Below are 72,089 nucleotides of genomic sequence, written 5' to 3'. Positions count from 1 at the left end.
GTGAAAAGACCAAAATTCAAGATCTGAAGTACGGTTTCTACTAAATTCTTATGGCGTTAGTACCATCATGAAGTCAAACCATAAGTTGAGGACTGCCTGTATACACTGGGTAGTAGGTAGCCATGAGCTGCCATGTGTGGCTATTGACCCCTTCAAATATCCCCAGTAACCCTGGGGACTTAATTTAATTAGATTTAAATGGTCACAGGTGGCTGCTAATGAACAGCACAGCTCGAGAGAAAAGAAACAGAGGTCAAGCCTGATCTTTTCCATGAATTGGAAAAGCAGTAATTGCATCTGCATCATTTTAAAATATGCATCTATTGTTAGGTGAATAAACAATGGTATTACCTTGTCTGTATAATCTTTTTAGGAGCAGATTGAGGTCCCTGTCCAACTTCAGTTTCCAATAGTTCTACTAATTATTAAAAGCTGTGAGCAAGAGCTCATGCCAGATGAGAAGACAGAACACACATCTGTGGGATGTAACATTGTGATCAAGAAAAACTTAGGATAAAACTAATCTGACACCTATTAATGATGTGCATAATAGCTATGGTGCATACAGTAATTAAGTATAAAGGGTAAGTCGTTCTCATAAATTACTAAAATTAACATAACTTTTACACTGTTTGTTCTCCGGTATTAACAAATTACACTAATATTCCCAGCTTCCCTGAATTTTTCATCACTGTTCACACAATGCTCATCTCCAGCATCATTAACAGGTTAGATTCCTGGCTTCAAAGCTGTTGTGGCATGTGGTTCCATCTCCACAATCCTTCCCCAACTACTGTAACCCAAGATTGAGGTGTTTGATGTTCCTGGTCATTCTGCTAAGTACTGTCACCTTCTGTCCCATCTTTGAACTCATGCTGTACAGGGCAATAATCACTGCTCCTCTTAGAAGCATTGGGGATGGACAGCCTATCAGATCACCAGACATCCAGCAGAGGGGTGGGGAGAAGAGAAAGCAGGAAGGTTGGGGAGAAAATTGTATGCAAGGGCAACTTGCTATCTGGAGTAGCCAGATGATGTGTGGAAGATGGATTCAGTAATGGACAGACAGCAACTTAGGGAAAGGGGAACTGAATGACATTAAAGAAGAGAGTGTCGCAGGGGATGAGAGACCTGCAACCCTGCAGAACGGGGTCTGGTCCTGATGGCACGCCTGACTGAAGCAGTCACGTGTGCTATGCTGAGCAGTCCTTGGTAATGTGCTTCTAGTGTCTCTAGCTCTGAGACAGCTTTCACACTAAAGAACAAAAATAACTAACATCACTGCAGTGTTTGATCTATTGGAAGACTAGAGGAAGAGCACAGGCATAGGTACCTGAAAATAGATGGAGAGGATGGGGTGAGGGAGAAGGCTGGAAACCCCAGGGGAAAGAAATCTCATGGTTCCTGTTGGCTGGGGAAACTGCAGAAATCCTACCACATTTGCAGGAAATAGTCATTTCCATGGCATATGTTGTGCTGTGTATGCCTCAAGTCCAATCTGGGCTGGTCCTATAGGCATATTGATATGTTTTCCAGGTAAGAAGGCCAGGATTTGGAGAGTAACTAAATGGTGCAGCATCCTCACCAAATTTTCTATACAAGGGATCTAGACACTATTCGGCTCAAGCTATGCATTTTTCTAAGGCAGAAGCTGTCAAGTTCCGATTTATTTTTCTAAGGCCTAAAAAAAAAAAAAAAAGGAGGGGGTATTTGGGGAGGAGTTTGGAAGTTCTTGTACTAAACTACAGTCCTCTTCTCTGCAAGGAACCTCTCTATATTCACAGCTTGCAGTGTGACTCTGAAGTGAAATTCAGTAAGTACAACAACAAACCACATTTACTGAGGAATTTGTATAAGCTGCCCTAAATGTCTCCCCCTCTGTGTGTCTTACACACACACACACATTACAGCAGTCCCCATGCTGCTTCTCTGAATCCCAGATTGATGATCACATCATCCTTTGCTGGAACTCTCCTCAGTTGCCTTCCTTATCTCAATGTCTTGATGCAGAAGACCAGTTACTAAATGCTTCATTGTTTCCTTTCCTTTGTGCATGACTTCCTCAGACTTATTTTGATTATAAATGCCAAATGGAACCACAACCTGATTTAAGATAAAAACTCATGCAACTCAGCTCTTCTGAGGGGGGCACTGGAACCACTAGAGTCCAGGAACCCAGCTGGGCACGGTGCTCCCTCAGCATCTCAGCCCTGAATCTCTCTGCACTTCTGCTTTGTCTCTGTCTCTCTCTATCTCTTGTTTTCTCTCTTGCTATCTCCCCCTCCCCAACCCACTGCATGGCTACTGCACATCTCTTGACATCTTTTGCACTCACAGCTTAGATAGAAGCTAGCATTTCTTGGCCTCAATTTAACTCAGAGGGAGAATTGCCCAGCCCCACTTGAGTTGGATCAAGCCTTGGATAAATCTCAGGTACTCAAAGAACAAATATGAACAATTCAGGGAAGGGCACCGAGGAGGGCAACAAGGGTGACAGTTCTCAGGGTTAGAGATATGAGTTGAAAATACACTCAGAATCGTGTTAACTGCCGTGAAATATTTCAGTGCTGTCCATGTAGAATTTGACTTTAGAGAAGCATGATTGTCACTAGAGGTGAGGAAAATGCTGAACTAGGGGCTGGGGTCACCTCTAACTTCTGGGCGGTTTTACCTAAGACTGTCTCAATCACCTCCAGAGGACCAAGACGAATAAAAGCTGTGTGCAAAGGAATCTGACTCTGTCAGACCAGGTGCATGCAGGAGACAGTGACAATTTCTTTTTAATAAGGTGCTATTTTTCATTCCTTTGAAGCCAAGAGGTCCCTTGGAAGGGACCTACTACTGAGAGACTATTGAGTGTTCTTTTCCTTTCAGGGAATCTGAGAAAATCTGGTAGGAGGAAGTGGCTCAGAAGGCAGCAGAGGGTTGGGGGTAGGCTGTTTTAGAGACTATATGAAGGAGAGATGAGCTTACGATCCACCAGTAAATCAAATGTTAAAGGCTCCTTTCCTGGTGCTTGGGAGAACAAATAACTAAAATTTCTATTGCAATTAGCATTACAGTTACTTTTATTGGCTTATAGCAGAGAAAGTGAGGACCAAACACTGGCCAGTTAGGCTCACTTGTGATCGATGCTGCAGAAAACAATTCTGAGCTGCATCTACTATGGTGAACTCCTTATGACTAAGAAGAAGACACCAGTGCAGAGCCTTTCTGTGGGAAAATCTTACATAAAGAAGAGCCTCATCTCCTAGGAAACCAATTCACTCCTCCTCATTCTCTGTTCAAAAAGATGGCCAGTTTTCCCTTTTCCCATTCCAAGCCCATTACTACTTCCTTCTTCAAAAATCTCACAGTCCCTCGGAGGAAGCGGGCATTCTATGGGTCTGTATATTTTTTTAAAAGCCAAATAGTATCCATCCACAGTCCAACCCTACTTCAAAATTCATAATCCATTTGAAAATATATTTGGGATATACAAATACATGCAGCTGCTAAATAATCATTTAGATATTACAAAGAACACGGGCTGTGTGGGGGAAGGGAGCTGGCACCTACCTAAACTGTTTTTCAGGAGGCAGGATTTAGAAAATGTGTCTATTGCAAGGGATCTGGTTTCTTACGTCTCTTGAAAGGAATTTCCCCGATGCTCTGTCCTTGAGGCTGTGCTAGTCAGCTCTCTGTCATGACACAATACCTTAGAGAACCAACTTAGAGGAAGTAAGGTTTATTTTGGCACATGGTTTCAGTCCATGGTCAGCTGGCTCCATGGCTATGGGCCTGTGTGAAGCAGAGCATCATGACAGAGACTACAGAGCAGAACAGAGGCACTCGTCTCGTGCAGGGAAGCAAAGAAAGAGAGAAGGAGAAAGAGTCTACCGATGGGTTGATCCATTGATGACGTGAGAGCTCCTATGATTGAGTCACCCTCAAAAGCCCCACTCTGAACACTGCTATATTAAGGACCAAGCCTTCAACACATGAGCCTTTGGGGGATATTTCAGATCAAAACTATAAGAGGAAGAGTGCCTTATGGAATCTTTCACCTACTCATTTGTGAATTGAATGCCCATTATAAGCCAAACACCAGGCAGGGTGCTGTGGGGAATGGGTAGAGGTAAAGAAGAAATGAGGAGGTATCATGGAAGAAGCAGGTGCATAAATAAAAAGGAGAGTGTAAGGTATAATGATGGGACAAGGCAGGGTCAATGCTACTGGAGATAATCAAGGAAACTTCATAGAAGAGGGAATATTTGCATCGGGATCTTCAGAATAGATGAAAGTCTTCAAGAAGGCCTCTGCTGGAGTGGGGAGAAGACTCTCACAACCTGGGAAACAGCATATACAATAGCATAGAGGCATGAAATCATAATGTGCAGCCATGTCACTGCAAGACAGTCCTTCAATAATGTCAGCACTAAAGAGATTGGCTTATAAAGGATATGACTTGTCTTTGTTGAACCGTTTTGATCTTATTTTATAAGTGTGCCAGATTATCTGTAGTCCCAGAGCCATTCCAAATCTTCCATGCTCTCTCCTGTACTGCATGTGTTGGAAATCTGAGAACATATTTCCCAGACCCTTTGTTAGTTATGTTCCAGATTAAAGTCCACCAATTTGGAATCCTGCAAAATTCAGAAAGTAAAAAGAAATCAGAAGCCATGATTATTCCTCCAATGGTGGCAGATAGGTATGTGAACTTCAGGAGATATTAGGTTTTTCTCGTTCTGCTGTGTGTGAAGCACCCACATTGGTACTCCAGTCAAACATGAACTTAACTTCAGTAATGGTTTTCTGTGTCCTTAGCCTGGGCTACAGCAGCTACTTCATTTTTTGCCATAAAGTTATTTTCACATTGTAGAGCAACTGGCAAACTTCAGAGCCCCTGGAAGCCTTTTCTGACATAGAGTCTTAGAGCCTTTCCAATGTTTCATAAGTACAGTTAGCTGTACCAAATTCATCCCTGGTTAACCCAAATTCATCCCTGTCTTCATGTGGTTTCTGTTTCACTGATCCAGACCCTGCCTGGGCAGTTTAGAAGATAACCACCATGGCTTTGTGAAAAAATAACTGAATGGGGAGAGAACAGGGAGATCAGGAGAATTATTTCAATTATTTCAAAATATAATGAGGAGCTGATAAAGCTCAAAATTAGGATAAAAGCAATAGAAATTTAAAAAAAGACAATGCAGCCAAAAAGACCATGAAGGAGAAATCACAGTGGTAGAAGAATTCAAATAGAGTCAGATTAAGCAGGAGGAAATCATGATAAAGAGATAACAATGGCCTAAGTTAAAATTGATGGAAGACAATCAATTTTAAAATATAGAGAGGACTCCAACTGCCTGCTTATATTCATTAAATTGTTATTTGTTGCTTTTGCACACGGGTGCCTACTCTATGCAATAAGGAACCGAGATGTACTGTATAGTTCTTGTCAGCTTTACCTTTTCACAGGTTTTTGTCCTCTCTCTTCCTCTTTCATCCTAACTCCAGGTTTCTGATTCCTCATTGGTTAGCCTCCCCCCCCCCCATTTCATTCTCTGTGTTCTTCCTAGGGTACCTTCAATGCATTTCTGTCTTTATAAACTAGTGCTCCTACTCACAACTTCCAGTTACATAGTCTGCATCTCGTTAGCCTGACCATTTGATCAAGATCTCGTGGATGCCAAGATGTACAATTTTTGCTTACAGCCACTCACATCTTTAGATTAAAAAACTGGTAAATAGTCCTCTAAGACTAGGTTAAATCAGTTTAATTTGTCATGACCAGACTATTTTTTTTTAACATGAAATGTAAGAGAGTAAAACAAAATGAGAAAAAGTAAGTAAGGCATAAGGAAAGGTAAACATCATTTCATAAAACATTTGTTCAGTGATAGGTCATGTGTATGTGCTTCAGTTTTAGGCATGGTATGTGTGATGAATCACAAAGTAAATAATAAAGCAAGATCTCGTAAGTACACTATGAAAAAAAAAAAAAAACTACCAAGAAGGATGGAGTTCCAGCTGAGTTTTATTTCCCCCAAAGTAATGTCTCGGTTACAGGGAGTTTATCTGGAAAGAGATCCTAAGAAACAGAGGTGAGGGAGCAAGGAAAAGAGAAATAAGGAAAAGTCAAAAGCCAATAATATGTGCATTAAAGTTCTGTTTATTTCTATGCACATCTGGGTCTCAGTCTTGCTGGGAACCCTCTGAGGAATCCTACAGAATGCTCAGAATCCCCACTTGAGCGGAGATTGGCAATCATTTTCCATGGCAAGTCATGTACTTAAATATTTTCCACTTTGCAGGCCACACAGTCTTTGTTGTAACTATGCAATTCTGCCTTTGTAACATAAAAGTAAGTATAGACAATATGTAAATAAATAGGCAAAACCAAGTTCCAATAAAACTTTAGTTATAAGAACAGGTAGATTTGGCCCTCAGGTCCAAGTTTGCCAACCCTACACTGGAGCACGGGAAGCTGAAGCACTGATCCTGTGTCCATTACCTGAGTATTGTCCTAGGGGGCAATATCTTCCCTTCACTTCCAGATATTCAAGACACTGGGAAAATACAAATGGATACTCAGTGGGTACTTACCAGTAGGACCGTGGCTGGCAAAGATACTGCAAGGTGAGCTGCCGTCAATGGAGCAAGGAGATGTAGTGAAAGGTGTCACCCATATCTGCTGCAAGGGATAGATGCAGGTTAGGAAATTCTGGGGGATATATTCATATTCTCATTTATTTACTGAAATGACTGCACAAGGCTGTCCTAAGTCCTCGCACTTTCTGCCAGTTTCACCTTTTCTCTGAAAATACCAACATCTGGTTATTTTATATTTGTCAATACGCATTTCCTAATGAAATTAGTTGTTTCATTTTAAAGAGTCTTTTTCATTTCTTCAAAGTTAGCTGTGTATTCAGTTCTCATACCTGGCTTGGCATATGCTCTACCATTTCAAATCATTTCCTCTTAAAACTATCTACACAGAGGAATCTTGCCTAATTATTCTTACACAGTCTAAACGACACGGTCTCTGTTATGCTTTTAAGCTCGTTTTCTTTGCCACACACTTTCCTTTTTTCTCCAAATGGATACATCCAATTACTCTCCTCTTGGGTATTTTAATTTCACACATTTTTTTGTACACTTAGAAAAACCATAGATTGCACTACATTCACAGGCAAATCATCAAAAAGCATTCAGATGAAAGAAAAACTTTGTAAAAACATATTTTTTGTAGCTACATAGGCCTGAGATTATTCCTTGTTTTATAACATGTTAACTAGAGGAGAAGAGGAAAGCAAGGTTTTATGATTTGAGCTGTTGTCAGTGACTTTGATTTGTATATCATTTTTATAATTCACAGAGCTCTGTCTCTGATAGTCATGTGATTTGTACATTTCCTTATATGACTCACAAGGAACATAAGGCTTAGAGGTTATTACTTTGTAAAATTTATGGAGAAAATTGATAATAAGACTGAGTCTATAATCTAATCCCCCTGAATTTCAGTCCAGCATGTTTTCTGTGCCTTATTCACAACTGTCCTGTGAATTATAGATTTTTTTAAGGGTCATGTTTAGCTACTAATTTGTTACACCTTGGCATACAACTTTAGCTAAGGTTGGATGTGGGCTTTAAATGCTTGACTATTTTTTAATGTTTTTTAATACAGGTCAGAACCAGGCATGATAGATTATTTGCAAATACAGATATAATAATCCCTCTCATCCCTGTATTATTGTGACTTTGGCATTCCGAGAGAGAGAGAGAGAGAGAGAGAGAGAGAGAGAGAGAGCGAGCCGATTTCCTCTGCCCTTGAGTCTGGGCTAGCCTTGTGACTTGCTTTGAACAGTAAAATGAAGTAAATATGAAAATGGAACTTCCAAGATGAGGCCTCAAGATGCCTTTTGGAACACACTGATGCCATGTGAGGAAGCCTGGCTCTCCTGATTGAGGAGAGAAGACCTATGAAAAGGAACCTGCTAATAACCAACACTAAATACCAGGTGAGTGGAGGCACCTTGAACTATTCAGCTTCAATGAAGCCACTCGATGTCTGAGCCACATGAGTGACTCTAGATGACATCAGTAGAAGTGCCGACTAAGCTCATCCTACTGCTGACCCACAGCAAGGTGATAAGGTAACAACAATTGTCTTAAGCCACTCAGTCTGGGGGTCATTTGTTATGCAACTATATACTAGTAATGGAATTTAACGGTCCATCATTTCATGGAAGTAGTAGAGATTTTTCAAAGATCTGAAGCAATTTTTAATGCCTTAAAGGACAATGAGTTTTCCTCCCCTTTTGAGAAATTTTTATCAGTTCCCCAAGCTCATTGCAAAACAATAAGGAGCCAGTGGTATGAACTTATTCTGTCAACTTCTTACAGAACTGTTCCAGCTCTCCATAGTGAGGATTTCTGGTAACCATCTATCTGTTACTTACTTGACTCTGTCCTAGTGGCCTCCGTTAATCAGCCCAAGGATAGACACACCTACTATTAGTTGGACAATTAATGTCTCTCTGCAGTGAATATGAAATATTGAATGGAGATCCGAAATCTTCAAGAACTCACTGTGTTCAATAGCAGTGTTCTGGAAGAAAAGTTATCACTACCCTGATGTGCTCAGAGCTGCACCAGTCCCTAAGGTTTCAACTTTTCATTAGGCTGGGTGGCATGCTCTAATACTGTCCTAATAAATTCTCTTTCCCACTTAAGTTACCTTGAGTTGGTTTTGTTCTTGGCTGTTTAAAGCAAATCTAAATTCATGCTGACTCTATTCCCTCCTTTGGTGGGATAGGGGTCTAAGGCTGCCCCTTAAAGATTCCTCAAGAGACAGTATGGCCTCTGCTCTTCTGCTGCACAGAGATCAGAAGGAAGTAGCTATCCAGGAAGATAATCTCATTTTACATTGAGATCAGAAAAGCTGATGTCTCAAGTTTTTTTTTTTTTATTGTTTCATCTACTGCCCAGATCAATTGTTTCATCTACTGCCCGCATCAGATATAAGTAAGTCTCTATCAATAATGAATTAATTGATGAAAGCTTTTCCTAGCCCTGTCACTCCTTGCTTATCATATGGACATTAACCCTTCCCTGTCAGGATCAATTTTGTTGTGGTGGCAGGAGGAAGAGGAAGTATAGATGATAATTCCTGTAACAGATTTCTCAGGAAAATGTACTTGGTCTGTGGCACTGTGTAGAAGGTCTTGTGCCCACTACCTACCAAGGGCAGGTACAGCCATTATATAACCTGGTCTCCTATGACATTAAACAAAAAAAAAATCTATACTCCTCTACAAATGACTACAATATCCTAATTTTATATAAGAGTCAAAAGAGATAGAATCTTACATAATTATCACAATTTGGGTCCCATAAAAAAAAAAAGACTGAGCTAACAAAGTCATTTTCTATTATATTTTTCATGGAAAGGTGAATGCTACAGAAACAGCTCCTGAGGGCATCTTGTTTTTGGTAAGAGCTCACGCAGTCACATGGCTAAATTCTACCTATTTCATTTAGGAGAAGTCTAGGAATTGATTTGTTTTTGTAGCTGAAAAAGGAAAATTATTTTAGTAAATGTCCAGCAAATAAGAGTTATAGAACTTCACAATGTCATGGTAATCTTTGCAAAGGATGAATCAAGGATAAAATTAAGTGTCCCAATGGCAGGTGTTGTCGTGTCTGGTCTCTTTGGCTCTTTAAAGTATGAACAAGCTGGAGATGGTGGTATACTCCTGTAATCCCAGCTACTAAGGAGGTTGAAGCAGGAGGATTACAAGTTCAAGACCAGCCTATTAATTTAGAGAGATCCTGTCTCAAAATTAAAAAATAAAAATAAAAAGGGTTAGGATGTGGCTCAGTGGTAGAGTGCTTGCTGAGTATACTTGAGACCCTAGACTCAATCCCCAGCACTGGGGGAAAAAAAAAAAGGTTCACAAGGGCCTTAAAGTCTATTTAAATCTTAAGGAATTTGGAGTATTTTAATGAATGGCATCAGGCTGTGACCTACAGGTTGATAGCAAATATTACCTTTGGAGAAGAACAAAATTCTGGTTCTGATCATAGTAGAACTTTTTCTTCCATTTTCAGAAACCAAAAAGTTGAGTTTTTCAAGTTATTGACCTAAAGAAAAAAAAATCAATTTACTCTAATTCCTTATGAAATGGAAAAAGGGAGAAGATGGGCAAAATACAAATGTAAAAGTAAAAAAGATATCTCTTTAAATCACTTTACAAATCTTGGGAGTTTAAAAAAAAATTCTTGAAATTGAATAAAAACATTCAATTTTTAGTTTTAGTAATCCTAAAAAGAACACATTTTATATATAGCCTCACTACATGTAAAATTTTTTAAGGTATAAAAATGATAGGATGAAAATCCCTAGACTAATACTATCCCTAGACACATAATTAAAGTTAGAACCATTTCCTTACAAAGGAGTCCACACTCCGATCTTTGAAACTTTCCACTCTTTTATCTCCTAAAAGCAATCATGAAAATTGCTGCAGTTGCTTTTCTTTCCATCCCTTCCTTACCTCCACCATGATCAAGGTCATTACTATACAGCTAAATGTCTTAAGTTGTTTTCTAATTGGAATTGCTACATCTAGCCTCGTCTCTCTACATATTCTTCATACCACTTCCTCATTCATCTTTCAAAAAGACCATTTTGATCTTGTCACACCTCTGCAGAAAAATCTTCAATAGCTTCCCATTTTCTCCAGGAAAAAAAAAAAGATAAATTCCACAATCAACTAACATTATTAGAATTACTAATAATTGCTACCATTTATTGATAGTTTACTATGTGGCAGGCACTGCACTAAGCACATTAATGTATGATATCCCATTTACTCCTCATGACACTCCTTCAAGCCAAAAAGCATTATCTTCACTTTATAAGTGAGAAAAATAAATCTGAAATGATTAATAACTTTCCCAAAGTCACAAGAGTAGGTAGCCAGCTAACCTCAAAGCCGGGGGGTCTCAGGCACTTACACTGAAGCGCCCCTCTGCTCTTGAGTCAGTCTCTGCCCTGTGCAAACCTGCCTCTGCACAGCCTTCGCTTCTACTGGGTGCCCACGCACTTGTCTTTCACTTTCTCAGGGCTTCCAAATCTTGCTCAAACTCACACAAGGCCCAACTGACATCCTCTCTCCTCTGTGGACTCTTCCTAGAACACTTTAGTGTGTGGGGTCTCTCCTCTGCAGCACTTCTGCAGCACTTATTTTCTTTTACTTTTTCTTTTTTAATTTAGAGAGAGAAAAAAAAATTTTTAAGATTTATTTTTTAGTTTTCGGTGGACACAACATCTTTATTTTATTTTTATGTGATGCTGAGGATCCAACCCAGTGCCCGGCACATGCCAGGAGGGCGCGCTACTGCTTGAGCCACATCCCCAGCCCTAGCACTTATTTTCTCTACCACTCATTTGACACTGAGAAATGTTCTGTACCATATTTTTTAATGGAAATATCTCAGATGTATCAAGATGAACAATAAAAATCCCTTGAGGGTATCCCTTTCATAGTCCTCACAGACACTTTATAAATATTTGTTGGCTTTTTGATAGTATGGAGGTACTCAAATAATTAATGTGATGTGAATGAATGAAGTGCTTAAACATGAAAACAATGAGGGAAGTTTAACAGTAAACCAATATGATTATGATGCATATAACATCCTCTTGCCATGATTGGTTAAAAAAAGATTGATGTCTGAGGGGCTATGTATCTTACCCAACACGCCACAGAGAATAGAAACTCCAGGGAGTTACAGGGGCTCTCCAAATCTTCTCAAGTATTCAGACCAAGAAAAATTATGGAAATCCCTGCTTTGATCATCAATCTGAATAAGATCAATGTGTTACTTTAGCCCCAGCATCTTAATAAGCTCTGGGATACAAATGATAGACTTCACAAACATTTGGCATCAGCACCATCTGGTTATGACTAGGTGGTTATGTATGCTGAGGACTCCCACTCAATCAAACCCAAGAAATGGTTTTAATTAGAGCTCCAATCTAAGCCACTTGGATTCCTCCAAGGACCACAGAGCTCTGCTGCATGCTATCCATGTCCCTCCATATTGACACCATGACGATGCTTGGCAGAAAAGGATGACAACCCTGCATGTCAGACGAGGAGGTTAGCCAGAGAATGATGGCCAACTGGATGGTGAGCTCCAGTCATCTGTCTCGTCAGTGGGAAAGCCTGACTGGAGACATTATCACACCAAATGTCTGCTGCTATTTCTACCTTTGGGAATTAATGACAGAGAAAGGTCCATACCTTCACTTTTTGCTAAGAATAAAATGGCATATGACTTGATGATGGAAGATTCTGGAAAGAGCCAAAGATGGCTTATAATAAGCACTGTATTTTCTGAGGGAAGGAAGACCCAGAAAAGGTTGAAGATGCTGAATACACATTCTCTGAGGAGAAAAAAAAAACAACAACAACTGATAATATAGTATACTCTATATGAGCCTTTTCAGTTGTTCATAAGTTTTCATATTACTTCAGCCTCTTTCATTCAACCCAAGGAGATGGCTTGGGCCACTCTAAGTATGTGGCACAAGCAGCCCCAAGCCTTGCTGGCGATCTCAGAGCTAGTGGCTCTTGGAACCAGGACTAAAACCTCCCCACTCTCTCACATTTCCTCTAGCTTCAGGCCCAGTCACGATGCACTGTCCTTCCCCAAGACTAAAGGAGCAATATGAAAAAAATGGTTGGTTTGGTTGGGTTGGATTTCCATTTTTTTGTTTTGTTTTAATTTTTCTTTTCCATTCCTGTTTCAATTTGCTTACTTTCTTTCCCTTCCTTCCTACCTTCACATGCTCCCCCTTTCCTCCCCACACACCATTTTCCAGCTTGTTTCTGGTGCTACTTCATTGACAGCTTTGGCTGCCAATCTCCCAGCTCCACAGTGAACACTTGGGGCCCACAGATCACAGAGCTATGTCCTCAGAGGGCCTACTGCTTTTTCTCAGGGTTGAGTGGATATATTGCTTTCCTTCCTTTTATTTATTTATACTTCTTTTTTTTTAATGGAAGAAATACATTAGATGTTAGAGAGGAAGAAGGAGAGGAGTGAATAATTCCCCAACCAACAGCCAGTGGTTCTCATCTAATAACCCCACGGGGACTACAAATTGTTTAATCTTTAATTTATGAGAGACACGTTAAGAGGAAATGCCCCAGGGTGAAATGTTTCCATTATTATGGTATCTTGGTCTACCTTACTGGTTGGCATCTTGCTCTCAAGTTACCCCCAGAGTTCACTGCCAAACTGTGAGTGAGAGACATGGAGAGAAAGCAAGACATACAGTCAATCCAGTCTCTCTGCCTAGCACTAAAGTCACTCACATACAGAGCACATATGAGCAGTGATAATGGAATTGGGGGAATTCTGAAGGCTGAATTGTCATCCTCCTCAGAGACAAAAATGTCCTGGAATTGCCAAAATGAAGATTCTACTTTGGCCCTCTGATTTTTTTTCACTTCAAAATTGTTCACACAACTCTCGTGTGAACCTAGAGTTCCATTGAGATTTTCAGGGGAAAAACAGCCACTTCACCAGTAATAAAGATTTTACCTGAACTGAGCATTGCTGTGGAATTCAACTTATTGTTGTCAGGCTATTAAGAGAAAAGATTTGCTGGTATGAATCAAGTAAATAAACATGCCTGGGAAACACTGTGGCAGCAGATAACTCTGAGAGAAAAATGAGAATCAGTACTATTTTTAGTGCTAGCTTTCTGATTATAATTGTGCTTGAAGAGCAACTAGCCTGAACAATATAAATGCAAAGTTAATTTCAGACCCTAAGCTTGCTGCACAGTTCTTGGATTATTTGAAATGCAATGTGAGCCACAGTCATTTTTCAACTGTGTGACAAGGAATAGCTGTTGGAAGGCTCGTGTGTAAAGGGAAATGGAGGCGAGCCGATCATAGAATGATATTTTGCTTTCAAGAAATATTCTATTGTGTGCTCCATTCTCCTTTACAAGTTAACATTGACTGGAGACTGTAACTGCTCTAGTGAAAGTTGTCTCATTTAATTATCACAACCTGATGAAGGAGGTACTATTATTGTTTCCATCTTATAGAAGCCAGGCAGTTATAAAGATGGTGATAGAACTTGAACCCAATCTCTCTGAATCTATAGCCAAATCACTGTGCTATTCCCGATGAGGAAAGAAGATAACTCACCCTTCCACTTTTTGTCATTTGCTTGAGGAAAAGAATCATGCCCTATCCTTCACTGGCCGAAACATCCATCACAGAGGGCAGGGCCCAGTCTGCCGATGAGAGCGGAGCTATTCTATAGTGAGCCAGAAAGAGCAGTGGCTGTGGCCTTTCTAACCCACCTAGAGCCTCCCCGTGGGGGCCCTCTCCTGCTGAGTTCAGGCCCCAGCTGCACAGCACAGCTACTCTCATCCCTGTGCAATCAGAATACAGAGAAGCTGGCACTCAGGTCCAACTCTGACCATCACTTCCACCATCACCCAAGTGTTACAGGGTCAGGGCGTCCTGGGAAAGTAAGGCAGAGCAAAAGTCCCCCTTCAAGTCCCAATTCTTATAATAAAGCCAGAAAGATTTCAGATATGTCACTCAGAGTAACAGGGATAAGAAAGAGAAAAATGGATATTCTTCAGGGAGAGAGTGGGTCCTCTCAGAGAGAAAAGGGACTGTCTTATTGGGATCCCAGGGAACTTTTCAGAGAGTCCCACTCAGGTCCACCTCTTGACTTCTGACTGATAGCAAGACAACAGCAAACTTTTTGAATCCCTATCATCATGACATTTCTAGGTCACTTTGGCCCATGGTGACCAGTTTTAATTGGAACCTATTCTTATAGATTCCATGGTTAGAGGGCATTATCCTTAACTCTCTGAGTCCTAGGATATGGTCTGTGAAAGGATCACAAAAGTTCCGCCCCCGACACACACCCCGTTGCAGGGTAACGTGTGTGTATTCTTCTTTTTCCCCACAGACAGCAGGCATTTTGCTAAGGAATGTAACAAATCCTGTGAACTTAAACCAGGAAGGGCTGAAGTAAAATTGCTTTTAAAAAAAGAAAACGTGGGGGTCAGCACACTAGACCCATTTTATAGAACTATTTATTCTCTTAACTTCATATTCCCACCACTTATGCCTGAGGAGCAGAATGGCTATGAGGGTCATTTCCGTGTATCTGCCCTGAAGCCACAAAGTGGCCAGGTTCATGTTCACTTATTATGTGTATGAACACAACTTCCATTCAGATAAACTATTGAGCCTGCAGGATCAGTAAAGTGGGGAACAAATTCGCTCCACATTCTGTGATTCTCTGAGTATTAATGTTCCAGTTGTACCTCTACATGGCCGTATCTAGGGGTGGATCCCCACTGTTAATCATTGTAAAAATTAAGAATAAAGCAAGATGAGAGCCAAACCACACAAGCCTAGGACTAAAGGGAGAAATCCCCACTGTGAAGGAAGGGATGCCAAAGAACCTGTGTAAGATATGGCCTGTTTGCCAGACTAATGGGTGCTGGGGAGTGGGGTGTGCAGTGACTATTGGAGATACTCTTTTTGAGAAGGAAAACTATTCTCCATAATGCAAGTTAACGGGACAATGGTTTTGCCTTTAAGGAAAAGTCTTATACAGATTACTTGGCTAGAATATTTTGTATGAATTTAAGAAACTTTCTGTTCCAAGTGACAGAAAATCGAATTCAAACTAGTTTGAGTGAAAAGGGAACTTGTAAGTTTAGGCAGCAGGCCTAGAACTGGCTCCTGGCGCAGACTAACTTGAAGACTCAGTCATTGTCACCACAGTCTGTTCTGGCTCCTTACCTGAGTTCTGTTCTCCCTCACGTTGCCTTATGGCCAATGTCCACTTAGTAGCAGAAATGTCTGTCAGCAGCTCCTGTTCTAACACACTCCAAGGTTCCGGGGGACAAGAATCAACGTTCCAGGTGCCACTTTGGCCCAACTTGTTTCAGGTGCTCATCTTTGATCACAACCCTGTGGCCACGGGGACTTTTTACAGGGGACAAGAAGAGCCGCAAAGTTGAGGCAGCCACAGAGACCCCGTCTTCACGCCGATTCTTGTGAATAGGCCCAGAAGATTCCAGACATTTCACTTGAAGTCCTAGGCATGAGTTTATTAGAAGGAATAGGGAAAAGGGAAAAGAAGCACTCACAAGGGACAGAGTGGGTCCTCTCAGAGAAAAGGACGGCACACCCCTCCTGTCCTTTAGTCTTATTGGGGTCCCAGTTTTCAGGGTCCTTCCCAGGTCCACGTTTTGACTTCTGACTGACAGCGTGAAATCTGCGTGGACAGCCTGGAAGAGAGGATGATACAGTATTTACAGAGTTGGAGTTTTTAAGGAAATTGCCCTAATTATCAGCTTTTGCCCTAATTATCTGCCCCCTTAATCAGTTTATTACCTTCAAAAGGCTACCTTAACAAGCTTTCTAGGTGAGGGTCTTGATGTTTGGGTTGTCCAGGTGATTGGGGACTGTGATAGGGTTAGTGATAAGGGAGGGTCCAGGCATCTGGTGGGATATGATCTGACCCTGAAACAATAGCTTTTCTTCAGGGAATGCAATTAGGGCTGGGGGAGGTCTTCACATTCCAGGTCCCCATCTTCCAGGAGCTTGCCTCTCAAGGTACATTAACTTTTTTGGGTGGAGCTGGAAATGAAACCCATGAGTTAATCCAGAGGATATGACTGGGCTGATACACCACTGTAATCACATGAACTTAGAAGGCTGAGGTGGGAGGATCCCAAGTTTAAGGGCAGTCTCAGAAACTTAGTGAGACCCTATCCCAAAATAAAAAGGACTGGGGATGTGGGTCTGTGGTAAAGTACTCCTGGATTCAATCCCTCCCCAATTAAAAAAAAAAAGTAGATTGCATGGACTGGGGAGTGGCTCAGGGGCAGATCTCTGGCATAATAGCACTCAAGGTCCTAGTTTCAATTTCAAGAGGATAAAAAAACTTAACTGCTGCTAGAGGGAGGTGAAATTGACTTGTATGTTTTTGCCAATACCCTGACCCCTGGCAGCTGTACCACCTGATTGAGTTAACAGTGTTCTTCCTCTGCAGATGCCCACCCCACTCCTTAAGCACTGAGCCATTTTCAGATGCAGATCTCAGGATCCCAGCAGTGGCTAAGCCTCCTGCAGGTCCTCAAATTCCCAGTCCCCTTTTAGGGGTCCACATTAACAGGGATTAAAGACACATGGGAACCCAGAGAATATCTAAAGTTCATTTTTAAAAAACCTGAAATTCCCTTTGTAGCTGCAGGGCTAGTTTGGAAATTTCCCTAATTGTAACTCTGAGGTCAAAAACACTGGCCATTAGAAATTAGGAATATGACCAGGCACAGTGGCGCACACCTGTAAACCCAGTGATTTGGAAGGCTGAGACGGAAGAATTACAAATTCAAAGCCAGCAGCAGAAATTTAGTAAGGCCCTTAGCAAGTAGTGAGACCCTGTCTCAAAATTTTAAAAAATTTAAAATTTTTAGAAGGGGCTGGGGTTGTAGCTCAGTGGTAAAGCTCTCCAGTACCAAAAAAAAAAAAAAATATGGAGAGAATAGGATAAAGAGGTAAGAAGGAGTTAAATGTTGTAGCAGGGTACCCAGTAATAATGCCTTCTAGAGAAAAACCAGATTCCCTTTCTACCTACCCCACCCAGGCTCTGTTCTGTTTAGGGTTGGGCAGTAGAGTAGGGTCCATGAGAACAAGATTTGCTCTACCTCCACCCCTGTTCTTTCTCATTCAACATATGCTGATTTTATTTTGAATTTAAGAATTAGTTTATGCTGGGCTGGGAGTGGTGGCACACACCTGTAATCCCACAACTCAGGAGGCTGAGACAGGAGAATCACAAGTTCAATGCCAGCTTGGACAACTTAGTGAGGCCCTGTCTCAAAATTAAAAAAATTAAAGTACTGGGGATATATCTCAGTGGTAGAGCACCCCTGGGTTCAATCTCCAGTACCAAAAAAAAAAAATTAGCTTACCATGGGGACATGAACCCTGAAAATTTTTGTAGGACTGGACAGCAGGTTAGAAAGGGAGGAAATACAGAAGGGATATTGCAGACAGAAAGCAGACAGCCTCCCAGGACACCTCCTTCAAAGGGTGTGTACTATTCTTCATATTTTGAGTCTGAGTTCCTCTCATGAAGGGTGTGTGGCCATGCCATATCTCTTCTATCCATCCCTCCAGATCTGCTCTCCTCGCTTCTCCAGCAAACCTCTAACCTGGTGACTGACTTGGACAAACTTCATCAGTGGGCTCCCTTGACCTCTAGCTTTGTGTTGGGCTCAGCCAGTGGAAGACCCAGTGGGGAGATCAATGGAAGACCACAATGCCTACCAAGGGCATCCTTTCTCCATGACCGTCTCCTTGGAAATTCAGTAAGTCCTTCCTCCTCTTGCCTCCTTAGGTCTGGGGCTGGCGAGGGAGGCCTTGGCTCCTGTTGCCGTCCATTATGGTCCCCTACACCTTTCTGTACCTTTGTAAATAGTCCCTTTATTAAACTCTTCCAATTTTCCTAATCTAAGGGTGTCATCTCTTTCCTATTGGGGCCTTGATTAACACAATCTGCAAATTTTTGAAAAAGAACAAAAAGTAATACAAAGGGTGACCAGGAACCTCATGATTAATCATCTGATCAAGAACAAAATGTTATGAATGGTTCCAACAAATTTGATGTTTGGATTAATTTCTAATTTTCATTTTTATAACCTCCTCAAAATCCCCTCATTTGAGGTAAAATCCAAGACTGTGTTAGTCAGCTTTCTATCACTGTGACAAAATATCTGGGGAAAAAAAAAAAAAAAACGAAGTTGATTTGAGTAAATTTAAGGAGGAAAGGTTTATTTTGGCTCATGACTTCAGAGGTTTTGGTCCATGGTTGACTGACTCCATGTCAACTTCAGACTATGGGCCTGAAGTGAGGTAGAACGTCATGGTGGAAGGGCACAGCAGAACAAAGCTGCTCACTTCATGGCTGCTGGGAAAGAGAGAGAGAGAGAGAGAGAGAGAGAGAGAGAGAGAGAGAGAGAGAGAGCACCAAGGACATTACAGGACTTTCACAGACACATCATTAATGACCTTCAAATAGGCCTCACCTCCAAAAGTTCTACCACCTCCCTATAGCTCCACCAGGTGTGGAACAAGTCTTCAACACATGTGCCTTTGTGGGACATTCCAAATCCAAACCATAACAAAGACTAATAACAACACATTGAAAAGTTCCACTTCAGAGGCAGTTTTGGCACATACCCATTCATAAATCTCTTAGCTACATTTTTGGTAAACAAGAGAGATCAAAGAAATGATGTAGTAATTCAGAAAGATGCCAAGGAAGGTAAAGATTTTCTATTTGAACTCTTCCTTTCTACTTGTTCCTTTCACAAGTATCATTCACCTCCCTCATATTCATTCCCAACTCAGAGGAACCAGCTGTTTCCATCAGAATCATTCACGTCTTTCAGAGTATGTGTTCCCTTTGCCAAGGTTCAGACACAACGATGATTGCAAGAAAAGGGGCAATCAGAGAAAGAGAAAGCTGTAGAGGGATAGAAGCAGTGAGATGAGGAAGTGGGAGAATGGGAAGATGGGGGAGGAGACCAGGCATGAAAGGTGGGCAGTGGGATTCCCTGATGGCAGATGAGAATAAGGGCCTCAGAAAATGGGATAGACAAGACAGGAGCAAAGGGACCAGATGGTTGGATCACTGGATATTATGCAAGGAGATTAATAGAGTGGCAGGGAAGAACTGGCAAAACTTCATGGTTGCTCAGTAACCAGAGAACAATAACCTGGAAGCTATTTAGCCTGCATTCCATGGGCAACGAGGGCTACTATCCATTATGGGTCAGCGGGCACACTCTAAGGAAGGTGGACTTACCCATATTTGCCTGCTCTTTGTCAGATTCAATGACATTTTCTGTTTATAAACAGAGGGAGTAGGGCTGTCGCCTAAGGAGATGGAATGGATCTGAGAAAAGACAAAAATGGGATGAAAGGGGAAACAGAAGTTAGCCTTGAAACTCCCATGCTTTTAATTTGCATCAATTTTCCTATTAGTGGCTCGCTCTCCCTTGGCTTGAGCCAGAGGGGAAACTGCTTAGGTAGTAGAATAGGTTACCCTCTCCCTGACCTCTAAGTCTGAGCTGCTGCTGCTGCTTATTGGTTGATTAGTTTGTTTTTAAATATATTTAAAGACATTGGTAAAAAAAAAAAAAAAATCCACAGAGTGAGAGCACATATTTGCTTCATCTTCTTAGCTGTTGGCCATTTCTTAAATCTAAGATAATTTTGTCTGTCCCAGTCCAAGGCTGCTTTCAGTTGCCCAATTGATTCTGCATTTTAATGAAAACTGTTATCCTCTTCCCATTCAGTTGGGATAATTGTTGCCCAGGCAAATCATTATAATTAAATTCAATTAAACGTGAGAACCAACCTGCAACCATATGTTAAACCTTCCTTTGGATGAGGAAGTTGGTGTTTTCACTTTGAATTAAATGCAAAGGTGCATGATGATACAAGATTTTCAGTGGAGATAAAGAGACTCACCTCTTTAAAAAACGATTAATTACAATTCACATTTATCTGTAAGGAAATTACATGACCCTTAGAAAAAAAACATTTTCGTTAAATAGAATCTACTATTAAGCAGGCTTCTGGAAAGTAGATTTGGTATCAACAAGAAGAAGTAAAGTAATAGAGTTGAAGGGGAAATAAGGTATTTCTGGTGGATGTCTGAAATGAGACTGAAACACAGAAGTTTCCCGTGGAGCACTTGTGGCACTGACTCCAGTACCATTTCTGCACCCTTTCTCCATACCAGAGGGTGGTCTTTAAGATAAACCAATCAGCACTTTCCACTTCCTGGCCACAGTGATTTGATTGGGAACTAGAGTTAATGAGAGTATTGCTGGAACTTCTGGGAAGAAATTTCCTTTCTTCTTCAGGAGTTAGTTAAAAAGATTCCACCACCACCAGAAAGTGTGGTTTGAAAATGGAAGCTCTAGAAGTGCCTCCACCATTTTTGCAAACAGGAAGGGAGATCTAGAATGTCCATGATCATGATGGTGACATGATTTGAGCTGTTAGGGCAAGCTAAGGCCACCTCTGGATTTTTCAGCCATGTGCACCCACGTTTATGGCTTAAGATAATTTAAGTTGTGTTTCCTGTCACTTGCAACCACTAGAATCTTGGCTGTATTGAGGCAAGATCAAATGACTCACAATCTATGATTCAGTACAAAAGATGTTAATGTCTGCATTATTGGGACAGTATTTTGGATCAGGGGTTCCCAGGCCTGGTTGAATCATCTGGAAACTTGGTAAAATTATTATAAAACTTGAATAAAAATGACTTTATGAATTCACTTTAACAGAAAGTAGTTTGAGAAAGGAATCTGAGACAAATATAATTAATGAGCTATATCTAAGAGAGAAGGAAGTATTAGAAGATGAAGGCAAATGAAGGCAATTTAATTGTCTTATTCAACTATTATTTATTTAGAATCATCTAAAAACAAAGTACTGTGATAGAAGTTAATAGAACTGATTATGAAGCTGCATAGTACAAAATCTATACAGCTACTACCCAGATGCTTTGTGGCTTTGTTACTGTGGCTTCTCTTTTAATCTGATAGGAAAGCTAAATATGTAGGCTTATAAGTCTATTGCAACTAAAAGGCAAGTGCTGAGAAATACTTTCTATAGTCTTTAACAGCTTACTAAGCATATTCACACACATCATATCATTTGATTCTCACAACAACCTTTTGAGATAGGCAGTTGCACTTCCCTATTTGCATAAAGAAACTGAGACTGAAAGTGTGCAAAGAGAAATATAAATGAATGTCACTGTGGCATTATTTAAAAGAGGAGAAAACTGAAAAATGCTTACATATCTATCAATACTGAAGTGGCTAAATACATTCTGTTCCTCCATAAAAGGAAATTGTAGGCAGCTGTTTAAATAATGGGGTAAAGTATCTGTTCAGGGTAAGATGGAATAAATACGTTCCACTCTGCTTCCCACTGAATTAGGATTGCTAGATTTATTCAACAAAAATACAAATTCCCAATTAAATTTTATTTTCAGGTAAATAGTCAATATTTGGGGAGAATTATGGCCTGTGCAATATTTAAGATAAAGCTATATTAAAATTGTACACTGTATCTTGCTTTTTCTGATAATCCTATACTAAATACAACTAAAATCATAAACAAAAATGCATAGAAAAGTTATCCGAAGATTGAAAAAAAAAAAAACCCCACAGACTGAGAAAGGAGAACTAGAATTATGGGCAATCTGATAAATTTCTTGGCTTTTTAAAAAAATTTCCTGATCTCCAACACTGGATTAAAATCAACCCAAATACTAGAGCTATAGATTCAGCACAGAAAGCAAGAGCATTGAGAAGACCTCCCCTCACCTTTCTGGTCTAAAAAGTGAGAAATGGGATCTTGTGTAAGACAGAGAGAACAGAAGAGACACGCTGATTCCTCCCTCTTTCTTTCTTCCTTTCCTTTTCTTTCCTTCTTCCTTTCTTCCTTATTTACTTCTTTTTCTTTTTCTCTTTCCTAACCAAGACCCAGAGAAGCTGCAGTACCAAAGCCACAGAGCATCTGGGTAATAGCGGAATTAATTTATAGCTCTGCTAACAGCAGTACTGACCAGACAAACACACCAAATTTAAGGAGAACTACTTCTCTCTGACAAGAGTAACTGTGATCTGAAGAGTGTTGGCGGGGGGGCGGCGGGGGGGGGGTTAGATAGATAGATGAATAGATGGATAGATAGATAGGATGGGATAGGGATATTTATGCCCATTTCTATTTCTATAGGCTGGTCTGCCTTCATTAAGTGATATCACTTAGATGTGAAGGTAGACCAGCTGCTGAAAGTGTGTGGTCAAGTGAGGAGACCAGATCCCTAAATTCCAGTCAAAGGATAAGACACAGGCACTTCTGGATGTCAAAGGGTATGGGAGATTGGGGAGAAGAAAGAGCTAAAAAAATGTATCTCATTACATGTATCTGTAATGGAATCCTGGGCTCACTATTGATGTGCACATGCATGTAAAGGACCCTAAACAATATTCTAAAGCTTAAGAACTACACTACGGTATAGATTAGGTTCCAGATTACTCACTGGGTGGTGGGCATTTAGATTCAACTAGCACCCCCGAAGGCTTAGAAAATTGAGCTGAATTGTAGGCACAGTTTTTAGATAGCAGAAGGAACTTGTAGCCTAAACAAAACTGAATTGAAGCCTAAGGTGGAAGCCAGACTCCAAGATGGCCCTAATTACCCAGCCTCTTGGTAATTCCCCTTCCTCTTGCACCATACCAAATTTGGTCTGCATGACCAATAGGACACAATAGAAGTGATCAGCTCTTAAGGTTATAACGATTGTGACGTCAGTCTTGGGTTTACTGTCTTAATCACTCTATCCAGGGGAAACCATGTCATAAGCAGCCATATAAAGAGGCTATATGGCAAAGAAAAGTAATATTCTGTCAACATTCATGTGAGTAAACTTATAAGTGGAGCCTCAGGACCCAGTCAAAGCTTAGGTAATAGCAGTCCACCCCACACCCCCACCCGGCCCCACCATAGTACTGGAGATTGAACCCAGGGGTGCTCTACCACTGAGCAACATTTCCATTTTGAGACAGGGTCTCACTAAGTTAATGAGGCTGGCCTTGAACTTGAGATACTCCTAACACAGTCTCCTGAGCTGCTGAGATTACAAAGCCACTGTGCATGACTTCTAGCTGTTATGATTTGGATATAAGGTGTCTAAGCTTATGTGTGAGATAATGTTCAGAGGTGAAATGATTAGATTCTGAGAGCTGTTAATCAATGGGGGGCAGGGAATCCATTTGATGAATTAATAATTTGAAAGGACTACTGTACTGGGTGGTAACTATAGGCAAGTAAGGAGAAAGTAGATCACAGGGTGCATGCCTGTAGGATTTATGTTTATATTTTGTCCCTGGAGAACAAAGCTCTCTACTTCCTGACTGCAATGTTCTGAACTGCTTTCCTCTGCCACACCTTTATGCCATGATGTTCTGCATCACCTTAGCCCCAGAACTATGAAGTCAGCTGACCATGTACTGAACTCCTGAAACCATGATCCAAAATACACTTCTCCTCCTCTAAGTTACCTTTGTGGGGTCTTTTTATCACAGCAACAAAAAGCTGACTGACACACATGCTAACACTGTACCATCATGGAAGATCCTAAGCCAGAACCATTTGGTTAAGTCACTCTTTGATTTCCACATATCAAAATCGTGGGATCATGTTTGCTGTGTTAAGTTACTAGGTTTGACATATCTCTTATGAAGCAGCAGATAACTCATATGCCTACTAAAACATGCAAGCAAAAAGCAACACTCACCACAGGATTCAAACAAAACACAGAGCCTTATTACAATCAAAATGTCAATGATGCAGAACTGGATGTGGTGGCACCCCTGAATCACAGCAGTTTGGAAGGCCAAAGCAGGAAAATCGTAAGTTCAAGGCCAGCCTTAGAAACTTAGTAATACCCTTTGCACAATAAAATAAAAAGGATGTGGCTTAGTGGTAGAGCACTTGCTTAGCAATAACAAGGCCCTGGGTTCCAACCCTAGAACTGCAAATATAAATGAATAAATAAATAAATTGATGATGCAATCCAAACTACTTAGCAAAAAAATTGAGAAAAAATCTCAACAGTTTTCAAGGGATCTATCATATGATCATATATACCTACTGGGTATATATATCCAAAGGAAATGAAATCTGCACTCCTATGTTTATTACAGCATTATTCACAATTGCCATGATATGGAATCAACCTAAGTGTTCATCAGCTGACAAATGGATAAGGAAAATGTGGTACATATGCACAACAGAATACAATTCAGTCATGAAAAATGTATGAAATCCTGTAATTTGTGCAACATTGCTCAAACTGGGAATCATTATGTTAAGTGAAATAAGTCAGGCCCAGAAAAGTAAGAACTGAATGATCTCCATTCATATGCAAAGTGTAAAAAAGTTGATTTCTGAGAAGTTGAGAGTGGAATAGTGGTTACTGGAGACTAGGGAGAAAAAAGGGAGGGAGAAGAGGGAAAATGTTGATCAATGAGTTCTAAGTTACAGTTAGGATAAGAAGCTCTGGTATGGCATTACATAGTAGGGTGACTGTGTACTGCACATCTCTCAAAAAGCTAGAAGAAAATGTTTTGAAGTTTTCATCATAAAAAGACAGACACATATTTGAAGAGATAGATATGTTTAGCTTGATTTAAGCATTATAAAATATATTCATATATCAAAATATCACATGGTACCCCACTAATATGTATATGTTTATGTGTCAGTTTAAAAATATTGTGTAAAGGGTGAGTCAATCAACAATAAAAAACAACTCATTTTTAAAGAGTTGGCAAAGATGCTAGGTTTATACCTAAGTGTTTCATTGTTAATATAACTATTGAATATTATCTTTTTTATTTCATTTTCAAAATGCTCAATGCTAGTATAATAAAGTTTGTTTGTTTTTTATTGTTGTTGTTGAACAAATATCCTGTGATCTTGTTAAATTCATATATTAGTTCTAGGGGCTTTTTTTGGAGACCTTAAAATTTTCTATGTAGACACAATCATATTGAATAGAAGAATCTATCCTCAAATAATATATATATATCATATGATTCATTTTGTGATATATACTGATAAGGGCCAGAAGTTAGGGACAGGGAGCTTTTATTCTAAGGGCATAGCATAAAGGAATGTTTTGAGTCCAATATATGTTTCCTATTTTGAATAAATGTTGGTTCATATATACAATATTTGTGAATATAATTGTACATATGCACATATATGTGTGTTTAAAATTAGAATTATATGTCAGAAATTTCAATGTGTATAATTCTTTTTTAAAAAAATTTAGTTATAAACTATAAAAATGAGGGAAGATGTTAGTAATATGCATTGCCTAGTACTAAAAAGTTATAAAAACTGTTGCATAGCATGAATTCATTGTCGTAAAGAAATGTTGTATGAATGTATATATGTATGTGTGTCTATGTACTTATAGACATGCATTATTTGAACATAGAAGTATCTTTGAGAATCCAAATAAAATTCTTAACAGAAGTGAAACTGGGAAAGAGTGAAAAAGTTTACTTATATGAATTCTTAAATTTTATTTGTTAAAACAAATTCATATAAGCTTGTTACATCATTTTAATTAAGATTTGTATTATAGGGGTTGAGGTTGTAGCTCAGTGGTAGAATGCTTGCCTTGCTCCTGTGAAGCACTGAGTTCAATGCTCAGCAACACATAAAAATAAATAAATAAATAAATAAAGGTATTGTGTCCATCTACAACTAAAAATATTTTAAAAAAAAAGATTTGAATGATAAGTGAACTGACACCTAGATACATTGCCTTGTCCAAGATCACAGAGCAACACTGGATACAGAATCAAAAGGATACTAATATATGCCTAATGTTTTCATGGCAATGAACTCTAAAGCAAGTCAGACAAGGGAGGCTGGGTGGTTGGGAAAGTTTTTATGGAGTCAGATCCTAAAGGTCAGGAAAATGTCAAAGGTAGACATGACAGGAGAGGATTTTTGGTGAAGAGAACATCTTAATTATCAAAGTAGAGGCAAGGGGAAAATGAAGCTTGTTCAGAAGAGTCCAGACCATTTAGATCACTAGTATACAATGCCATGTGTATCCACATACATGACTCAGAGATGTGTAAGGCATGAGAACTTCAAAAAGACCTTTCGGGATTTGGAAATTAGGAATATATTAGTGGGTTTCAAAGGAATTTTAGGGGTAGTAGTAAGGAAAGGGACCAGAATGAAAGAGGTTAAAGTGAATGGTTTGTAAATAAGGCAGGGCAATGTTTGGGATGAGAAAGAAACTTATAGTAGAGAAATTTAAAGGGAAATAACTATTAGTTAAAGAATTTAAAAGGTGAATGAAGTTTCTGATACTGGATAATGAGCATATTTCAGACAGAAGGGAATATGGACAAGTGGAAAAGAAGATAAGAAAACATCAAAGAGGCAGCATTGATGAAACAAGAGCCAACAGGAGGGGAAGATAGAGATGAGTTCAGTATATGTCTGCCTTTGTAGCTAAGGACTAGAAGGGAGTTTGGGAGATGACAAAGAGAAAACATAGGTGATGATATGGCAGGTTGTGCTTTCCTTAGGTAGCCACAACAGTAGCTACCAACCCTGGGTGGCCGTCTTGTAATTTGATTTTTGACATTCCTTTCTCTGGGGGGTAGGGGCGATGGCCCTTTTCTCTTGAATATGAATGACATTTATGACTATTCCAACTAAAACGGTGTAGCAGATATGAAAACCAGAACAGAAGTTAGCATACTAAAGGAAATGCAGCTTCTACCTCACTCACTAGAACACTCACACTGAAGCCTTGAACACTACCATTCAAGAAGCCCAAAGGCTTTGAGTCTACTCTACTACGAAAAAGCCAACCCATATGAAGAAGCCACATGTAGGTCCCCCAGTCCACAGTATTTGTCTTTGTTTCTCCTGTCCCATACACCAAAAATGAATAAATGAGTCTTGTTATGATTCCAGCTTCCCAGCCTTCCAAGCTAAGACACATAGATATCAGGGAGCAGAGATTGCTCACAATCACTGTACCCTTCCCAAATTCCTGACTCACATATGATACAATGGTTGCTGTTGTACACCACTACTAAAGTGGTTTGTTATGGCAAGAAACAGAAGAGATGACCTCAATTTATTGGAAAACCACTGCTCTATACTTAATGGGTTACAATTCAGGTTAGAAAAGGCAGTAATAAAAGATGAGTTCTGGCCTCAAGAAGTTTACAACCAGAAAGCAAAATAAGACATGCATATAATCATACAAGCATACAGAGCCATGCATAAGCACCCAATGAGATAGAAAGTTGATAGTGCTGCTAGTGAAAATTTTCTCAGAATGTTTGCTGGTGAGTTAGGAAGGTCAGGATAGACGAGGGCTTTGATGAGTTAGAGTACTTGGAATAAACTGTTAAAGTGAATGTTCTAGGAACGCAACAAGACATCATTAAAAGGATTGTTCAAAAGCAATGAGGACCCAGCTGGATTTAATAGCATGAATTTTGAAAGGGCCATATCAGCTCAGTTGGATCATGTCCTCTAGCAATGTTTAACAGTTTGGAGGACAAAGTTGGAAATTCAACAGTGGAGAAGATCTGAGCTTTATCTGGCCTGACAATTATTTGCACATTCCTTAATTCATTTAGCAAACATTTAACACCTACTGAATGCCAGGAACTATGCACAATGGAGTGAAAGGAAGTGACCTATAACTGAGTAAAAAGGTATACTGAAATATTAGGGCTTTGAGGAAATTTTGAGAAGTTACTTTCCCCCAGTAGAAATAAGATAGATCTGTGTCTTTAAGTAAGTACATTAAAAAGAACACAAATATCACAATTAAAATGAAGTAAGCCTTAGATAAATTAAGATCCCTGTGTTCCTGAGATTTTTTAATTAGGTAAGACCTCAAAATGAGGCATGGGAGAGGGCAATGGTAACAAGAAGATCAAAACAGAATAATACCTGAAGTTTGATCAAATTAAATTTTAACATCATCTTGGTTCTGACTTAATTTTTTTAACCACTTAACATCTAGCTAGTTTGATGATGGTCAGTATTTATCTATGGTATCAAGAATACATACTTTTTTCCCAAAAATATATTCCAATGTTTGAAAGGAAAATTGTGTTTAGCCTATCTAAATACTGATGTTTCAGATGTCTAAGGTTTAAAAGAATCTGTGCTGCTATGAAAATGGAGGAGAACTATCCTAACCTTATTTTTTCCTCATCATTTAAAAAAATCATCTCAGCTATTCTGAAATGTTGATCTCCAAATCTTTAGTACATAATAGAAACCTTTGTTATATGCTATATCATATTAACCAAAGACAATTGATGCTTTATAATCATGAGTTTACAGAGTCATATGGGGGAGGATGCACCAGACTGTCAACATATCTTAGAAAAATTAATTCAATTTATGACATATATTGTCATTCTTTGGTATCCTTGGGAGATTGGTTCTAGGACCTCCCACCAAAAAAAAACCCAAAGATGTTCAAATCTCATAAAAAAGGTTGTAATATTTGCATATATCCTATGCACATTCTCCCATACACTTTAAATTATCGCTAGATTAATTAAAATACACAATACAATGTAAATTCCATGTAAATAGTTGTTATACTCTATTACTTAAGGAATAACAAGAAAAAAGTCTACACACATTCAGTATAAATGAAGTTTTTTTCAAATATTTTCTATCTGCTGTTGGATGAGTTCATGGATGTGGAACCACAGCTATTGCAAGCCAACTGCTGGGTTTTGGTGGAAGCAGACAAGTTTGACAGTAAAGTCTGATCACAAAGCTGTCAGGTGCTTATATGAGCAACTCAATATAAATGACTGAGACAGAAGCAGTCTTTGGGACTCCTGGTAATAAGATACTTTGCATATACAATGGTAGTGGTTTAAGACTTAGAAACAAAGCATGCCCTGTCCAGCAATGAAAGGATAAAGAAACCTGTACATGAAATTTCCAAAAACTTTAAATATACACCCTTTTCCTGATATTGCTGTCCTCTATGCTCTGCTTGTAATAAAACCATTGCATGAGTATAAATGAGTTGAGTCCTGTGAGTCGTTTCAGCAATCAGTAATGGAATACTTCAGGTAATTGATATAATTAATGCACAGAGCATGGAGCATAGGAAGGCACAGAGATCTCTGAAGGGAAGACTTACTTATTTATTCTGCCTTTATTGAGTGTTTACTGGTTTCAGAAATCTCACTGGGCAACTGGCAGACAAAAATAACTCAGGCATGACCCTTGATCATAAAATGCTCACACTGTGAAGAAAATTATAGAGACATGCAAACAAAAGATCATGAACAATTGTAGTAACTGCCAAAAGTGGGGTTTGCAAAAGCAACAAGGAAGAGAATAAACTTTTGAGGGAGATTTTTAGGGCTTTGCATTTAACATAAGCCATAAAATATGGGCATGAGTTACAAAGGAGAAGTGAAAATGGGGAGAGGCAAAGGAGAAATAGATCCACAGAAATAGAGGTGTGATAGCACTTATATAAATTTTCTTTAAGAAAATCTATTTAAACAAATTTTAGTAAAATTGAGTAGCTAGACTATATAGACACTAAAAAGAATAGGAACATTCCCTAAATACTAATTTTTTCTAGACCTAGAGGAAGACGTTGTTCAAGAAATATGATTTGTTCATAAGGACATATTGCTTGGACTAATGAATGAGGCAGAAGCAATAGGTGAAGAACTTGTGGCAATTTTCCAGAATATTAAAAATAGGAAATTATAAATATGAGAAATATTTTAAAGTCCTAAACCTAGGCATATAACGATAAAATTGATGAAGGAAAAATGATCTTAAAAGAGGTAAGAACACAACCAAAAGAGCAACAATTTAACTGACACCTGATTTCCTAGTGGAGATAATAGATACCAGAAAGCAATGGGCTTATATCTTCAAAACCTTGAAAAAAAACTAATAGCAGCCAAATATTCTATGATCATGAAAATTATCCTTTAGTAATTCAAATTCAATAGATCCACTAATAACTACTCAGAAACAGTGAAATGCAACTACATTAACAGAGGAGAAGAAGTAGAGTACAAAAGCTATTCAAAACAAGAAAAGAAAACAGAAAATACAATGAATACAGGAATATGAAACAAAAACTAGTAAGATGAAATAAATATGTGACCATAATTAAATTTAATGTTAATTTTAAAAAATTAAAATTTAATTCTAATTTTATTAGATCTAAAATATAAGTTTATGTGGTGGATAGTAAGTAACCAAAAATATCCTCCAATGAGTCTCACTCCTCAGTATTCATGCCCTTTTATAGTCCTTCACATATCTGGAATGGATATGTGACTTGCTTTGGATCAATAAAATGTAAGTGATGCTTTGTGACTTCCAAAGGTAGACAAAAAGAAGACTTGCATCATTCACCTAAATTCCTTGGAAAATTAGCTCTGGGGAAAAATAGTCATCGTGGAAGAAGTCCAAATACTCTAAAATATCTTTCTTAAACACAGATTGAAAGGAATTATAACCAAGCAATATTTCCAGGGAAGCTCATCTGTACCTGAATGTAATTCAGATGAATGATGAGATCTGGGGTTTTAAGCCTGAGCGAGGTGCCACAATGGAATGAGACTCTGAGAATCTTAGGGGAAGAATGAGTGTTTTGCATGTGGAAGTGATAGGAGCTATTGAAGGCCAGAGAACAAATTGTGATAAATAGTTTTTAAAAAATCTTGATTCCCAATATTTTGATTCCTGGGTAGACCCTTCCTTCCCCATTGAATATGAGCCAGCCCTCTGACTGATTTTGGACCAATAGAATATGGGAAAATGGCACAACATGAAATTCATAGTCAAATCATAAGAAATCTGCAGATGCTGCCATAGTGACTTGGAAAATGCACTCTGGGGAAAGCCAGGTACCAAGAAAAATATCCAGCCACTCAGAGCCTTCATACTGTGAGGAAGCCTGAGCTAGCCTGTAGAGAGCCTTGTGGGAAAATAGGTACTACAGCCATTCCAGCTGACCTGCTAACAAGGGAAAGGAAAAAATACTGTGGATGTGTAGTCAAATCAAGCTGTCACGTGATTTTAACATAAGTTACCATGAGATAGCAACTGTATGGGGAACTTTACCCTTCCTAAGTGAGAACTACTAAACCGAGACAAATCAACCCACAGAACAGTGAGATATAATAATAGAGTCGTTTTTAGCTGCTATGTTTTGGAATGGTTTGTCATGCATCAATAGATAAGCAAAGTAGGATTAAAAGATTTTAAATAAAGGGATGCAAAATAAATATACCACACAATCTCTAAACAAAAGAAAATGGGTATGATTATATAGAGTCAGACAAAGCAGACAAAATTTAAAAAGTAAAGATGAAATTTCACAATGATCAAATATTTAATTCACTACAGAGACAAAAAATTTTAAATGTACATACACCTGATAACACTTCATTAAATATATGTAAACCTAAGAGTAATAGAACTTTAAGGCAGAATAGAAAAATCCACAATCATTTTAGGGCATTATAACAACCTTTCTAATTAACTGATAGATTAAGCAAAGGGAAAACTCATTAATGTTGTAAGCATGATTAACAAATTTGACTTCATAGACATATATAGGATTCTGTACTTAATGTGTAAAGAATACGCATTCCTTTCAACTTGAATGAAACATTTGCAAAAAAATTGATTATAAACTGGGACAAAAAAAAACACAACAACTTTCAAAAGATCAAAATCACATATGACCGTGACTATCCTGTAATGAATCCAGAAATCAGCAAGAGAAAACTAAAAAAAATCAACATACTTTCGAAAATTCAGAAATATACTATAAATAAAATGTGCTTTAAACCTTTTCATAATAGAAATATTTGAACTAAACAGAAATTAAAACATTATACTTTGATTTGATTCAGTCAAAACCATTCAGTAAGGGATATTAATAATTTTAAATTTATATAATAAATTAAAAATACTGAAACTCAGGTTTAAACATATATTTCAAAAATTAAGGAAAAAAAATTTGAAACTTAATTCTTCAAAAAGCAAAAAAAAGGAAATAATACAATAGAATTAATTATTAGTTATTATTGAATCAACAAAGCAAAATAATTGATTTCAGCAAATATTAATAAAATTGATTAAAAACTTTGCAGGGTCAGTAAGGTTTCAGGACACCAGATCAATGCACAAAAATTAATTGCATTTCTGGAAACTAGCTACACTCTGAAAATTACATTTTAGAAATCTGTTTACAACAACATAAAAAAATAAAATACTTAGAAATGAACAACAAAGTCAGGTGCAGGGTACACGCCTGTAATCCCAGTAGCTCAGGAGGCTCAGGCAGGAGAAACACAAGTTCAAAGCCAGCCTCAGCAAAAATGAGACACCAAGCAACTCAGTGAGACCTTGTCTCTAAATAAAACACAAAATAGGTCTGGGGATGTGGCTCAGTGGTTGAGTCACTCTGAGTTCAGTACCCGGTAACCCTCCAAAAAAACAATGAACAACAAAAATATGCAAATTTTGTATGCTGAAAACTGTAAGATATTATTGGAAAAATGAAATACATAATACATGAAAGGATAACACATTATTATGAAGAAAGACAATATTATTGGGATGATAATGTTATTCAAATTAATCAATGCAATCCTTATCAAAATCCCATATGAACTGTTTTTGAACAAATTAAAAAGCTAATCCTGACATCCAGATGCAAATGAAAGTAAAGCAGAATAGTCAAAAAAAGTTTGTTTTGTTTTGTTTTGGTACTGGGGACTGACCCCAGGAATGCTCTGCCACTGAGCTACAGCCTAGGGTCTCACTGAGTTGCCCAGGCTCCAGTTCAATATGCAATCTTTTTTGCCTCAGGCTCCTGAGTTGCTGGAACTATAGTTGTGTGCCACCATGCCCAAAAAGAAAGTCCAGCAAACTTTTAAAAACAAGGACAAAGTTGGAGGACACATATTTCTCAATTTCAAGCTTACTATAAGGCTACAGTAACTAATACAGTGTAGTGACAGCATAAGTGGAGATGCCCAGATCTATATAGACATATAGATCAAACAGCATTGAGAGTCTAGAAGTAAATCCTTTTATATATGGTGAATTGATTTACAGAATAGCAGGAAAATTCAAAAAGAATGACTATTATTTTCAACAAATGTTGCTGGGGGAACTGGATGTCAATGTGCAAAACAATAAAACTGAACTTCCCCCTTCATACCATTAAAATATAGACAAAACAAAATATAGGCAGATGAGATTTTATCACAATAAAAAAAGTTTGTGTTTCAAAAGACACTATCAAAAAAGTTAAGAAATAATGAATGAAATGAGAGAGTATTTGCAAATCAAAAATTTGATCAGGGCCAGGTGTGGTGGTGCACATCTATAATCTCACTGGCTCAGGAGATTGAGGCAGGAGGATCCCAAGTTCAAAGCCAGCCTCAGCAAAAGCTAGGCACTAAGCAACTCCGTGAGACACTGTCTGTAAATAAAATACAAATACAAAATAGGGCTGGGATGTGGCTTAGTGATCTAGTGCCCCTGAGTTTAATCCCCAGTACCCCAAAACAAAAATTTGATCAGGAACTTGTATCCAGAATATAAAATGAGCACTTATAGGTCAATAATAAAAAGACAATCCAATTAAAAAATGGGAAATATTTTTTTCCCAAAGAAGACATCAAAAGGACCAATAAGTATACAAAACAATGTTTAACATCACAAATTATTCAGGAAGTACTAATTAAAACCACAAGATTTTCTTCACACCCTCTAGGATAACTAAATTTAAAAAGATAGACAGTAACAAGTTTGTGGAGAAATTGGGAACCTCAAACAAAGGAGGTAGGATTGTAAAATGATGCATCTACTTTGGAAAATCAGTTCAAAATGCTAAACCTAGAGTCATCATCTGACCCAGCAATTCCACTTCTAAGTATATACATAAGATAATTTAAACCATATGTAAACACAAAAACTATTCCTAGAAGCATAATGGTCAAAAACTATATGGCAACTAATGAATGGAAATTAAAAATGCCTAGTATCCATATAATGGTATACTATTTGGCAATTAAAACCAATGAACTGCTGATAATACTACAACATAGATCAATCTTGAAAACATGCTAACTAAAAGAATCCAGTCATAAAAGACCACATTCTGCATGATTTCATTAATATGAAATGACCCAAATAATCAAATTCAAAAGGACAAAAAGTTGATTAATGAATGCTCAGGTGTGGAGTATAGTTGAAATGTCTCTGCTTGACAATAGGTGTAGTTTTAATCCTGGGTTCAATCCCTAGTACCACAAAAATCAAAAATATTCTGAAGTTAGACAGGGATGATGGTTGCACAACTCTGTGAATATAGTAAACACACTGAATTGTACATTTTACAATTATATGGCATGTAAATTTGATGATATGTTAATATTATCTCAGTAAAACTATTATAAAAAGGAAAGGCTAATTATGACAGAATTGGAAATGATGTGTAAGCAATATTTATAATAAAAACAGGAACACTGTAATATATCCTGCTGATATTAATGCACCAACACTTAGGGGAAAAGTCTTCTCCAGAGTGATACATGAGGAAGTATAGATACCTTTGTAATGTTATAGTGTTTTTACTTCTATAACCTAGAACCTTTCCATAAGAAAAATAACTCTTGAAAATATATTTAAATTGTTGGGGGCTGTGATCAAGTCAAGATGGCGCCTGGCAGTTTGCCAGGAGGAGTGGCTTGTGAGACAACGCCACCGAGCCATTAAGATGGTGGGGACTCCTTATTGGCTGATTGCTGTATCTGGACGGTGCTAATTGAGTCAAGCTGTGTGTAATCAGTTAGGTATATATATACCTCTGCTGTTCGGCAATAAAGCAGTTCCCACTTCAACCTTCACAAGTTGCTTGTCACCTCCCGGTTATTTTGCCCAGCTGGACTGTGGCAAATGGTGGCCCGTACAAGGAACTCCAGGACGCTCGGGGGTAAGTGACAAGGTAAGCTGCCCGTCCCTAAAACAAATAGGACAGGAGGAAAGCTGCCCGTCCCTAGAAATAGATAGGACGGAGGAAAGCTGCTCACCCCTGAGGAAGCAGATAGGGCAAGAGGATGGATGGCCATTTCAAGAAAAAAGAAAAATTGATACAGTGTGTTTTTGTTTTGTGTTATCTTAGTGTGTTGTGTTATCTTTACTATGGAAATATGGGATCAGAAGTTAGTAAAAATCAAACGGAAAGGGTGTTAAGTAAATTGCTAAAGGAAGGAGGCGCCCCAGTAAAACCAAGAACAGTTAGGGCATACAGTGATAAAAGCCCAGGAACTCTAGTCAGAAAGAGGAAGAAAGTTCAGAAGAGGAAGGACTATCAGGGAAGGAGTTACATCAAAAGGCTGCTACTAACCACTTTTTGTCACAGGAGGGTTCGTGAGGCAGCGTGGTGCGGTGGCCGCCGAGTGCGCGAGCCAGTCACAGCGTAGCAGGGACTTTCCAGCCACCACTGGCAGCCCCCTGCCCAGGGGGGGCAGGATGCCATTGCCTCAAGCCCGAGCCCAGGTAGCCCGGTGGCAGTTTGAGTCCAGGACATTCCCCGGGGCCGTAGGTTGTCAGGGGACAGCTACCAAGGATCTTGCCTCCTTCCTCGAGAGGGTGGAAAAGAGCCTCCAAAGGAAATTCCCCCCAGGGTCCACTTCAGGATTGGCCCTGCTTTATTTAAAAAAAAAGGAGGGGGGGACAACCTGCCATTCTCAAGCCTTTTGAGCTTTATGAATGCAGGGTTAGCAATATCTCAAATCCATAACAGCTGATATCCAGAACTCCAGTTTTCAATTATGGTGATAGCATTTACATTCAGATGCTTTGGTATTTTACAGCTTTCACCACAGCTGCATCAGCTTACAGTTATTATCATTAAAGTTCCTGACCCAGTGATTGTCTGGAGCCGGGGGTCTGTTTGTGTGTTTCCACAGGGAGAACAGCAGCCGATTTGGATTCCAGAGAGACTAACTAAAGAAATTTCTACAAACCAAAAAGAAGATGATTTGGCTCAAATCCATAACAGCTGATATCCGGAACTCCAGTTTAGCTATCCTTACATCTTTAACAATGGTTCTCCCACACCTGGAGGCTAATGAATAATAAGCACCATTGAGGCCTATTTCAAATGTAAAATCCTTGAGGGCTTACTTGTGGGAATACCTTCAAACCCATATGCAAATTACAGGAAGAAGGATGGGATATCAAAAGAAGAGTCAAACCCAGGTGGTAGCCAGGATGCTTTTTTCTATTTTATTTTTTGAGCTCATACAGACCTAGGTTAATGTTTTTATGATCAGTTCTATTTTTTGATAAACTGTGGAGTTTTTAAACATTGCAATGGAAATTTCACCTGTGAAAAGCTACAAGGCTTCTACTATTGTGTTATATGTGCACACTTGTATTATGTGTTGTATGTCTGTATGTGCATATGTCCGTATATCATATATGAGAGGCGCTCATGAAAATTTAAAAAAAATGGATCCAAATATCTTTTATTCACGTGATTTAAACAGTTCAATTTAAATTGGGTAAAAAGATGAAAGTAAAGATGTCTTTAAAATTAAGCTTACAAGTTTTTCTAGGTGTTTAAAAAAAATGTTGATGTCTATGAAATAATTTACCTAAATTCAGAAATTTACAAGGAATGTTTTAAAATGTGAACAAAAAAGGAGGTTAACAGATCTGTTTGTTTACTTTCACCTTTCCTTTTCATTATATTTAATAATTCTGTTCAGGATAATGTACTAAATTGTTCAGAAAATTGTTTTCTTAGTGCCTGCTGGAATGCTACACAATTTTCTTTAGCCATCATTGCCAGAATTCCTACCTTCATCCCAGTGCCATTGAAGACAAAAATAGAAGAATTTCCAGTATTACTGAAAACCAAATGAGACTTCGGAATTACAGCTACCATCATCACAGCTGTTGTTGTTTCTGCTGCTGCTGCTGCTGCAGTTTCTGTGATAGCTATCACACAAACTGTACAACCTGGACTGTGTATCACTTCTATGCATTATGAATCTATTGAGACAACAAATTGTAGTAGTACCAGGGTATCTTTGCTGACAGTGTCATCGGTGGTACAATTTTTCCAAGGGCTTTTTACTTGGAGCCGTCAATGGCTTGGTATCGTGGCATTTTGTATCCTCCTCCTTCTGCTTGTGGCAGGTTGTTTATGGTAAACCACTATGGTCGATAAATATATTGGGCCGGTAGTCAAAGATGGGTAAGATCCAATTACAATGGTACCAACCTAAGCCAGGAGGCTGACAATTTGAGGTCAGACCATCCAATGACGGGTAAGGACCATATGTAGTATTGGACAACCTAAAACAGGCACGGTCCCTAAACTACATACTTGTTGTTTAATAAAACAAAAGGGGGGAGATGTTGGGGGCTGCGATCAAGTCAAGATGGCGCCTGGCAGTTTGCCGGAGGAGTGGTTTGTGAGACAACGCCACCGAGCCATTAAGATGGTGGGGATTCCTTATTGGATGATTGCTGTATCTGGATGATGCTAATTGAGTCAAGCTGTGTGTAATCAGTTAGGTATGTATACCCCTGCTGTTCCGTAATAAAGCAGTTTCCGCTTCAACCTTCAAGTTGCTTGTCACCTCCCGGTTATTTTGCCCAGCCGGACTGTGACATTAAATGAACATATATGAACATAAAGGAACATATATGTGTGTGTGTGTATATATATAGGCATATATATACATATGTGTGTGTATGTGTATGTATATAATATATATATATATATATATATATATATATATATATATATATATATATTATGCCAGCCAGAGGAGCAAAAAAAAAAAAAGAATGAAAAAGATTGCTTAAAAGACTTCAGAAGTGTATGATGAAAATTATAGAAGAAAGAAAAAAGGGCCAAAAGTTTATTCAAAGAAATAATGGCTAAAAACTTCCTAAATCTGGGGAAGAAAATAGACAACTAGATCCAGGAAGTCCAAAGGAGAAAGAAACTTACACCAAAACATATTGTAGAGAATTGTTAAAATTAGAGACAGCCAGGCATGGTGGCACATGCCTGTAATCACAGCTACTTGGGAGGCTAAGGCAGAAGAATCACAAGTTTGAGGCCAGCCTCAGCAACTCAGAAAGACCTTGTCTCAAAATTAGGACTGGGTATGTAGCTCATTTCTAGAGTAATCCTGGGTTCAATCCCTAGTACCACAAAAATCAATTAATTTAGTTAATTAATTAATTAAATCAAAGACAAAGTAGAGAAAAAAATGACTGCCACAAACAAGGGAATCTATATGAGGCCATAATTTTTTTTAGTAGAAGTCTTACCATCCATATAAGATAAGTATGATATATTCAAAGTACTGAAAGGAAAAACAGCCTGCCAACCAAGGACACCATATCCAACAAAACTGTGTTCCAAAAAATTAAGGAGAGATTAGACTTCCCCATAATAACAAAAGCTGAGGCAGTTCGTCACCAATAATCAGTTTACAAGAAATATCAGAGTTCTTCAAGTTGAAAGGATATTAAATAGCAACACAATAGAGAAAGAAAGTATGGAACTCATCATAGAAGTAAATATATCCATCAGTATAGGGTTTTGTATTACTGTAATGGTGATGAGTAAATTATTTGCTTTAGTATAAAAGATAAAAATACTAAAAATAACTGTAACTGAAATCACATTGATAAGTATATAACATAAATAGATGTGAACTGTGACAGCAAAAACATACAACGTTAGGGGAAGCAGCAAAGGTGCAGTTCTGTGTGCAAATGATTATCTTAAAAGGGACTATTATAACTATTTGATATGCTATGGAAGCCCATGCTACCACAAAGATAATACCTACAGAAAGTACATGAAAAGAATTAAAGCATATAAATACAAAAAAAAAAATGCAACAAAGTAAAGCACCTAAAAGAGCCAAAGAAGGACAAAAGAACTACATTACAAACAGAAAACAGCAACAAAATAGCAAATAGTAAAACCTTTCTCATCAATAATTACCCTAAATGTAATTGGATTAAATACCTCAATCAAAATATAGAGTAGCTAAATGGCTAAAAACAAGGAGACCCAAACATACACTGTCTTTAAGAGACAGATTTAAGGATAGACAGAGACTGAAAGTAAAAGAATAGAAAAACATTCTATGCAAATGATAACCAAAAGAGAACAGGAACAGCTATCTTTATATCACACCAAATAGGCCTTAAGTCAAAAACTGCTGTAAGAGATAAAGAACATTATATAATAATAAAAGTGTCAATCTACCAAGAGGATAAAACAATTATGAATATTCATGTACCCAGCATAGGAGCACTTAATTATATAAAACAAACTTGATAGAGCTTAAGAAAGAGACAATAACATATTAGTTGGGGACTTCAAAATACCATTTCAATAACAGGTCAACAGAGACAGAGAATCAACAAAGAAACAGTGGATTTTCATAACATTATTGACCAAATGGACCTAACAGACATATATTTTCAACCAGCAACAACATCAGAATACATATTTTCTCAAGTGCACAAAGAACATTCTCAAAGATAGATCACATGTTAGATCACAAAACAAGTCAATAAATTTAAGAAGATTGAAATCATACCAATTATCTTCTCTGATCACAATGAACTGAAACTAGAAATTGATAGCAGAAGGAAAACTGGAAAAATCACAAATAAGTTGAAATTAAGCAATACATTTTTTTACAACCAGAATGTCCCAAAAGAAAGTTAAAAAAAAAAACTTAAGTACTGAAAACCATACATTTATGGAATGAAGGAAAAGCAGAAAGAGGGAAGTTATAGCAATAAATGCCTGCATTATAAAAGAAGGAGTTCAAATAACCTAATCTTAAAATAAGAACAATCTGACGGGTGTGCGGGCACATGCCTGTATCACAGTGGCTTAGGAGGCTGAGGCAGGAGGATCGAGAGTTCAAAGCCAACCTCAGCAATGGTAAGGTCATAGGCAATTCACTGAGACCCTATCTCTAAATAAAATACAAAATAGGGCTGGGGATGTGACTCAGTGGGTTGAGTGCACCTGAGTTCAATCCCTGGTCCCCAGGGGAAAATAAAAAAAGAACAAACCAAACCCAAATCAGCAGAGGGGAAAATTTTTTTTAAAGATTAGAAGAGAAATAAATTAAATAGAAAAAATAACATAGGGCTGAGGATACAGCTCAGTTGGTAGAGTGCTTGCCTTGCATGCACAAAGTTCTGGGGTCCATCCCTAGCACTATAAAAAAAAGGCTAAGAGTTGTGGGTTTTTTTTTTTTTGTATTGATGAAGATAAATAAAATTGACCAATAGCCTTATTAACTAAGAAAAATAAAACCTAAATAAATAAAATCACAAATGATTCAGGAAATATGACAACTGATGCCACAGAACTAAAAAGAATCACAAGAGACTATTGTAAACAACTATATGCCAATGAAATAGAGAATCTGGGAAAATGGTCAAATTCCAAGAAACAAGAAACTTACCAAGACTGAATTATGAAGAATAGAACATCTGAACAGACCTATAAAAAATTAGTAAGAATACTGGATCAATAGTAAAAAAAAAGCTCCCTCTCAACAAAGAAAAGCCCAGAAACTGATAGATTTACTTACCAGTTCTTCCAAACTTGCAAAGTACGGTACAGGAGGGAATGCATCTAAACTCATTTTAAGACGTCAGCCTTACGTTGGTACCAAAGACAGACAAAGACACCATAAGAAAAGAAAACTATTGGCTAATATCCCTGTGAATATAAATGGAAAAGTCCTTAACAAATGCTGGCAAACTGAATTTAATAGCACATAGAAAGGATCGTGTACCATGATCCAGTGGGATTTACCTCCAGGATGCAAGGATAGTTTAACTTATGCAAATAAATTAATATGATACATTAAATTAACAGAATGAAGGTCAAGAACTGTATGATCCTTTCAACAGATGCAGGAAAAAACATTTGATAAAATTCAACATCGTTTTATCATTAAAAACTCTCAAGAACTAGGAATAGAAATTACTTCAACATGAGAGAGGCTATTTATGACAAGCCCACAGCTAATATTATACTCAAGAGTGAAAAACTGAGTTTTCCCACTCAGATCAGGAACAAGATAAGGATACACCCTCTTGCCATTCTGTCAACATAGTACTTAAAGTTCAAGCCAAAGCAGTTGGTCAAGACAAATAAATAAAAGACATCTAAATCAGAAAGGAAAAAGCAGAATTATCACTATTTACAGATATGATCTTATATATGGAAAGCCCAAGAGACTCCACAAAGAAAACTGCTAGAAATAATAAATTAATTTAGTAAAGTTGCAAGGTCTAAAACCAACATACAAAAATCGTTCTGTTTGGATACTATAATAATGAAATATTCAAACACAAAATTAAGGGAGGGAAATCCCATTTACAAGAGCACCAAAAAATAAAATACCTAGTCATTTTATTTACTTATTTATTTATTTGTTTGTTTTTATTGACTCTTTTTGGTTACACATGACAGTGGAATTCATTTTGACATAATTATTAAAGCATGGACTATATCTTGTTCTACTTCAATCCCTTCCCTGGCCCAACTCCCTGTTCTTTTCCCTCTACTGATCTTTCTGCCAAAAAAAGAAGAAAAAGTCAAAATCTTTACTCATTAAGCAATTTCTCGCCAGAAACCTCTCCCCACAACCATTAATCTGTATACTACCTTGATGGATTTATCTATTTTTTGATAATTCATATAAATAGAATTACATAAAGATAAATAATAAAATACCTAATCATAATTTTAAAAATAAGGAACTGAAAGACATACAAGCAAATGGGAGGATATTCCATGTTCACAGAATGGAAAACTTAATATTAAGATACCCAGACTATCCAATGTGTTCTGCATTTCAAAGAAATTCTTATTAAAATTCAAAGCAGATTAAAAATAATAATAATAAAGTTCACAAGGAGCCAACTTGCCTAGGTACAATCCCTGCATTGCTCGCGCACCTGCGCACATGCTCTCACTCCCTTTCTCTCTCTCTCTCTCCATATATATGAATGCTGCACTCATTAAAAGAGGATGGTATTGGCATAAAGACAGACATGTTGATTAATGGAATAGAATAGAAAGCCCAGATATAAATCTGCTAATATGTGTGGTCAATTGACTTTAGAGTATACCAAGAACACACAATGGGGAAGGGATAATTGCTTCAATAAATGGTACTGGGAAAATTATATTCACAGGCAAAAGTATAAATTTGGACACTAAATTCACTATACACAAAAATCAACTCAAAATAAATTAAAGATTTAAACATAAAACTTGAAACTGTAGAACTCCTAGAAGAAAGCATAGGATGAGGCTGGGGTCACGGTTCAGTGGTAGAGCACTTGCCTAGCATGTGTGAGGCACTGGTTTCAGTCCTCAGAACCACATATAAATAAATGAATAAAATAAAGGTCCCTCAACATTAAAAAAAGAAGAAGAAGAAAGCATAGGATGAAATCTGCAGGTCACTGATCTTAGAAACCATTTTATGGGCATGACACCCAAATCACAGACAACAAAAGCAAAATTAGACAAGTAGGAATACATCAAACTACAAAGCTTCTGAACAGAAAAATGAATTATTAACAGAGTAAGAAAATAATCAATGTAGCATGAGAAAATATTTGAATTCTATATATCTGACAAGGGGCTAATTTCCAAGATACATAACGAGATTCTACAACTCATAACAACTAACAAAGGCTGAGTATCCCTTGCCAAAAATTCTTGGGACCAGAAGTGTTTTAGATTTCTGAGTCATTTTTAGAATTTTGGAATACCTGCATAGACTCTACAGACTGAGCACCCCTAATTTATATATCTGAAATGTTAAATGCTCTAAAATCTGAAACTATTTGAACATCATGTCAACATTTGAAGTTTGGATTTGGTGGCATTTTAAATTTGGGGATTATGGATGCTCAACCTGTAACTCTAGTTTTAAAAATGAGCTAAAGACTTGAATAGACATTTCTCCAAATAAAGCAGACCAATAGTCAGCAAGTATATGAAAAGATGCTCGACATCACAAATCTTCAGAAAAATGCAAATAAAACACATATCATCTGTTAGGATGGTTATCATCAAAGCAAACAAAGTATTCATAATGGACAAATAATATAAATTGATATACACTATATAAAATAACTGGCTTGTTGTTTGTAAAGTACAAATGTCAGGACAATTAGGGGAAAACTGAGGCACTATCCACACTGCAGGATACTAAAGAAATCTGACAACTAAATTAATGTGTGATCTTGAATCACATGCATGCCCTTATTAATACAGCAAAGATTTTTTTCCCCTTTCTTATCCACTGCTACTGCTTTGGTTAAAACTCTCGAGATACTTCACTTAGATTAACAGAGCAGTCTCCTACTCTTCTCTCTACCTCACTCTCATACTCAGCATAAACTTTCCAAATGTAAATCTTAAAATAACATTATTATTATTATTTCCCCACTCAATGCTTTTCTGAGTTCCATTGCCATAACAAAGTTCTGTTCCTGTCTGTTAGTCCCAACTCTGCTACCCCAAATCAGCAAGCCATCTAGTAACCACAAACGAGGGAGCCCAGCTGAGACCAGGATAACCACCCAGTTGAGCACAACCTCAATTGCTCACCTACAGAAGAGTGAGTGCAATAAAATTTTTAAGCCAATTAGTTTTATGAGTGTCTCCAGAAAGCTATCATGGTAGTGAGTAGAGAGTATGGAATTCAACGTCATATTGTTCTAATTTGTAAAACTGTTCAAGATGAATTATATTTTAATGCAACATTTTAAAAATCAAAATTAATTTTTAAAAGCTCCATGAATGAAATATTTAAATCTTAAATATTAGACAAGATCAGACACATATGACCACAATTTCTATTTAACATCTCAGAAATATTGAGGAGGTCGAGAAAGCTGGTTGTTGTTGTTTTTTTTAATATTTAGGCTTTATTATTTTATATTCAGTCGATCAATTCAAACTCTCATCCACTTCTCACAAGAGGCCAGGAGGCTGGACTTTTTGTATTACAAATCAGCAACAGCAGCCCAAAGGTCGCCAACATGTGTGGAGTTTATTGCATCATTATAAACAGGAAACCTGGTCTCCTCCTGACCACAGACCCAAAAGGTTATAAAAGAAAGGTAACTTAGCTCCAATGTGAGAATACATCCTGAAACTTGCAGGCCTTACCTTGGCATCTTTATTTACTTATTTGTTGGTCCTGGGGTTGAAACCCAGGATCTCATGCATGCTAGGCCAGTGCTCTGTCCCTGAGCCACATCCCCAGCCCATCCTGGCATTTTTTTAAAGACTAAATGTGATACCCCATAAGGCATTTCCATGTTGTAAAAAAGTCTTCATTTAAGTACATTTTACATAAAAGTGCCACACACTGTTCTAATTGCATGCCTACATTTACATCACAACTGTGGGTCAGGCAGAAGGATCACACTGGTTGAAATCTCTAAGTCTTATTCCTCAATGATCAGGGCCATCCAGCATGGTGCTGCCATAGAGGGGTCAGCATCAGATGACACCCAGAACAGCCACCACGTCAGATGAGAGGTCAAGAAATCATTTAATAGGACTAAAGGGATAATGGAAATATTTCACTTCTTACTTCTCAGGCTATTTAACTTGAAACGCCTGTTTAAAAACTGATTTTCTCCATAATATTAAACGTGTTTCACTGTAAAATACAATTGACAATAATAGTACTTAGCCGCCCAATGTTCTCCTGCCACCTGATTAACAGGCCTCACAAGCACATCAGTGGAGGAACAGTAAAGGACAGCTATTGAAATTAGATACACTTAGCATTTGCAAGACTAGTAAAAACCAACTTAAATTTGGACATTGCTTTTAGCTTTAAAATTACACAGACAAGATTACATTAAAGAACTTGTTATAAGAGGCTGATAAAATATAGCCATTTCTAAGCTTTATAACCAAATATTTTTAATATTCCTACTTGCCACACTTCAGTAAAATTAGAATGAAATCTCAAAAAGCTATCTCTGGCTATTTTTCCTAAATGGATTTGATGCCAATTATTGGGAAAAATGTATCTACTTATGCAACACACTTATTCTTTATGCACCCTGTTACATATTTGGGCAATTAATAAAGTTTAAATTTCTCTAATAATTAGTCTTGGGCCCTTCCTATATAGTGCAAAGACTTTGACAACTGTGTCCTTATAAGGGATATTAAAATATGAGTATGAATTGCCAACTCAGCTTATATTGAGGGAATATAATAAGGAAAGGAATTTTAAATTTATTTTAAATTGGAACAAGCCTTAATTCATAAATATTGTGTTTCTTTGGGTGTTAGAATAATTATAATAATATTGGATGCTTTAAGATATGAACTTGCTATTATTCCTAAGTCATCCTTCATTCATGTTCTGAGTATGTTATATGCCTCAATATTACTTTTAGCTGTGACACCTATTTGATTAAAGTGAGAAATAGTTTCTTCTTATATAAATGCAAAAGTAAAACAGAAGCTCCACATCCTGTGTGCATAAAATAATAGCCAGTCTTTGGCATAAGGAAAACACTTATTGAGCTGATACTATACTAAGAACTATATATATTTTTAATCATCAAATTTAATCTTCAAAATGCTCTGTGGCAATATATTATTTAGGGAATTTGAATCACTAAGTTTATCTTTTTCCTTCCTTCACCACTTTGTCCAAGAATATTAAGAGCATTCAACCAGCATTGTTATATTCTTTAGTTTCCCAAAATAGTTCAGTAGTGTCATATGCAAAGTCACCTAGATCCTTGCTTCTTTTAAGTGGTTGATTAGGAGTATCTAATGCTTATACTTTGCATATCTTCTCTATAAAGAATTCAAACCATGAACAATCACTGCTCGCTTTATACTAGAAACAGAGTCATAAGCATCTTTAATCATAAATTAGAGATCCAATTCCAGAAACCCAAAAAACCTCATTCCAGCCAGTCACTGTGGCTCATGCCTATACTCAGGAGGCTAAGGAGAATTGTGTGTTTGAAGAAATCCTGGGCAACATAGGGAGACCCTGTCTCAAAATTTTAAAAAAGGGCTGGGGAAGAAATTTACTGGTAGAGACCTCCCAAGTTTCAAGCCCCAGAAAGAAAGAAAGAAAACACATCCTTACAATTCAATTTCTCTAGAACCACTCATAGTTTCAAAATCTGTATTAGTTGAAATTCTCCAGAGAAACAGAACACGTGCACACATGCTCACACACACATACACGTGTGTGTGTGTGTGAAGAGATTTATTATGAGAAATTAGCTCTCATTATTATAAAAAATAAGATATCCTACAATTTGTTATCTGCAAGCTGGAGATCCAAGAAAGCTAGAAACTTAATTCCATTCTGAGTCCAAAGGTCTGAGAACCAGAGAAGCCAACAGTGTATATCCCAGTCTAAGACTAATGTCCCAGCATGAGCAAACAGGCAGGAAGCAAAAGGAATGAATTCTTCCTTCTTCTACCACCCTGTTCTTATTCAAGAACACATTAGATAATTCTAACCACATTGGAAAGGGCAATCCACTTTACTGAGTCTATACTGAGTCTATACTGAGTATGCTGAGTCAGATGCTAATCTCATCAGGAAATCCCCTCTCAGACACATCCCCAAATTTTGTTTAATAGAGACCAGTCAAGCTTACACACAGACATCATAAGCAAATTTAACCCCACTTTACAGAGGTATTCATGGAGGTACAGTGAGTTGACCAGAGGCAATGGTATACAAGGAAGTCTAAATTTCAACCAAAGTCTTTTGGTTTCAGTCCCCTGTTCTTTCTACCACATCACACAGGATTTCTGAGAGGACCACAGAAAATGATTTCCTATTGCTTCACAGCAGAATCCAGCAAAGGTTCTGACCGATTTGTTTTGTTTTCCTTCAGTGTGAGGATGTGATGGTGAGTGAGAGAAATTTGGCAGATTAATTGCATTGATGGCCACAGTTCTTTGCCTCCTCTGTACCTCTGCCTCTTTGCCCGTTGTCTGTATTTCTCAAGGCTTAGTCATGTGCTTTGCTTTAGCTGATGAGATGTAAGCAGTTGTGACATAAGCAGTAACTTTAAAAAGTGCTTTTGTGCTTCCACTACTGCCCGGAGAACATGACTAAGCCTTCTGTAGCATGAGGGACTGGTGGCCCAGTTGCCTCATTTAACAGTCAGATGACCACCACACATGTGAGGGACACTAGCCAAGATCAGCACAACTGCTCAGACAATCATTCTCTGGCCTACAGACCCGTGAATTAAGTGAGCCGTCATTATTTTAAGCCACTGATTTTGGGGGCAGTAGTAGCACTGCTATTGTAGAAATTTGTTATTGTGGCAGCAGGTGACAGATATAAACAGATTCACAATGAGAGGGAACTGAGGCTTATTCCAGAATTCAGTGGCCAGTTAGTGGGTACACAGCTTAGTCTACTATAACAAAATACCATGGGCTCGATGGCTTATACAACAGATATGTATTTATCATGATTCTGAAGGCTGGGAAGCCTGAGATCATGGAGCCAACATTAGATTCTGATGAGGGTCTTCCTCTGGTTTGCAAAAACTGCCTTTTTTTTTTTTTTTTTTTTTGCTATAAAAACACACGATAGAAAGAGCAAGATCTTCAGTCTCTTCTTATAAGGGCACTAATCCTATCAGAAAGACCCCACCCTCAGCTAAACCCCACTATCTCTCAAAGGCCCCATTACCTCCAAATACCATCATCATATGGATTTGGGAGGTATGGGATAGAAATTTTCTGTTCATAACAGAAGCCTCAGAAACAGCTCCCCACTCAAATGTGGAAATAATCAGAATATTACAACCTCTACACTGAAGGGAATTCAAAACAATAAAAATTCCATAAAACATTTATAAAACTATGCCATTTCTCCACTCCCTAACATTTCCTTGACTAATAAAATGTTGTAAGAATTCATATTCACTCTTATCAGTAAAATTTATATTCTTATGCTATACTAAAAAGCTGAAAAGAAATTATTCCTATCCCAAAATCATATGGAAGTTCCTTTTTAGCATAATTATATGTGGAATTATCTAGACATGAAAGCATCTTCAGTTTGGATGACTACTGCTCCCTTTGATGGCAGCAGAGCACACACAGGACCTACTTGTCTTCTATCACAGTAATGGTGACAAGAATTACAAATTGAGCAGAAGTAACTTTTATTTTCTTGTAAAAAGGAAAACATAGTCCTCATGTTTTAATTAGCAGTGATTCAAAGTCTGCCATGGCTCAAGCATGAAGTAGACAGTGTGTGGGATGGAGGAGCACAAAGACTGGTGAAAATTGTTCTGAGGGAAAGACAGACGTGCAAACCAACTGCAGCACAAGGTCAAATGCAGTACGCATCTTGTCAGTTTATATACTGTGGAGGATATAGACCATCTCATCAAATTATACAGGTATTAGAAAGGGGCTGGGGAAACTATTTTTAAATTTTGCTTCAGTGACAGCCTGATTCTCCCTTGCATTGAGTATACCATGCCCTCTACAAAAATAAGACATAAAGCATTAAGAGTAACTAAATTATCATGATTTTCTCTCCACAATGGAATTACATAAAGTTGTGTGCATTAGAAATGACTTCTTGATTTTTCAGGAGAGGTCAACTGAAATCCTTCTCCCCAAGATGATGTGTACTCCTTAAAGGAGGAAACTATAGCTTTTACTCCTTGTCTCCAGTTGTAAATAACATTTGAGATCCTAATGAGAGATCAATATTACAGGCCTTAACTTATTTTTTAAGACATTTTTTTTTCTTTTTTGAGAGAGAGAGAATTTTAATATTTATTTTTTAGTTTTCGGCAGACACAACATCTTTGTTGGTATGTGGTGCTGAGGATCGAACCCGGACCGCACGCATGCCAGGCGAGCGCGCTACCGCTTGAGCCACATCCCCAACCCATAGGCCCTAACTTATAAACTAGCTGTTTTAAAGGTCTTTTTTTAATTCTGTGGTTTAAAATACATTTTCCAAAAGAACCAACTATAACTTGATAATAAGATTCCCAGACTGAACACTCACATCCTACAAGAACCATTAATGTAAATGTAGTACAACCCTGTGTTGAACAAATAGTGTCATGAAACCCACCAACTTGAGCTCTAAAATCTCTTAGGATCAGATGTCTCCCTGCCACGTTCCCTTCCTCAGGTTCACCTACTGAGTCATGCAATGCAGGACTTTGCTAAACCCAAGCCATAGGCCTCAGGGTACAGGACAGGGAAATGACATGAGGGCCTCACTCATGGGTCCATTTATTCATCAACCACATGGTCTTACCCACTGGTGTGGTTGTTACCCACTGGTGTGGTTGTTGACCACTGGTGTGGTTGTTGACCACTGGTGTGGTTGTTACCCACTGGTGTGGTTGTTGACCACTGGTGTGGTTGTTACACATTGTTGTGATTGTTACCCACTGGTGTGGTTGTTGACCACTGGTGTGGTTGTTACCCACTGGTGTGGTTGTTGACCACTGGTGTGGTTGTTACACACTGGTGTGGTTGTTACCCACTGGTGTGGTTGTTGACCACTGGTGTGGTTGTTACCCACTGGTATGGTTGTTGACCACTGGTGTGGTTGTTACCCACTGGTGTGGTTGTTACCCACTGGTGTGGTTGTTGACCACTGGTGGGGTTGTTACCCACTGGTATGGTTGTTACCCACTGATATGGTTGTTGACCACTGGTGTGGTTGTTACCCACTGGTATGGTTGGAGACAGAATAGTAAATGAAGCAGATGCGGTTCTTGCCTCATGGAGCTCACATACTAAATATCAAAAACATTTATTTCCATCCCCTGTACCCCCCAAAAAATTTACTTATTTTTTAAGTAAATGCAACATTTCAAGTTGTGATAAGCACTAAAATGAGACTAGCAAAGGACTGGGTCTGAGGCTTAAAGTGAAGACTGGAGATCCAGTGCTCGGCAAAGGCCCTATGAGTAGGTGGTTTTCAAGCTGAGTCCCACAAAATCAACTCCCGAGTGTCACCTGCATGGGGCTCAAGTGGGACCTAAAGGGGACACTAGAAAATAAGCTGTCCCTCCACTCAAATCAGTGGAACCTGGTTCTTCCTGCCCCTTGGAGAAGCCTAGGATATGGCCCATGACTTTTCCAATCTCCCCCCAAAAGTTATTTCTTCAGTCTCTTAGATCACTTTAAGTCACATAGTTCCCTTTCAGTAATTAGTCTGACTATCCCTACCATTGATTGAATATTTATTTTGTGCTATGATCTGAGCTTGATGCTAGATGTATTAAAATGAGTAAGATAAAAAATCCTTTTACCCACAAAGTTCCTATCTAATTGATAAATAACTAATAGGCAGTTGCAATCAATTGTACCAAATCTACATTCTTGGTCAAGTCACTTCATATTTCTATGATTTATTGTCCTCATCTATAACATGGAGACACCAATAGTGTCTACTTCACAGGATTATGAAGATTTAAAAGAAAATATTTGTAATGACCTTAAAACATAATAAGTACTCAATAAGCAATTTTTTAAAATGAGTTCTGTATAATTGTCAAAATTCTATATTTTAAACCTATATGAAAGTAGAAAAACTAGAACAATGACCACTTTATATCCATCACCTAGACTAAAGAGAATTTAACAACCAGTATGGCTGTACTAACTATTGGTCCTATGTCTAGATTGAAAGCTGAGGAGTAGAAGGTAAGGGACTGGAGAACTGGAGGTCAACACTGTGCTCATCAAATATCCCATATACTCCTTCCTCTTCGTTCCTTACCCTCCTGACAGATTTGGACCATATGAACTATTCCATATAGTGAACTGTCCATGGAAAGGACATGTCACTTCCATGTGCCACACCATCCCCTTCCTCCCTCCCATGGGATGAATGAGGGCAACCTGCATAGATTTTGTGTAAACACAAATAAAGCCATTGCTGCATAAGCCATTAGCTATACGGGCAACTCTGTTACCAGGGCTAGGCTAGCTGACTGCACCTGTGAGCTAGGGTCGGTACTCTCTGGGACTGGCAGGTGTTCAAGACATTTCCTCTCACGGCATTTTCATGAACACTTCAGAGATGCTACCGCACACCACTGAGATCGCTTACCTGCAGTTCTCTTGAAACAAGAAATGCATTATGTAAAAATGTGGATGTGTAACCGATGTGATTCTACAATCTGTATTTGGGGTAAAAAATGGGAGCTCATAACCCACCTGAATCTAATGTATGAAATATGAGATGTCAAGAGATTTGTAATGTTTTGAACAACCAATAAAAAAAAGAAGAAGAAGAAACAAGAAACGTGTCTCCTCAGATGGGTCGCTAACATTTCCGCCTTCAGTATTTTGATACTTGATGTTGCACTTTCCTCTGAGGTTTCCTGCCTATTCCATATGACCCTCTGAGGCCCATATCTGGTCCATATGATCCATAGAAAACACTCTTGTTTTTTTACTCAGGCAAACTGCTCCCCACTCCTCCAGCACCCCCACTAGCCACCTTTTCTCACACTGCCAGGCTCCCGAGTCACGACAGTCACAGTCACCTGCCTTTATGTTTCTCAAGCAGGAGACACAGGCATCTGGTGATCCCAGTGAAGCCCCAGAGCCACCCTTGAGAGGACAGGAAACACCCTCACTGTTCCCCACGGGGGAGGTGGAGGCCGGTGAAGCTGTAGAACACCAGGTTGGAACCCCTGAGACGGCAGCTCATCACCTCCTTTTAGAATATGGAGATGGTACTGACCTGTAATTTTCAGGCCGATTATTAACCTACTTTTTCAGACTTCAAGTAAAACAGACATTAAGAATCTCTTTTTTGCCCTTAATGGCTTGACTAGTTTCTGTGCCCATGAATTCTTTCTTCACATCCTCCCCAGCACTTGTTCCCTTGTTTTCTTGACAACAGCCATTCTGGAGTGAGGTGGTATCTCCTTGTGGATTCCATTTACTTCTCCCTGAGGACTAGTGATGTCGAGCTTTTCTTTTTTTAAAATACCTGTAAGCCGTTCATATGTCTTCCTTGGAAAATGTCTACTCGGGCCTTTATGCTCAATTTAAAACCATTTTTTTGTTGTTGTTATTGAGTTGGTTAAATTCATTATATAGTCTGGATCTTAACCCCTTGTCTGATGTGTAGTTTGCAAATATTTCCTCCAATTCTTTTGATGATCTTTCAGTCTGGGATTTTCTTTGCTATACAGAATGCCACAGTCCGGCTACAGCAAAATAACCAGGGGGTGACGAGCAACTTGTGTACATTGATACAGCAGGAGTGGGAGCCGTTTATTGTAGGACCGGAGGGGTATATATACATTCCACACAGCTTATCTTAATTAACATAAACTAGATACAGCAGTCAACCAATAAGGAATCTCCACACTTAATGGCTCGCTGGTGCCACCTCACAAACCACTCCCCCTGGCAAAATGTCAGGCGCCATCTTGACTTGTTTACAGACCCTAACACAAAAAGTTTTCAGTTTCAGATAGTCCCATTTGCTTATTCTTGTCTTTGTTGCCTGTACTTTTCAGGTCTTATTCAAAAACTATTGCCCAGCCCAACGAATGTGTACAATTATCATGCATCAACAACCAAGAATAAAATTTAGCAGAGGAGGTAGCATAGTGATAGATGCATGATGCCCTGGGTTTGCTCTTCAACACAAAATAAAAAAATAAATAAATAATAAAAATCTTTTTTTTTCTTTTTTTAATGAATCCCACTTTACATCCTTTTATACCAGAGTACTCTAGAATATCCTTCCCTGTGTTGCCACTAGGTGCAGGTAAGAGAAAAAGAAAGAAAGATACCAAACCTATGAGGAAGAGAGCAGCACAGATTTCCTCTCTCCATTCAATACTATTTATTGAGAGGGTACTGGGGACAGAAGGAAGAATAAAGCAGATAGGACACCACTGCCTTCGTGTTCCTTGAAAGTAAGTGTAAGAGACAATCAGCAGATAGACCATTAAACTACCAAGAAAGATCTGGAGAGAGATGAGTGATATCCTGAATGATCTGAGTTTTAAAAATGCTAAAATATTAAGGGACCTAATTATTCCATCCTGGTGAGGACCAGGAGAAATCGGGTGCTAGGGGAGGATGGGGAAAGACAGAGAGAGGAGGGATTAAAGTGATGTTTCATAGAAATTCAAAAACACAGGTACAAGAAAGTTGAATGCCAAGAGTGGCTAGATTATAGGAAGAATCAGAATAAAAGTGCCTTAAGTGTAAGAGTCTGAAACCAAGGTTGACAGTGAGGAAGCTTATTATTTTCTGTCACAGCATTTTGAGTTTATTCTCAAATGTCCCTCCTTTTTAAATGAAAAAGATACTCACTGATAATTGTCATTTTTATCACGGGCAGGACAGCAGGGAGTAGCTGCTGTGTTAAATCACAAGTTGTATTCATTTTATTGTTCAGGCCCCTTAAAAATTCTGAGTTTGGAGAACATCATCAGAGTTAGGGAAGAATTTCACCCACATTTGTTTCTTATGAATTCAGGTGGCACAAGAAAGCAAAAACAAATAATGACAACAATAAAAAACAACCACAAAAAACAGGTCCCTTGCTGATCTGCCTTCTCTCTACTTTCCAGTGTGGTCTTAAGTATATTTTATGTATAATGTAGAGTGTCTTAAGTGGAACTTTGTGGAAAGGATAAGGAAACAGAAACAGGAAAGTAGAGAGCAAGCTGGGAGCTGGAGACGAGATATATAATCCCCAAGCATGCCCCAAATAACCTACTTCCTGTGCCCCACCCCACCTGCCTACAATTGCTGCCCATTAACCCCTTCAAATTATTAATCCATCCATGGATTAGCCTGCTGATTATGTTACAGCTCTCAGAATTTAATCATCTCACCTCTGAACATTCCTGTGTTGTCTATCCTGTGAGCTTATTGGGGGATGCCTCATTTCCAAACCACAACAAATCCACAATTATAGCTGAAGAGTTCAATATCCCACTCTTGATAATTAATAGAACAATTACCCAGAAAATCAGCAAGGCTATAGAGAAACTCAACAACATCATCAATCAGCAGGATTAGCCAACATGTATAGAACACTCCATCCAACAACAGTAGACATTATTTTCAGGTGTCCGTGGAACAAGTACCAAGATAAAGCAAATCCTGACCAATAAAACAAACCTCAAAAAAATTGAAAGAATTGAAATCAAAGAGGATTCTCAGAAGATGGTGGACCAGAAGAGTCACTTCCCTAATGGCTCTGTGATGTGAACCAAGAAAAGCAGACAGACAGCTTTTCGGCCAGATGGGTGAAGATCAAGAATTAGGGAGGACTTTAATGGAATTTAATATGGGACACAAAATAGATCTGGGACTCAGGAGATCTTATGTAATGAAATAAGAGGGAAAGATCCCCAGCCCCACAGCCACCACAGCCACTAGAGGTAGAAGTCAGAGCAGTTCCTCCATGAATGCCGTAAAGCAATACAGAAATGAAAGAGCCGTCATCCTCAGGAAGACTGAGGCAAGTTGGGACAGAGAGAGCTTAGAGATCAGAGTCACTGCTGGGGAAAAAAAAAAAAAAACAGTAAACTGTGCTGCACAAAGAAGCCACCATATCACTTTGCTGAATTTTTTTATTGGTTCTAGAAGATTTCTGGTGGGATATTTTGGGTCTTCTAAGTATAGAATCATGTCATTGGCAAACGGTGATAGTTCTTATTTCTTCTTTTCCTATTTGTACTCTTTAATTTCTTTCTTCTAATTTATCTGACTAGAATTTCAATGATGATATTGAATAAAAATGAAAGAGGGCATTCTTGACTTCTTACAGTTCTAGAGGGAATGCTTTCAATTTTTCTCCATTTAGAATGATGTTGGCCTTAGGTTTAGCATAGATAGCTGTTACAGTGTTGAGGTATGTTCCTACTATCCCTAGTTTTTCTAGTGTTTTGAACATGAAGGGATGCTGAATTTTGTCAAATCCTTTTTCTGCATCTATTGAGATGATCATATGATTTTTGTCTTTAAGTCCATTGATGTGCTGAATTATGTTTATTGATTTCCATCTGTTGAATCAACTTTGCATCCTTGGGATAAACCCCACTTGACTGTGGTACACTATCTTTTTAATATGTTTTTATGTGATTTGCCAGAATTTTATTAAGAATTTTTGCATCTATGTTCATCAGGGATATTGGTCTGAAGTTGTCTTTTTGATGTGTCTTTGTTTCTTTTTGGTATCAGAGTGATACTAACTTCATAGAATGAGTTTGGAAGAGTTTCCTCCTTTTCTATTTCATGAAATCATTTAAGGAGTATTGGTGTTAATTCTTTGAAAGTCTTGTAGAACTCAGATGAGAATCTGTTTGGTGCTGGGATTTTCTTAGTTGGTAGACTTTTGATGGTATCTTCTGTTTCATTGCTTGAAATTGATCTAGTTTAAATTGTGTATGTCCTCTTGATTCAGTTTGGGTAGGTCATATGTTTAGAAATTTGTCAATGTCTTCAAGATTTTATATTTTATTGGAGTATAAATTTTCAAAATAGTTTGATTATTGCCTGTATTTCAGTAGTGTTGGTCATGATATTTCCTTTTTCATCACAAATTTTAGTAATTTGAGTTTTTCTCTCTCTCTTCATTAGTATGGCTAGGGGTTTATCGATTTTATTTATTTTTTCAAAGAACCAACTTTTTGCTTTGTCAATTTTTAAAATTTTTATTTCAATTTAATTGATTTCAGCTCTGATTTTAATTACATCTTGTCTTTTTGCTGCTTTTGGCATTGATTTGTCCTTCTTTTTCTAGGGCTTTAAGATATAATGTTAGGTCATTTATTTGTTGGCTCTCTATTCTTTTAAGAAATGAGCTCAATGCACTGAACTTTCCTCTTAGCACTGCTTTCATAGTGTACCAGGGGTTTTGATATGCTGTGTTGCTATTCTTATTTACTTCTAAGTAATTTTTTTTTTATTTCATCCCTGATTTCTTCTGGTCTCCATTGATCATTCAATAGCATATTATTTAATCTCCAGGTATTGGGGTAACTTCTATTTTTTATTTTATTGTTGATTTCTAATTTCATTCTATTATGATCTGATAGAATGCAGAATATCATCTCTATATTTTGAATTTGCTAAGAGTTGTTTTGTGGCATAACATATGGTGTATTTTAGAGAAGGATCTGTGTGCTGACAAGAAAATGTATTTGCTCTTTGATGGATGAAATACTCTATATATGTCTATTAAGTCTAAATTATTGATTGTATTATTTAGTTCTATAATTTTTTGTTTAGGTTTTATTTGGAGGTGAGAAAGGTGTGTTAAAGTCACCTAGTATTACTGTGTTGTGGTCTATCTGCTTTTTGAAATTGAGAATGTTTTATTTGATACACATAGATGCTCCATTGTTTGGGGCATAAATATAATCATTATTTTATTGATATAAAATTCCTTTAAGCAGTATGAAATGTCCTTCTTTGTCCCTTCTGATTAACTTTGATTTGAAGTCCATTTTATCTGATATGAGGATAGAAACCCCTGCTTGTTTATGCAATCCATATGAGTGGTATGTTTTTTTTCCCCATCCTTTCACCTTCAGTATGTAGATATCTTTGCCCTTGAGGTAAGTCTCTTGGAGACAACATACTGTTGGGTCTTGTATTTTAATCAAATCAGCCAGTCTATGTCTTTTGATTGATGAGTTTAGGCCATTTACATTCAAGGTTATTTTTGAGATATGATTGGTATTCCCATTTTAGTTTATTCTTTTTAATCTGAATTATTTTCTCCTTTGATTGACCTTTCCTTTAGTGTAGATCTTCCTTTTGCTGGTCACTTGCTTTTTTTTTTTTTCTTTCCATTTCATCTTCATGGAATATTTTGTTGAGAATGTTCTGTAGTGCAGGCTTTCTAGTTGTGAATTCTTTTCATTTTTCTTTATCATGGAAGGTTTTATTTCATCTTCAAATCTGAAGCTTAATTTTTCTGGATATGGAATTCTTGTTTGGCAACCATTTTCTTTCAGAGCTTGGTATATATTATTCCAAGACCTCCTAGCTTTCAGGATCTATTTTGAGAAATCAGCTGAGATCTGAATTAGTTTCCCCCTAAACATAATATTTTTTCTTTCACAGCCCTTAAAATTCTATCTTTATTCTGTATGTTAGGCATTTTCATTATAATGTGCCTTGGTGTAGTTCTGTTGTAGTTTTGTACATTTGGTGTCCTGTAAGCCTCTAGTATGTGATTTTCCATTTCATTCTTTTTTTAACTTTATTGTATTTATTTATTCATTTTTATTTGGTGCTGAGGATTGAACTCAGGGCCTTGCACGTGCAAGGTGAACACTCTTCCGTGGAACCATAACCCCAGCCCCTTCCATTTCATTCTTTAGGTTGGGAAATTTTCTGATATTATTTCATTGAAAATATTGTTCATTCTTTTGATCTGTATCTCCCTGCCTTTATCTATCTAGATAAATCTTAAATTTGGTCTTTTCATGTTATCCCATAATTCTTGAAAGTTCTGTTCATGGTTTCTTAACGTCTTCTTTCTGTGGTCTACTTTATTTTCAAAATTATATATTTTGTCTTCATTGCTTGAGATTCTGTCTTCCAAGTTGTCTATTTGTTGGTGATGATTCCCACTGAATTTTTAATTTGGTTCATTGATTTCTTCATTTTGGGGATTTCTGCTTGATTTCTTTCCAGAATCTCTCTTTATTGTAGTGATCTTTCACATCCTAAATTTTATCTCTGATTTCACTCCTTACATTGTCTTTTATATTGTGGATTAGTTTATCCATGTACATTCTAAACTCCTTCTCTGTCATTTTTTCTACTGTGTTGTCAATGGGTTCTAGCATCTTGGTTTGTTTGGGGTGATTTATTTCCTTGTTTTTTTTCATGTTGTTTGTGTGTCTACCTTTCTATCAGTGTGAATCTGAGTCAGTAGTTTCTTCCCTATAAACTTATAATATTCCTAAAAGTTTCCAGTACCTCACCTTTAAGGGGGAGACAAATAATAATAGCACCCAATGCAAACAATATACAGCCTTAAACCAAATAGTTCCTACTACAACATCTACAGTTTTGTCATAATAAACACAAATGATGTGTTCAATTATTGTCTACAATATTTTAAACAGTTAAGTTTGCAAAGTGTTTACAATTTCAAATAGTGGACAAAGACAGAACAGAAGGGGTAGGATGTGATGTTTGTGAGGAAGAAAAAGAGAAGATAGAAGTAAAAAATTATAGAAAGGATGAAAGAGGCATTAATGGAGGTTGGTTGTTAGCAAGAGAAAAGAGAGAAAGAGAATCTAAGGAAACATATAAGTGAGAGGAAAAGTATATATAACATAAAATTTTAAAAATTAAAAATAGAGAGAAAAAAGGTAAAAATAAGAGAATACACAACAAAATTGTAATATACTATTCAGACATCCAAGTTCTCAATAAACTGATGCATGAAAAATATTTGGTTTCAAAAATAGTAGAAATGTGAGAGAAAAAAAGAAAAAGAAGAAAAACTCAATGAAAAATTGAACATTTTTTTTTTCCATTGGAGTTCAAAATTTCTCAGCTTCCCTTCTCAGTAAGTAGGTAAGGTTGTCTGGTATGTGATGCTAGCTCCACCCTCAGGATGGGTGGTGTTGCTAAGGTGAGAGGGTTAGTTCTGGAGGTGAAACTCCTGGAGGTGGGGTGTAGGCTTAAGTATGCTCCAGTCTCATTGCTGGGTGCCAATTGATCAAGAGATTTTAAGTCAGTGCACCTCCAAGGCCAGCAATTGCCAGTCCACCCTGGAAGACTACACCTCCAGTATCTCCTTTGGGTTCCGCTTGTGTGGGGTAGGAGCCTATTCTTCACCTCTACTTTGCTTGCAGACCCCATGACTCTTGGTCTCTGATTCAGTCTCTGAACTCAATCTCTCCTGCTACCATCCTTTTAAATTCCTGGTCAGGCACTTCTTTCCCAGCCAGTCCTGCAAGCAGCTGGATTGGAAGGGGAGGGGGAAGCCAGATGAATTTCTGCCACCAATAGTCCCCTGCGTAAACCTCCTCCATGCTTGATTTTCTCTTGGCCATTTAGGCACAGTCTCTGTCACATAGCATGCATTTACCTGGCTTGTCTTCTGAGCCAGACTCAAGTCTGCCAGTAATTAATTTCCCTAGATGTTGGTCCCCATGCGGAGGCTCCAAAATGGTTCCTTCTGCTGTCTGTTCCTCTACCAAAGTAGCAGGATATAAAATTAACACCCATAAATCAAATGCATTCTTGTGCATAAATGAAGAATCCACTGAAAGAGAAATTTGGAAAACTACCACATTCACAATAGACTAAAAAAAATATTTGGGACTCAATATAACAAAAGAGGTGAAAGACCTCTACAATGAAAACTACAGAACACTAAAGAAAAAAATTAAAGAAGACCTTATAAGGTAGAAAGATATTCCATGCTCTTGGATAGGCAGAATGAACATTGTCAAAATGGCCATACTACCAAAGCACTATGCAGATTTAATGCAATTCCTATTAAAATCCCAATGACATTCTTCACAGAACTAGAAAAAGCAATCATGAAATTCATTTGGAAAACTAAGAGGCTCAAAATAGCCAAAGCAATCCTTAGCAAGAAAAGTAAAGCAAGAGGCATCACAATATCAGACCTTAAATTATACTACAGGGCCATAGTTTAAAAAAAAAAAAAGGCATGGTATTGGCACCAAAACAGACACATAGAACAATGGTAAGAACAGAAGACCCAAAAACATATCCACATAAACACAGTTATCTCAAAAGACAATGGCACCAAGAACAGACATTGGAGAAAAGATAGCCTCTTCAACAAATGATGCTAGGAAAACTGGAAATCCTTATGTAGTAGAAGGAAATTTAACCCCTATCTCTCATCCTACACAAAACTTAACTCAAAGTGGATCAAAGACTTAGGCACTAGAATGGAGACTTTGTGCCTTCTTGAAGAAAAAGTCGGCCCCAATCTCCATCATATCCTTTAAGGAACTGACTTCATCAATGAGATTCTTAAAGCACAAGAATAAAACCAAGAATCAATAAATGGGATGGAGTTGAACTAAAAAGCTTCTTCACAGCAAAAGAAAAAATCAAGAATGTGAAGAGACAGCCTACACAATGGGAGAATAGGTTTACCACTTGCACCTCAAATAGAGGGTTAATCTCTAGGATATATAAGAACTGACAAAACACACAAACAAAAATTAACCTAATCAATAAATGGGCTAAGAAACTGAACACACACTTCACAGAAGAAATACAATCGATCAACAAATATTGAAGAAAATATTCAACATCTCTAGTAATTACAGAAATGCAAATTAAAACTACATTAAAACTTTCTCAGAATAGCAATTATCAAGAATATGAGTAAAAATAAATGTAGGAGAGGATATGGGGGAAAAGGGTTCACTCAGACATTGCTGGTAGGACAGCACATTGGTGCAACTACTCTGGAAAGCAGTATGGAAATTCCTCAGAAAACCTGGATTGGAACCACCATTTGACCCATTTATCCCACTTCTCATTGTATATTAGAACTTTAAATCAGCATATTCGAGTGACACAGCCACATAAATGTTTATAGCAGCTCAACCCACAATAGCTAAACTGTGGAACCAACCTAGGTGCCCTTTAACAGATGAATGAATAAAGAAAATGTGGTATATATACACAATGGAATATTACTCAACCTTAAAGAAGAATGAATTATGGAATTTGCCTACAAATGAATGGAGCTGGAGAATATCATGCTAAGCAAGATAAGCCAATCCCAAAGAACCAAAGGCTGAGAGTTTCTCTGATATGCAGATGCTAATTCACAATAAGGGTGGGGAAAGGGAGGATAAGAAAGAATAGAGGTATTTTGCATTAGTCAGAGGGGAGTGAAGGGAGGGAAGGGGTTGTTGAGAGTAGGAAGGGTAGTAGAATGAATTGGACATTAGTACCCTCTGTGAATATATGATTATACGACGGGTGTAATTCTACATCATGAACAACCAGAAAAATGAGAAGTTATATCCATTTATGTTTGATGTGTCAAAATGCATTCTACTGTCATGTATAACTAATTAGAACAAATTTTTTAAAAAAAGAATTGAAATCAGAGTGTGTTCTCCAACCACAATGGTATCAAACTGTAAATCAATAATAGAAAGATAAAAAGAAAATTTCCAAACACTTCGAAACTCAAACAGCACACTTATAAATAATCCATCAGTCAAAGAGGAAATCTCAAGGGAAATTCTAAAATGTAGAATTCTAAAATGTAGAATTCTAAAATGTATGACCTCACTCATATGTATGATCTAGAAAAGGTGATCTCATTCCCCTCAGCTCAGAAAGCTGAGGCAGGAGGATTGCAAGTTCAAAGCCTGGCTCAGAAACTTAGCGAGGCCCTAAGCAACTTAGTGAGACCCGATCTCAAAATAAAATAAGATAAATAGGGCTGGGACTGTGGCCAGTGGTTGACTGCCCCTGGGTTCAATCCCTGGTACAAAACAAAAAGTGCTCTCATAGAAGTTGAGAATAGAATAACATCTACCAGAGACCACAGCAGGTAAGTGAGGATAGGGAGAGGTTCGTCAATAGATACGATGCAATAGTTAAATAGGAGGAACAGGTTGGGTGAATATGACCCATAATAATACATTATTCATCCCAAAATTGTTAGTAGAGAAGATTTTGAATAACTAAAAAGAACCAATAAAAAATTTAAATACACTCAAGTGAATGAAAATAAAATGCTATATTTCTTTTCCTTTCTTTTCTTTAATACTGAGGGTTGTACCCAGGGATGGTCTAACACTGAACAATATCCACAGTCCTTCTTATTTTTTATTTTGAGACAGAGTCTCACTAAGGTGCTGAGGATCTGGTTAAGATGCCGAAGCTGGTCTCAAATTTGCAGTCCTCCTGCCTCAGACTCCGTAACTCCTAGAATTACAGATGTGCACCACTACCTCGGCTTACAACACTAATTTGACAACAAAAATAAAATGGATGGATAACTAAAAGCAAACAAAACCCCCCAAAAAAAATTAAAAACAAAGAGCTATCACAAATCAAAACAAAATAATATGAGCAGGTCTATAACTATTAAGAAAACTGAATACTCAATTTGAAAAACTTCTCCCAAAAAAGCAATTTCCAGATGCATATGTTTTCATTAAAGAATTCTGCCAATCATTTAAAGAAGAATTAACACCAGTTCTATGTAATCTCTTCCAGAATATACAAAAGAGTTAAACATTTCCCAATCTATTTTACAAATCACTCAGTGAAGTTAGTATTAGCTTAATAACAAAACCATAAGAAGAAAATTCACAATAGCAAACTAACGACCAGCATCCATTGTGAATATAGATGTAAAAATTCTTGACAAAATATTGCCAAATGGAATTCAACAGTATATAAAAAGAATGATACATCATTACCGAGTGTTGCAAGATGGATTCAATACTTGAAAATCAATAAATTTAATTCATTAAACTATTAAAGGAAAAAATTACATAACACATAAATAATGCAGAAAAAATTTCATAAAATTCAATACTCATTCATGATTTTTTTAAAAAAAGGCTCATAAATATGAAATAGTGAAGATCTTCAACTTGAGAAATAGTATTTACAAAAAAAGTTTCAACTAATATTACATTTAATGGTGACACTGAATGCTTTATGCTTAAGATCACCAACAAGGCAAGGATGTCTATTCCTACTGCTATTATTCAATGTAATTTTATATTTCTATCCAAAGCCAAATAAATAAATAAATAAATACAGACCAGAGAAAGAAAAAACAAAACTGTCCATATTGGCATATGAAATAATAATATACATGGAAAATCCCAAAAAATTTACAAAAAAAGTCTTCTTACATATGTATACACACACTCAGTGAAGTAATATTTGATCATAAAGAAAAATGAAATAATTAATGTCATTTTCAGGCAGATGGATGGAACTGGAAAAAAAAAACATGTTAAATGAAATAAGCCAGTCATAGAAAGAGGGCTGAGGGAAGAAAAGGGAGGTGAGGAGTAGAAGAAGGGAGGATAGACATGATCAATGTACCAGATATACCAGTGGGGAAAGTCACATCGAGCCCATTAATTTTGAGCCAATTAATTTGCATGAGGCATATGTTAATAATTATGATTAAAAAATAAAGATTATCTTTCTGGGATTGTAAACAGCCCAAATGTCCTTAAATAAAAATGATTTTTAAAACTGGTTTTACATACTGTGAAATAGTACTCAGCAATTAAAAGGAACAAACTATTGGTATCCATAATTCCATAGTGATTCATAATTAAGTGAAAGAAGCCAATTCCGAAAGGTTTCATATTGTACGACTCCATTCGTCTACCATTCTTGAAATGATAAAATCATAAAAATTGGGAAGAGATTAGTGATTCCCAGAAATTCAAAGGTGATGGAGCAGGAGAGAAGAAAGTGTGGTCATAAAAGGGCAGCAGGAAGGACCTGGCGATAAGGCCAATGTTCTGTGGCTCCATGGCAGCCTGGTTGATATCTCTGTAGTCCTGCTGGACTGTGGTTCTGCACCCATTAGGGCACACAGGATTTCTCTGTATTATTTCTTAAAACTGCATGTGAATCTATAACAGTCTTAAACTAAAAGGTTTAATAGTTCTTTTTTAAAGCATTTAAACATTTGCTCTCCAAAGGTCCTTAAAAATCCCTCTAATTGTCACCATGATTGATGCAGAGACCCACGCGGTGGTATTTACCAGAATATGATCGGTGGAACATGGATCCCACTCCAGAAGCTCATGAAGGACATGTAGTTAAGAGGCTTGTTTCTATGGTCAAATCAGTGTGCAATGAGCATTAACAGGGCAAAGAAGACCAAAAAGAAAAAAAAGTTAAAACGTAATTGACTTTAATATACCAGTTCTAACACACCGCCCAGAAGCCTTTCCCTCTCTTTTTCCCTTTTCCTTTTCTTCCCTTTCTTTTCTTTTCCTTTTATTGTTAGGAACGCCTGTTAGCTTCTTTGTCCTTTGGGACTGCCCCCACAAAGCACTAACAGTCAGGTAGCTTGCCAACAGCAGAAACTCGATCCTCACCGTGTTGGAGGTCAAGAAGCCCAAGACCAAGGCGCTGGTAGATTTGGTATCTGGTGAGAGCTCACTTTCTCATAGATAGCGACTTTCTTGGTGTTTCCTCACATGGCAGAAAGGATCGGGGGCCTCTCTTGACCTCTTTTATAAGGACACTAATCTCATTCATGAGAGAGAAGCCCTCATGACCTAATGACCTTCCCAAACCACACCTCCTAACACCATCAGCTTGGGCAGTGGGATCTCAACGTATGGATCTGGGGGAACACAAACATTCAACCCACAGCAGCATCTAATGGAATACCCGTGTCCCACAAAACCCAATTTGCATACGATGTCACTATAAACATGAACTCTTTGCATGCGGTACACTTTTACGTTTTTATTTATTATCTTTTTAAAATTCCCCTCTTGCTGGATCCCTCTGTTCCTGAGATTCCACTCATCTTTCTCTTGGTATTCTTAGTTCTTCCTCCTGTACTACATTCAGCACTCCCTGAGGGCAAGAGTCTTGTCTTCTTCCCCAGAGTCAGTTGAGCACTTTCTTTGTACCCCGTCTCTCCCCCATGCTCTTCTGAGTGTCCAAGCAGTACTGTCCACAGTGACTCTTTCAAAGTGGACCTCTCCCTTCTACCAGGATTCCATCTTCCTTTGGGAAACTGACCTTCCCAGTCTGAATCACGTCATTCTTATGATGATCTATCAGAGGCTGTCCCCTCCCTGAAGTGAGACACAACCTGGTCAATGACAGCACTCCATTTTCCTGGCCTAAGTGATTGGTCCAGGGTCAGCCTAAGACTGAAACCAGGCCAATCAAAGGCTTTCCCTAGAATTTTCCAATTAGCCTTGTCTCTTGGGTCATAGATGCTGGAAAGACACATTACCAATCTGAGAAAGTCTGACTGTGATGGGCAAAGATAAACCACTCAGAGAGAAAAATTGAGAAGCAGGAAAAGTTCTGAAGCTACTTACTGAATCTCTGGGGTCCTGTGAAAAGCTCCTCTCCTGGACTTCCCACTTCACATTTTTGCTTATGTGAGTTCAGACTAGATTTCCATAACTGCAGCTGAAAAAGTCTTTCTCACTAACACGCTTTTCCATTCAGCTTCTCATTCATCCTCATCACCCTAATAAGCAGTGAAGATTGGAAATTGTCGTGCATCATTTTAACCCATCTGGATCCACACAACACATTTTTTACATTCTGATTTAAACCTGATTAGCTATCCAGGCACCCACTGAGCTCTTCATGAATGGGGTAGAGAATAGATGTGCTTGGATGAAAAGGAGCAGGAAAGGTCTGAAGTGTGGAGAAATGCCATGTGAGGACAAGAGGCAGATGGTAGGGAGAACGAGGACGGCAGAGAGAAAAAGAGATCAAAAGAGAGATAGGAGAGGGAGGCCCCTAAAATACATGTGGCACTTCCAAAACACTGTCTAGGTGTAAGCCGGCAATGGTCGACAGCGGCCTATAATAGAAGGGAAGGAGGTGACAGACAGGAAAATCAAGGACGAGATTAACATTTATTCAGTGCCTAATTCATGCCAGAGACTTACTGTCTGCTTTTCTCGTGTTATCTCCTACAACCACAAGGCAAGCTCCAAAGTATTAAATAATTATTAGCCCAAGGTGATGGCAGGTCCAGAATTCAAACACAAGTCTGTTTGTATCAAAGCCAGGGCTCTCTGCACTTCAATATGGGCCTGTGTGAGATTCCTGGATCTGCAGGCTGAGAGAGCGTGGGGCTGGAGGTACCTGCCTCAGAACCAGGTCAGCTTCAGAGTGGCTTCGCTGGCTCTGCCACGTGTAGGGCTGCCTTTCTTTTCTCTGGAAGAGGGAAGCCCCAACATTTTCCTGGTGGGTTACTGAAGCCTGGGGCATTTGAGTACCTGATCAGAGCAGGGAGAACTATTCCAATTCAGCTAGGCTGTCAAAAAACTGGGGAAGTGTTCAAAAAAGGGACTTATGTAAGTAGCGGTGGGTGTGGCCATGATTTTTTCTCTTGATCCCCAGCAAAGCCAACTGGCCCCAGGCTGTCTGGGGGGGGGGGGGGGGAGTTAAAGGGAATGGCAGTTTCATGAAGAGTGGTTGACTCCGGAAGTAAGGAATCTGGTTGCACATTATATAATCTAAAAATGCCCCCACCACCTACCCCCACCCCCACGCACAAGAGAAGGAAAGGGGAAAAAACTCCCAGAAATCCCACAGTCAAGGCAAATGCAGCGAAATGGCTCATTGGTTACTGTGGCAACCGACTCTTCCCTGCTCCGGCTGCTTATCCCACGATCCCTCTGTCACCCTATTTTTAGACTGGAGACAACGAATGAAAACGGCTTTAAAATATATATTTTTTTTCTTTTCTGTGTGATTAAGACATGCATAACCTTTTCAAAAAGACTCAGAAGCCAGATCTTGGGTGCAGGGGCCAGTTCCTCTTGTTTCTCTAAGACCTGGACCGTGGAGTGAGAAGGTGCTGGGTTTCTTATGAATTAAGTGGCAACAAAAAGAGCCTGGATCAGGCATAAGTAGTTTACACATACAAAGTAAGGTGGAGAACTAAGGTCATTAAAAATAAATAAAATAACAGTTTGAGGGGAATAAGAGTTGGACTGAATGATCTGGTAAGCGTGACTCTGTAACTCACCTCACCTCTTGGAGCTTCTATTCTCATCTGTAAAATAAAAAGAATACGGGTCTTTCAGAATTTCAGTGACCTTCAAGACTCTTTAGAGCTGTAAAATCTCTGCTCATATCACTTTTAATGTTTGTTTCACCAACCTTGCAAAGGAGCCAAATGGTAAGGATCTACTAGAATTTTCCTGAAAGACAGCCCCGAACCTTGCTACAATGTTTTTCAGTTGTGATATTTGGTTAGTGCTATTATGGACTATCTCTGGGTTTTGTTGTTTGTTTGTTTGTTTGTTTTTTTCCTAAAGAAAAGGTACTGTTTTTTAAAATTTACTGTTCTAAATTTTGAATGTTCCCAACACAAAGAAATGATATATTCCTGAAGTAATAGATAGGCCAATTACTCTGATCTGATCATTATACATTGTATAAATGTATAAAAATGTCACACTGTGCCCCATAAGTACATACAATTATTATGTGTCAATTAAAATTTTTTTTAAAAAAATTAAAGACTTTCTTTGCTGATGAAGATAAGAAATGAAAAATTGTCAATGTCTCTTTTTCCTGTGAAACACTGAATGAGTGCAACATGCACATAAGATGTTTTCAAGAGAAAGGTGGCCTTCTGAAATTCAATGGAAAATAAATTACCAACTGAAATGCAAAGCAATAGGCTTGCTATGTAGCAGAAAATAGAACAGAGTTGGAGGCAGGGAAAAGTTGGAGAATGCTCACTGTAGGAGGAGAAAAATCTAAACCAGATAAAGTCATGTGTTTTATTGGGTTGATTCAGCATAGAGGTGGAAAGGGGGCCCATGTGTCCAGATGGGAGGGAGGTTCAGTCCCAGGCAGCCTTCCCATCCTGGCCCAGTTCACAGGGCTGAGTGAGAGAGCAAAGGGGGAACAGTATTCCCCAGGGGTGGTTAATGGGGAGACTTTGGATCAACTGAGGTCCCAGAGCAGGAATTCTCAAAGTCCAATACCTAGGAACATTAGTGAAGGGCTGGTTAAAAATTAAGATTCTTATACTCAGTACTGATTTATAATAATCTGGTCTTTGTCCTGTTTATCTATTTGCTGTTTGGTTTTAGCTTAGATACGCCTTCCACAAAGAGATCTCTTTGACACCATCATCACCCTTACCTCAGATTGTTTAGGTCTCTTTCCATGTGGTACCATCACATCCAGTGCTTCCTCTTTTATAATTTTTATTATACATGCAACCATCTGTTGAATTCCTTCTATACTGGACTGTACACGCTAAGTCCCACATAGGACATGAGTCACATCTGTCTTATTCATCAGTCTATCCCTAATTACCAACATAGGGTTTGGCAATCAAAAGTATCTACGGAGAGAAAGAACACTATCAAACATAACTGTACGAAATTGAATACTGTCTCCCAAATTCATGTCCACTCAGAACCTCAGAATGTGACCTTATTTGGAAATAAGAGTCATTGTAGATACAATTAGTTAGGATGGAGTCACAGTGGATTAGAGTGAGTCCTAAATTCAAAGACGGATACTCTTTTAAGAAAACTATGTGGAGACACATAGGGAAGGCCTTTCAATGAAAGAGATGGAGATTGAAGGGATGCATTTATAAGCTGAGGAACTAATTGCTGGTAACCATGAAAAGCTAGGAGGTAAGCAAGGAACAGATTCTTTCTGAGTGTCCATAGGAAACAAACTTACTGACATTTTGATTTTGAACTTTTTGCCCCCGAATTGTGGGAGTACAAACCTGTTGTGTTATGTCACCCAGTCTGTGGTAATTTGTCACAGCAGCCCCAGGAATCGCCTACCTGTTCAGGATCATCATTCTATTCACTTGTTACTCCTTTTGTTTATCCTCATACCCTCCCTGAGGCCTTTTCACACCACCAAAATTTCTCAAATTTTCCTACCCCAATCCAGCAGTCAAAAGTAACATAAACCTAGATTGACCTTAATAATAGAAGAGATGTATGACTCATAACCTGGAAAATACAGAAGTGAAACGGGCTTCATTGATGACAAATGAGGAATCAATTTCTTTCTAGTCTCTATTTTTGCTTCCTAAAATGCAAGCTTCATCCCAAGCTGGCTTCCTCCCATGGTTACAGGATGCTTACATTCACAATTCTCTGAGCTACAATTTTGCCATCTATTGTAGTCATTGTTTATTTCTGTACAACAAATTACACCAAATCTAGTACCTTAAAATAATAAAATCACCTTTTATCTCTCCAGTTGATATGGGTGTGGAATTCTTAACTGATCTGGTTACAAGATTCTGGTTAGACCATCTCTCATGAGGTTACAGAAATTGCAGACACTGAAGATCTTTCCAGTGTGGAAGGATCCATTTCCCAGGTGGCTAAGTCCCATTGCTGATAGGCTGATGCTGGAAGGTGGTGGCTGTTCACGTAGGGGTCTCTGAAGAGCCTGAAGCATCTTCATGTCATAGGGTTTGGCTTTCTCTAGAGAAGGAAATTCAGGAAAGTATGAGGAAGCTACAATGTCTTTTAACTTGAAAAGACACATGTCATCACTTCCATGGCATTCTGTTGTCTGCACAGGAGACTACACATGGCCACACAGACCAAGAGACCATCTTGGGTACTGGATAACAAATCTGTGTCTTAGAGAAGCAATTTTGTGTGATTTTCTGCAGTTTTCTCAAATGGACAAGAAAATTTTCCCAGAAGTCTCCAAAAAACTATTTTCCTGCCCAATTAGCCCATCCTTAAATTAGAATTTGTAGCTTGAGATTGAGCTAAAATCAGTCTGAGCTACATACACAACATGTGAGCTGTACATAATAGAGGGATATGAACACTGAAGTGAAAAGCTGGGTAGATAGCAATAGAAGGGGGAATATGGGAGGAGGGCAACTGTAACATAATATTCACTAAATCAAGTAACTCCATCCCAGTAACTTCTATTTCAGTAAATACTTTAGAATATTTGTCTAAAGAAATAAGGACCTAATATAGATAGGTAGGTAGGTAGATAGATAGATAGATAGATAGATAGATAGATAGATAGGCATCTCATCCTGCAATCTCAGCAGCTCAAGAGGCTGAGGCAAGCAGATCACTAGTTCAAGGCAAGTCTCAGCAACTTAGCAAGGCCCTAAGCAATTCAGCAAGACCCTGTCTCAAAGTGAAATACAAAAAAGGGCTGGGTATGGGGATCTATGGATAAGTGCCTCTGGGTTTAATCCCCACCACCAAAAAAAAAAATTATAATACCATTATCATAGCTTTTAAAATTAACATTATTTTTTACTATCTTTAAATGTCCCTAAATACCTGATTATCCAATAAATGTTTAGATTGTCTTGCTTTTTTAATTTTTGTTTTAGTCAAAATCCAAACAAGGTCCAAACACTGCATTTGATAGATTGATAGATTTCTCCTAAGTCCCATTTAACCTATATGATTCTCTACTGTATCTTTTTTATTTCAATTTATTTATTGAAGAAACCAGGTACCTGATGTGATTCTGCAATCTGTATCTGGGGTAAAAATGGGAGTTCATAACCCACTTGAATCTAATGTATGAAATATGATATGTCAAGAGCTTTGTAATGTTTTGAACAACCAATAAAAAAAAAGCAGTGAAAGAAAAGAAATTTAAAAAAAAAAAAAGAAACCAGGTTATTAATCCTGTAGAATTCCTCAGTCTGAACTTTGCTGATTGCATTCCCCTGGTGTCATTTAACATGTTCCTCTATCCCCTCTATAGCCTATAAACTGGCAGTTGGAGATTTCATTTCACTCAGTTTTTGTTTTTGTTTTGTTGTAGGGGGGAGGGGACGAAAGCATTTTTTGTTTCAGTTTGGTTTGGCTACAGAATATTTCATAGGTGATACTGTGTATGGCAATATTAATTTTAACAAATTCATATTTAACATGTGTTCTTTTTAAATAAGTCATTTCTTATTAATACTCTTAGAAATGATATTATTTTCTTCCATGGGCAGGAGAAAGCATTAGAGCTATGGTGGTAAAACCAGCATACACCAAAATTAACTGGGAGGACTTATTGAAACAGATTGCTGGGCCCTATCCCCAGAGTATTTGATTTAGTGGATATGAGATAAAGTCCAAGAATTCACATTAATAACAAGGTCCCAGGTGATACTGCTGCTGCTTTTGGGGGCAAGGCCACACTTTGGGAACCTCTACTTTCAAACAGCATGGTTTGGAGGGAAGGCTCTGACATGTAAATACTTTAGATGGAATTCTGGTTTTGCCATATGCCAGATGAACAGTCTTGGGAAACTATACAGGCCCTTAAGCCTCAATTTCTTCATTTATAAAATGGGACCTAAAATAATACTACACAATTTAGATGGTGAAAGCACTAAATGAGATAACCCATGTAATCCTTAGCATTGAGCCTTATAAATAGTCAATAGACAGAAAATGGTGGCAGTGGTGGTAGAGGTAATAATGATTATAATTACCAATATTGTTATTATTTTGCAATTGCGTCACAACAGTTCTGAGGAATCT

This window comes from Urocitellus parryii, chromosome 5 (assembly GCF_045843805.1).
Source record: "Urocitellus parryii isolate mUroPar1 chromosome 5, mUroPar1.hap1, whole genome shotgun sequence".
NCBI classification, from domain to species: Eukaryota; Metazoa; Chordata; class Mammalia; order Rodentia; family Sciuridae; genus Urocitellus; species Urocitellus parryii.
The sequence above is the reverse complement of the archived record's forward strand: the minus strand, read 5'-3'. Positions refer to the sequence as shown.